The following is a 72,089-nucleotide window of genomic DNA, read 5'->3' as shown; positions in this document are numbered from 1 at the left end:
TGTGTCTGTGGCCTTCTACACACCAGAGAAGACTGGGAGGTAAGCAGCTGTACACAAAGGAAACATTAAGCCATACACAAACACAGGCCTTCCCCGTACACTCCATATAAAGCGGCTGTATGCCAGTTTCAGGTCAGACAAGTTCATCAGCCCGTCGACCACTCTGGATTAGTAGCAAAACATAGTCGTCACAGCTTTATACTCAAACACTTTCACATTTATTTAACGATTTAAGACAAGGCTGCAAGTTCTGACATGGTCCCTACTGGTCAAAGAACTCATGGAATATGATGAGAGGTTGTCATTTTGATCAAGGACTGTGAATGACATTATAAAGCATATTTTCACCAGAAGATAGAAGATAGTTTGTTCCAGCTAGTTTCAGATGCACCTGCCTCATCATAATGGGAACTAGACCAAGTCCCATGACAACACAATGACAGAGTGTTAGTCCGTCTCTCAATACCTCCCCACCCTGACTGTGGCTCTCAGCCCTAAGCTCACTGGTTCCTACTGAAGATGAACATCTTTACAAATATGTAGTTTCATTTTAAAAAATAAGTTCTGTAATTTCAGCAACAGCTGGCCACAGTAGAAAACTTTACTCCTTTAGTCAGTATCTGGAGTATGTGGGGTTGAGTCAAATGGGATTTATTGACGATGAGAGAAATACTGAATATCACCAGAGTTATCCTTAAACCAAACAGATTATACTCTACCTGTAGCAACCAGCCCCGTGCATCCATGCTTATGTTCTACCAGAGCAGCAACCAGCCCCGTGCATCCATGCTTATGTTCTACCAGAGCAGCAACCAGCCCCGTGCATCCATGCTTATGTTCTACCTGCAGCAACCAGCCTTGTACATCCATGCTTATGTTCTACCAGAGCAGCAACCAGCCTTGTGCATCCATGCTTATGTTCTACCTGTAGAAACCAGCCCTCTTCTACCTGCTGCAACCAGCCCCGTGCATCCATGCTTATGTTCTACCAGAGCAGCAACCAGTCCTGTGCATCCATGCTTATGTTCTACCTGTAGCGACCAGCCTTGTGCATCCATGCTTATGTTCTACCTGCTGATCCATGTATGTTGTGGTTCCAGGTGTATCTACACACTGTACCTGATGAGTGACAGCTATCTGGGCCTGGACCAGCAGTACGACATCCACCTGAACGTCACACCGGCCAGCATCACTGCTCAGGTTAACACAGAGGTGTCCGACTCAGTGACTGAGCTGTCCCTCAGCTGAGGAACACCGTCAGAGATCAACAGATCAGTGGGATAACTCTGTTGTGAGTGTCACTGATGGACCCACTTTGTATCAGCTTCCCTTATCTACACCGGCTTCAGTTCTAACATTCACCTCTTACTCTAAACTTCTGTATTGTGACTGCATTGCATTCTGGTCAATTGAACCTACTCTTAGTTCAGAAAAAAGAACATGTGTGTCTCTTCTACTGTGGATTTCTCTGATTATTTAATATCAGTGTGAAATGGCGGTCTTGAAGAACTTCTTGTGATTCGTTCAAAGAGAAAAGTCTTGCCCACAAAAATGAATATTTGCCTTCATCGTACTCGTTCAACGTTTCCACCCTGTGCATTCAAATCACAAACCTCTCTGTTTCCATGAGACAGCTGGCTTCCACTGGGGGGTTTCTAACACCCTCCACTGTCATCTGTCCTCACCAAGTATATCAAGAACTAGGGGGTTTTCTGAAATATCTGAAATATCCCAAGAAAACAAGAGAGGAATAGACCCCCACATCCATGAACTAAACCACTGTGGCCTTATGGGAAAAAAAAGCACAGGTTGATATAGATGAGACAGTGAGACGTCATACTGGTCGGGTTGAGGCTGGGCTTCAGTGAACGGAGCCTGTAATTCTTGTGACATATATGATAATATAATAATAATAAGAATAATAAGAATAATATACAAAAAGATGGGTTTGGTGTGTTGAACTGATTTAGAATCAGAAGTTAGTTTCAGAATCTTAATTGAGACATTGATCCAAAGGTCAGACTCACAGCATGCAGATACTGTTCAACGAGAACTGGTCCTTTAATCTGCCCATCAGAGCCGATTCACTGCAGGTCAAACAGGCTTCTTCTCTCTACAGGGGCTTCACTCAGGAGCTCCAAACTGTCACATCTCCTCCTCCTCATCCTCCTCATCCTCCTCATCCTCCTCATCCTCCTCTTCCTCTCCTCCTCCTCCTCCTCTCTTCCTCCTCTCCTCCTCCTCTCCTCCTCCTCCTCATCCTCCTCATCCTCCTCTCCTCCTCCTCCTCCTCCTCCTCCTCCTCCTCCTCCTCCAGTTTTGAATTGTGTATCAGTGAGTTTGTCTACTGCTGAATGTGGATCAGCTTCTAAATAAAAGCATTGTTTCTCACACCGTAGTTGTTTTCATGTTTTCATGCCTCCACGCCGTGGTCGTAGACGGCCGTGGATTGGGCCTTTAGGTTTTCAGGTTGTCCGTCCATTCTCGTGAATTCATCACATTTGGCACAAACGACCACTTGGACTCGAGGATGAACTGATTAGATTTTGGTGGTCAAAGGTCACTGTGACCTCACAAAACAGGTTTTTAGCCATAACTCAGGAATCCATATGCTAATTATGTCAACATTTTACACAAATGTCTAATGAATGATGAAGTGATGAGATTTTAGTCAACTTCACTGGGACATCACACTGTAATGTCCCAGTGGCTGTGGCTCAGAGGGTAGAGCAGGTTGTCCACCAATCGGAAGGTCGGTGGTTCGATCCCCGGCTGCTCCGGGTCACATGTCGATGTGTCCTTGAGCAAGACACTTAACCCCAAAAAATTGCTCCCGGAGGCATAGCCATCGGTGTGTGAATGAGTATTTAGATTAAATCCTGATGGGCAAAGTTGGCACCTTAGTAGCCTCTGCCATCAGTGTATGAATGTGTGTGTGAATGGGTGAATACTGACATGTAGTGTAAAGCGCTTTGAGTGGTCGGAAGACTAGAAAAGCGCTATATAAGTCCAAGTCCATTTACCATTTACCATTTTAATGTTCTGCATAACCACCATTATTCATAACTCAGACGCAAGATCGTGACCACGTTGCACATTTGGTTGGATACTGAGTTGGTGACACTGATCTTGGGTGGCCATCTTGAACCTGTGTTGATTGTATAAATCTTCTGTGTGGGAAGCATCCACGTTTTAGAGTTGATAGCTTGTTTGCAGTAACATCCATATTTGAAGCATTGTCTTCTTGTCCTGGCCAGTAAACACACTAACTACGATATAAACCCATCTACGTCATTATTAGACACTCAGAGCAGCTGCTCCAGGACTAGAAAGATTGTAATGTCCCCTTAGGGTGGTGGACTCTCATCCAGGAGGCCGCTGTTCATGTCCAGTGTCAAAACAACTTGTTGTTCGTCTTAGTGTTCACAACGTTAAGTTTCATTTTCACTTTACAAACGTAGTGTATATATATATATAGAGCTGTATATATATATATATATATATACAGCTCTGGAAAAAATTAAGAGACCACTTCAAAATGATCAGTTTCTCTGGTTTTACTATTTATTGGTATGTGTTTGAGTCAAATTAAAATGTTTGTTATATTCTATAAACTACTGACAACATTTCTCCCAAATTTCAAATAATAATATTGTCATTTAGAGCATTTATTTGCAGAAAATGACAACTGGTCAAAATAACAAAAAAGATGCAGATGTTTTCAGATCTGGAATAATGCAAAGAAAACAAGTTCATATTAATTTTTAAACAACACAATACTAATGTTTTAACTTAGGAAGAGTTCAGAAATCAATATTTGGTGGAATAACCTTGATTTACAATCACAGCTTTCATGCGTCTTGGCATGCTCTCCACCAGTCTTTCACATTGCTGTTGGGTGACTTTATGCCACTCCTGGCGCAAAAGTTCAAGCAGCTCGGCTTTGTTTGAGGGCTTGTGACCATCCATCTTCCTCTTGATCACATTCCAGAGGTTTTCAATGGGATTCAGATCTGGAGATTGGGCTGGCCATGACAGGGTCCTGATCTGGTGGTCCTTCATCCACACCTTCACTGACCTGGCTGTGTGGCATGGAGCATTGTCCTGCTGGAAAAAACACTCCTCAGAGTTGGGGAACATTGTCAGAGCACCAAAGAAGCAAAGAAGAGCCAGGCTGAGGTTTGTACTTGGCTTGATTCACAAAGACAAATTTGCCCGATTCCAGTCTTGCTGAAGCACCCCCAGATCATCACCGATCCTCCACCAAATTTCACAGTAGGTGCGAGACACTGAGGCTGGTAGGCCTCTCCAGGTCTCCGTCTAACCATTAGACGACCAGGTGTTGGGCAAAGCTGAAAATTGGACTCATCAGAGAAGATGACCTTACTCCAGTCCTCTATGGTCCAATCCTTATGGTCTTTTGCAAACCTGAGCCTGGCTCTTCTTTGCTTCTTCGGTGCTCTGACAATGTTCCCCAACTGAAGTTAGGTCCCAGATTGTGGAGATATGGGATTGCCACTGGCTGCAGAATCGCATCCCGATATCTCACTGCATTGAGATGGCCTTCAATGATGACAAGCCTTGTTTTGCCAGTGAGGGAGATGCCGACCACCAAAAGCTGTTACTCCATCGGTGCAACAATCAGCATAGCGTTCTCCGTGTCGTCTCCATACTTTGACCCTGCCATCCAACTTTGGCAGACAGAACCTGGACTCATCACTGAACATGACATTCCCCCACATGTTCAGGTTCCATTGTCTGTGTTGTCGACACCAGCGCAAACGGGCCTGACGGTGAAGGGCAGTCATTGCAGGCTTCCTGGTAGCCTTATGAGAATACACTGTTTACCATTGACGGAGCATTTTGGCAAATTTTTCTTGGGCGCTACCCGCATAATCAGCTGTGCTGCTCATCCCACAAATGCATGATCCTTACAAGTTGGACATCATTGCGAAGGTAAATAAACAGGCTTTCCAACCATGTAAAATACAATGACCATTAGCATTGTTACAACAGAGAAATAATCCACCAAACACAAGTTTCCGGACTTTGTTTTTCCAGTATATTATCTGAACCTAACTAAGTACTTTTGTTTGAATTCTGTTAAGCTGTTAGCTGGTCATGAAGGAGGTTAAATAACGCTCCAAAGTAACGCTAAATTCTGGAGAGGAAAAACTGTCATGTCCATTTTCAAAGGGGTCCCTTGACCTCTGACCTCCAGATCAGTGAATGTAAATGGGTTCTATGGGTACCCACGAGTCTCCCCTTTACAGACATGCCCACTTTATGATAATCACATGTAGTATAAATGTGTTATTGTCTCCTATTCTAAAATGGTGTATCTGAATATTTCTGCTTCCTGGGGTCCCTAAACAGTCTTGAATTCCATAGATTGGGTCTCATTGTAAAGCTGAGACTCTTGTGGATCCAATGAGCCCAACTGGGTTCATGTGTGATGATGTTAGTCCCCATCTACCTCAACTCGCCATCCAATCGCCGAAAAACTTAATCCTTGCAGAAATCTCCAAATGTTCAAAGTTTTTGATCCCAAATCCCAGAGTGTCTTAATGTGGTATTCTGGAGGGATTATTGATCTTGTTTATCAATTCTCCAGTGGTATGGTATCAACCCAAAGACATATGAGACATAATAGAGCATGGGGATGAGCATCATATACTTCTATCACCATGTTCTACACTTTATACACCTTCACCATTTCATTCATTCATTCATTCATTTATTGATTCAAACTTATATGATGTACACCACATCTATGTGACCTCTACTGTTGACCTGCTATCTCCCTCTAAAGACCCCCTGACTCCCTGGACCCCCCTAAAGACCCCCTGGACCCCCCTAAAGACCCCCTGACTCCCTGTACCCCCCTAAAGACCTCCTGACTCCCTGTACCCCCCTAAAGACCCCCTGGACCCCCTAAAGACCCCCTGGACCCCCCTGGAGACCCCCTGACTCCCTGTACCCCCCTAAAGACCCTCTGACTCCCTGTACCCCCCTAAAGATCCTCTGGACCCCCCTAAAGACCCCTCTACCCCCCTAAAGACCCCCTGGACCCCCCTAAAGACCCCCTGACTCCCTGTACCCCCCTAAAGACTCCCTGACTCCCTGTACCCCCCTAAAGACCCCCTGACTCCCTGTACCCCCCTAAAGACCCCCTGGACCTCCCTGAAGACCCCCTGGACCCCCCTAGAGACCCCCTGACTCCCTGTACCCCCCTAAAGACCCTCTGACTCACTGTACCCCCCTAAAGAGCCTCTGGACCCCCCTAAAGACCCCTCTACCCCCCTAAATACCCCCTCTACCCCCCTAAAGACTCCCTGGACCCCCCTAAAGACCCCCTCTACCCCCTAAAGACTCCCTGTACCCCCCTAAAGACTCCCTGGACCCCCCTAAAGACCCCCTGTACCCCCCTAAAGACCTCCTGACTCCCTGTACCCCCCCCGAAAGACCCCCTCTACCCCCCTAAAGACTCCCTGTACCCCCTAAAGACTCCCTGGACCCCCCTAAAGACCCCCTGTACCCCCCTAAAGACCCCCTGTACCCACCTAAAGACCCCCTCTACCCCCCTAAAGACTCCCTGGACCCCCCTAAAGACCCCCTCTACCCCCCTAAAGACTCCCTGTACCCCCCTAAAGACTCCCTGGACCCCCCTAAAGACCCCCTCTGGACCACCCTAAAGACCCCCTGTACCCCCCTAAAGACCCCCTGTACCCACCTAAAGACCCCCTCTACCCCCCTAAAGACTCCCTGGACCCCCCTAAAGACCCCCTCTACCCCCCTAAAGACTCCCTGTACCCTCCTAAAGACTCCCTGGACCCCCCTAAAGACCCCCTCTGGACCCCCCTAAAGACCCCCTCTACCCCCCTAAAGACTCCCTGGACCCACCTAAAGACCCCCTGGACCCCCCTAAAGACTCCCTGGACCCCCCTAAAGACCCCCTCTACCCCCCTAAAGACTCGCTGTACCCCCCTAAAGACTCCCTGGACCCACCTAAAGACCCCCTCTACCCCCCTAAAGACCCCCTCTACCCCCCTAAAGACTCCCTGGACCCCCCTAAAGACCCCCTGTACCCCCTAAAAAAGACTAAAGCTGGTCTATGTGGGTCTCAGTGGGTTGGTGTCTCATGGTCGTGTGTCTACGCTGTTCAGACTCAGACTCCAACACAAACTCCAGTGAAGCACCAAAACCTCTTGGTTGTATCTAGTGAAGCTGTTAAACAGTGTTGGCCGCGGTCGGAGGACGCGGGGGAGACCGTAGCTTTGGTCTCCAGGACCGGAGTCTCTGCTCCTCTGCTCCTCTGCCTGCCTTCACTCACACACCGCGCTCCTTCTCTCTCTCTCTCTCCACTCTCACGTTCATGCTGCTCACTCCACACTGCAGAAGAGTTAGTTTAGCTCTGAGAATATCTAGTGAATGTTCAGTGGACATTTGTGCAGAAATAACTGCTGCAGCTCCTCCAGACCAACAGAGGTTTCCCGTGTCTTGTGAAGTGACGGGGCTCTGCAGAGAGAAACGTTATCGTCTCCGACCAAAACTCCGGCGTCTCCCCTGTTCCCTCCGGCCGCGGTCGGGAGGCCGAGGCAGGAAAAGCCAACACTAGGATCAGCATTGATTCATAGAGAGACCTTCGTCTGGTCAGCTAACATTACTGCCAAGCAGCTGAAATATAGAGTGATATTGTGCTTTTAGCTGACGTGTGTCTCCTCACTGTGTTGAGCGATGCTCCTTCATGTCTATGTAGAGCGAACACAAGCGCCAGCAACAGGACGCTGACTTTAGTTGACTTAACAGCCACAGGTGTCGTTGCTAACAAGCATTTCTGATTCTTATAAACAGTCCCAATAAGTAAAGACAGCATGTTTCTCACTGGAAATAATTCACTGGAATCAAACAATATACTGTAGTATACAGTATATAATATAATACAGTAGTATACAGTATATCATATATATAGTATATGTATATCAGCCATTCTCAACCAGTGTGCCGCGGCCCACCGGTGTGCCGCAGAGCGCCATCTAGTGTGCCGCGGAGGCAGTGGTACTAGATTATTTTTGTATTATTATTTAGCAAAGTGAACAGGTAAAACCTAAAGGAGGTAAGATGCCAGCTGCCGTAAAACCAAAGCCTATTGAAGGAGGCTGAGACACGGGCGGACACGGGTCTTGTATTGGGTATAACACATGCGCAGTGTAACTGGAGCTGCGGTCGTGCGTTGCGATCAGCTCAATTTCGGCGAGTGCAGAGCAGATATTACTGCGCATGTGCGGTACCCCGAAGGCGCGTTGATTAAGTGTGACCCAACCTCCTTCAATAGGCCTTGTGTAAAACACCAAACATCATCAGGTAGAGACAAACCTGTTTGCCACTGTTAGCTAGCTAACGTTCTCGGATGCAGTGAGACAAAATGGATCGGTTTTTAAAGCGAAAAAGTGATGTGAGAGACAACCCTGCGCCAGTAAAAGCTCCGAAGCGTGTGGTGAGGAAATACATGAACGTGGCTGTGAAAACTGTTAACTATATTAAGAAAAATGCACTCAACTCAAGGTGTTTTGCTGCTTTGTGTGAAAGACTTGATGCAGATCATTTGCAGCTGTTGTACCACAGTGAAGTAAGGTGGCTTTCAAGGGGACGTGTGCTTAATCGCCTTTTTGAACTGAGAGAAGAAGTGCACACATTTCTGGAAGAGCAGCACTCCCCTCTTGCTGAGCATTACACTGATGGTAACTTTTGTGCAAAACTGGCCTACTTGTCAGATATATTTGACCAGTTAAATCAGCTCAATATATCAATGCAAGGCAGAAACAGCACAGTGTTTTTGGTTTCAGACAAAATTGAGGGCTTCAAGAAAAAACTTATTCTGTGGAACAGAAGAGTCAAGGAGGGACGATTTGACGTGTTTTCACTCCTAAGTGAAACTTTGGAAGCCACTCCTCATGTCAACATATCCAGTGTTATAACCCAGCATTTGACTCAGTTGTCAGGAAAGTTTACAGACTACTTCCCAGAAGATGCACGAGATGGAAACCTTTGGATTTTGGACCCTTTCTCTGTGGATCCTGCTTCAGAAGACATAGCTCTCTCCACTGTGTTGGAAAATGAACTGATGGAACTATCAGCAGACAGCAGCCTGAAGCTTCAGCTCACACAAGTAGACCTTGCTTCATTCTGGATACTGGCTGCCAGTCAATATCCCTCTCTGTCAAAACGGGCAATCAAATTTCTGTTGCCTTTCACCACCACCTATTTATGTGAGTCAGGGTTTTCCATTGTGACTGTCACAAAATCAAAGGCAAGGAACAAACTAAAAGCAACTTTGAATGCTACTCTGCGTGTCAGCCTCTCACCCATCCCACCACGACTTGATCTCATTATTTCCCAGAGGCAAGCCAAAGTGTCTCACTGAGGGTAAGCAGAATATGTATTTTGGTCATTACAGCTGACAGTGGCATAACACATATCTACAGCCCAGTTTATTATTTGTTGTATAAACATGTTAGGTTTTTTACTCATTTATTTGGGAAGGTGGTCCTCGGAAATGTTTTGACAATCACAAGTGGGCCTTCAGTTGCAAAAGGTTGAGAACCCCTGCAGTACATAATATAATACTGTAGTATACAGTATATAATATAATACAATATAGTGATAACTTCTGTTTGGCCAACAAAAACACTTAATACCTTTTATTAACATCATTCAAAGTCTTCACTACATTATATATGATGTGAGTCTGGACAGGCGTGGTTGGCGGAAGCATACAACCACGAGGCGGTAATTGTCCATATTTGGCAGTACCGGTCTGGTTCAGCTGGGTCAGATCTCTAAGACACAGGTAGCAACCAGCCGCTGGGTGGTATGGGCCATAGCAAGTCAGTCCTCACAGCAATTAGCATTACAACACATTGTGGGATCAATAATCAGTTTATAGTACACAGTGACCTGCCTGTTTAACCCAGTATGACCCTTTATACCAACAGATGACCTGACATCCAGAACCTTTACACACCCTCAGCACCACACTGATGAACACAACTACACACAGTCCATGGTACAACTGGAAGCATGTTCATGTGTGTAGGCCAACAGCACACAGCCCTGTGGCCCTAGAGGCCCTGAGGCCCTAGAGGCCCTGTGGCCCTAGAGGCCCTGTGACCCTAGAGGCCCTGAGGCCTTAGAGGCGCTGTGGCCCTAGAGGCCCTGAGGCCCTAGAGGCCCTGAGGCCCTAGAGGCCCTGTGACCCTAGAGGCCCTGAGGCCTTAGAGGCGTTGTGGCCCTAGAGGCCCTGTGACCCTAGAGGCCCTGTGGCCCTAGAGGCCCTGTGGCCCTAGAGGCCCTAGAGGCCCTGTGACCCTAGAGGCCCTGTGGCCCTAGAGGCCCTATAGGCCCTGAGGCCCTAGAGGCCCTGTGACCCTAGAGGCCCTGTGGCCCTAGAGGCCCTGTAGCCCTAGAGGCCCTGTGGCCCTAGAGGCCCTGTGGCCCTAGAGGCCCTAGAGGCCCTAGAGGCCCTGTGGCCCTAGAGGCCCTAGAGGCCCTGTGACCCTAGAGGCCCTAGAGGCCTTGTGACCCTAGAGGCCCTGTAGCCCTAGAGGCCCTGTGGCCCTAGAGGCCCTAGAGGCTCTAGAGGCCCTGTAGCCCTAGAGGCCCTGTAGCCCTAGAGGCCCTAGAGGCCCTGTGACCCTAGAGGCTCTAGAGGCCCTGTAGCCCTAGAGGCCCTAGAGGCCCTGTGACCCTAGAGGCTCTAGAGGCCCTAGAGGCCCTGTGACCCTAGAGGCCTTAGAGGCCCTGTAGCCCTAGAGGCCCTAGAGGCCCTGTGACCCTAGAGGCTCTAGAGGCCCTGTGACCCTAGAGGCCCTGTAGCCCTAGAGGCCCTAGAGACCCTAGAGGCCCTGTGACCCTAGAGGCTCTAGAGGCCCTGCAGCCCTAGAGGCCCTAGAGGCCCTGTAGCCCTAGAGGCCCTAGAGGCCCTAGAGGCCCTGTAGCCCTAGAGGCCCTGTGACCCTAGAGGCCCTAGAGGCCCTAGAGGCCCTGAGTGATATTGTGCTTCCATGCTGCGTATTGTCAAACAAATGTTTAATCTGTCACTAATCATTTATTTATTTTAGGATTCATCTACTGATTTATTTTTGCTATTATATATCAGTCTATAAACAAATCAGAAAATGGTAAAGAAAATACCATCACAAGATCCTCCAAGGTGACGTCGTTGCCTGTTGTCCAATCAAAAGTCCAAAACCCCAAAATGTTTAATTTACTTTTATTTAAGATCAAGAAAAGCATCAAATCACACAATAATAGCGGTGTAATAATGTATAACAATGATTGTTACTTATGATATAATGATCTGTTCGTAGTCAGATCTTGTGTTGTGTTCATGCTGCCGTCCAAAGAGACACTCTGGGTGTTACAGGGTCGCTGTTACATACCAGTAATATTGATCAAATAACAGTGAAGCTCTGATGTTTAACAATATAAGCTGCTTGTTGTGATCCTTCCTGACTGCACGCTCACTTCATCATATGGAATAATATGCTCGTCATATTTTCCACAGTCTCAGTCTAATTACCAGTTTACATGTGGAGTTGAAGCGAAGGTTAAACCAGCGTCTATACAGCATGATCTCCTCACCGCAGGCTGGATCCCATTACCGAGGGGGGGGGAGAGCCCGCTCTACCATCATCATCATCATCATCATCAGAAGAGGATGGCAGCCTGCTTTCCAACAGCTTGAACACTATGAACCCTTCCAATGATCTGGTGAATCATGGAGACACTGTGAATTCATGTATTCATAATTCCTTATGATCACATTTATAAGCTGCTGTATAAAGGTCGACTTCAGGACGCTTAATATGAAGCCACTAGCACTTCAATGAACCAGAGAAACAGATGTGGCTGATGTTTTCCTCAGGTGATAGTTACAATTACAGATGTACCTATCAATAGGCCTGTAGGCCTGCTGGCCTGTTGGCCTGCAGGCCTGTTTTGGCCTGTATACAGTCCAAAGAATTATACTGTAGGGCTGTAGCATGTGTTTTCACAATGGACTCAAGATATTATGGGACATATATTCTATAAAGGCTATTATTTCTTGGTAAATTGTAAAATATATAAGACAGAAATATATATACAGTATATACAGTATATATACTGTAAATTGAAACTGAACCTTTGATTAGGCTCCTCCTGAATCATCAACCTGAACAGTTACAGCGTTAGTCTTTAGTCTAACAGTTTCATTTCCACCCCGATAGAACCAACCGAGCAACTACAGACAATAGGCCTGTACAGAGGCTGAACATCTGCCTTTATATTTAGAACAAGTTGATTTCAGATGTAGGACGTATGTATATCCTACATTGACCAAGTGTCCTATAGCCTACATAGAACAAATGTCCTAGGCTATATACCCTACATAGACCAAGTGTCCTATAGCCTACATAGAACAAATGTCCTAGGCTATATACCCTACATAGACCAAGTGTCCTATAGCCTACATAGACCAAGTGTCCTATAGCTTACATAGACCAAGTGTCCTATCGCCTACATAGACCAAGTGTCCTAGGCTATATAGCCTACATAGACCAAGTGTCCTATAGCCTACATGGACCAAGTGTCCTAGGCTATATAGCCTAAATAGACCAAGTGTCCTATAGCTTACATAGACCAAGTGTCCTATCGCCTACATAGACCAAGTGTCCTAGGCTATATAGCCTACATAGACCAAGTGTCATATAGCCTACATAGACCAAGTGTCCTAGGCTATATAGCCTACATAGACCAAGTGTCCTATCGCCTACATAGACCAAGTGTCCTAAGCTATATAGCCTACATAGACCAAGTGTCCTATAGCCTACATAGACCAAGTGTCCTAGGCTATATAGCCTACATATAATAGCCTAAAGCAGCTGAATGAGCAAGACACCGCAGGTTAGAGGATGTTGGGGATCTGCTCTTCTCTGCCTTCACACAGAATCATTTAGGCCTTTGCCAAACTCCATTAGAAAATGTGTCAGTTCTTAACAGGTCACTTTATAGACCACCACTAACTTTCTCATGGAAAAGTGTTTCAATCTGCTGTATGAAATATTAAAACACTGCTACCGAGGGCTAACCCATATCCTGTTCTGTTTGATTTTTACTGTGGAAATAACAATTTTACTAACTGTGAAAATTGAAATAAGTAACGCTAGAGAGGCCAATCTATATAACCCCAACCCTAAAGAGAGTGTTAAATAATAATCTTTACTACATATGTATTTTTGTTGTTTAGTATTTATGTTGATAATAAATGTGTTGAGTGAGATGATTTGAGGGAGAACTGAGACAGGTTTCTCCCAGCAGAGAGTGAACAGAGTCTGAGTTGAACATTTTCACCGCCAGCCAATCCCCGTTCCTCGTGGAGCGCGTCATTATATAGAGTAGCCAATAGCAACGTGGACAGGGTCTCCACTCGTCCAATAGGAGCAGAGCTGCCTGTATTGGGCGGGTCTTGGAGCCTGCAGTACTGAGGAGGCTCCGGATGCGCTGCTGTCCATCCGAACCCGAACCCGGGATGGAAGACCTTCTGCCCGGACACCGTGGAGCCCGACGGGCCTCAGAGTAGCGAGCTGCCGGGTGTCTGTGCGGAGGTAAGAGAACAAGCATGGAACTATATTTAAATGTGAGTTTAAAATCCCGCCACTAGATTTGTGTGGACAGATTCCAACAAGTGTCCTCAGCTGTGAGTGTCCATCAGAGACTCTATGTGGTGTTCTAGAGCCTGATACCTGTGATCTAAAGTCCATGTTCCTCATGTTCCTCATGTTCCTCATGGTCCACCCTGCAGGGCCTCATGCGGTTCCACAGTCCCTCTGAGCCTCCACTGTGATGGATCCCTGTGCGCGCTGAGTCCTCCACAGGGCGCACTAGAACCCTCAAACATCCAGGAAATTAGCCGCTTCCTTCGGAACACCTGGAAATACAGTATGGGAACGTGTTGAGGCAGAGGGACACATCTACAGACGTCCCCTGCTATGAGACACCTGGACAGGAACTGACTGAGACCAGAGACCAGAGACAGAGACCAGAGAGCAGAGACCAGAGACCAGAGACCAGACCATACCATGAAGGAGAAGTCTAAGAACGCGGCCCGGACCCGGCGGGAGAAGGAGAACAGTGAGTTTTATGAACTGGCCAAACTGTTGCCTCTTCCGTCTGCCATCACCTCCCAGCTGGACAAAGCGTCCATCATCCGGCTGACCACCAGCTACCTGAAGATGAGGATAGTCTTCCCTCAAGGTAACACAGCTGCATGCAGCCTACACACAGTGGCAATAGAAAACTACATAGAAGAATAAAAATAATCATAAGATAATAATAATAATAATAATAATACATTTTATTTGTAACGCACTTTACATTTGAAACAAATCTCAAAGTGCTACATGGTAAAAGCATCAATATAAAAAACGGATAAAAAGCTAACATAAAAATATGAGCATAAAAGCAGCAACCAGCAAGGTTAATTAAATAAGAAAATTACAATATAATCAACTAAATATTTATTACAACAGTTATACAATTATAGATAACTATAGATACAATTATATATAATAAAATAAGTTCGTATTTATCCTCTTTTTACTATAATTACGGGTGTTATATTTATTATGAAGCTACGGGACTATTGTTATTATACTTTCAGTATGAGGCTAGTAGGAATAGTACCAATCCTATTTGATTTGATTTGCTCTGTGGCTTGTATGCGTTTTTTATTATTCACTATTTGTCTTGATATTAAATAGGCCTAATACATTTAGAATAATAAGTATAAGTATTTATTATTTTTCTGCTGTCCTTACTGGCTGCTCATTTGTAACTCCGCTTTTTTCATAATTTTACCGGAATGAAAAATCAGTTTCTCGTCCTTTCAAATATGTTATAATGAAAATAAAACGTAATACAAATTATAGGCTCTAAAAGGACACACATCAGTAGGCATCATTTATTTTAAGTGTAGTTTTTTTGTTTCTCGCGTTCCTCTAAAGGAGATATCTCTAGGCGGTTAAAACATGTAGAAAATAGTGTTAAATTAATAGTTAATAATGATTAAAAATGTCTACATTATGTTGGTGTTTCACATCTGTCCTATTAAATATGTTTCTCTGGAGTTTATAATTAATATAATTATATTATTTATAAGACCCGTCTCATCGTGTTAACATTCAATAGAATAAAGTCTTCTGATTTAGTTTGTCCTCACGGTAATGTCGGTAAGAAATGAGTGTAGAGTCTCCTGTCCCTCAGTCCGTCAGTGTGTCCGTGCGGCCCCCGGCAGCAGATGAGCTGTGATGGGCTTGATGGGCTCCATCCAGCGTGATTGCTGCAGAGCCGCTGATATTAGTATGATGTGCACGTGCGATCCCTCAACATATGGAGGTGTTTGTAGAGAGAAGCAGGCTGCGTGCGTGTAGGACAAAGAAAACACAAAGGAGTCATGGACACAGAGGACCTGACTGGAAAGGCAGCCTGTATTGATTATTAATTTTCTAATCATATTATTAATATTCAATCACTGTGAAACAAACCAGAGGAAAGAAGCATGACGAATGAGCCCTTTAGCCTTCTATATATTCAGCAAAGTTAGTCCAAAAATAGAAATTAAAAAGAGGTGAGAAAAGAGCTTTAAATGTAAATGTTGTTCAATCAGCATATGAGGCAGATTCAGGTTATTAATATTAGTTATGTTCCATCCAGTCAGCACCAAGTTGTTATTTACATCACTGGATGCCATCGAGGTTCGAGTGAAAACCAGAGATTCTTATAAAGCAACATGTTGACAGAAACCTCTTATTATGGAACCACAGCATTAACCTGAGCAGTAAATACTGAGTGTGGAATCAGGACGAATGTGAGTGATGAGAAGGCTCCAACGGCTTAGGTTAGGCTTAGGTTAGGGTTAAAACGTTGCATCCAAGTTGGGTGCACGGAGGGGCATGGGCACAGGGGGGTAGTGGTATGCCTTGTGGGCATTTTAAAAGGGTTCTTTTGTTAAAACCATAGTTTTTTGGTTAAAATCCCATACAAAATAATTAAGATAAAATTGATAAAAAATAATCAAAATCTAAATCTAAATTATTTTTTTTTAAATAATTTTGATTTTAATTAAAATAATTTAAAAAGATAAAAAATAAAAGATATAATAAAAAGGTGTAACCTGTTTAAGAGGTACAACCACAGTTGGGGCCATGGGAGTGTCATATTTTTATCAAAATTCTCCTGATTTCCATGGTATCTCCCCTGGTCTTAGAAAGGATAAAATAGGAATGAAAAGGAGGTATGTTGTCACGGCCGTTCATGATAAGAATTAAAAAAAATAAAATAGTGTTATAATCTTTAAAATAGACTTATTTATTATTTATTTATTTATTTTGTTTAAAAGTATTTTTTTGCACAGAATTAATAGAATGAGACGGCATGACACATACAAACACAGGCAGACACACATATATAATATTATATTATAGGGGGTCAGTGAAGTGCTATAGGATAAAAGTGCTTAAAACATGGCAAACCAAGATATACAATATATATATAAAAAAAGGAAAAGCTTTAGGGTTAGGGTTAGGGTTAGGGTTAGGGTCAGGCTCCGGTTCCCTTCAGTCAGGGGGTTGTGATGGTATGACTCTGTAGCATCGTCTTCCCTCCAAGCATGAATACACTGAGCTCTCAGTAACACTGTACATGACTGGAGATGTCTCTGTGGGTCAGGCTGTTGCATGTGAAGCTTTGTGGATCACTGAAGGGACAGTCTGCACACCTTTACACACTCTGCTGTTTTAAAGGCCGGACCTCTTCACCCTGATGAACTGGCACCTTTTTACTCAAAGAACCCCCACATCCCCACAAACCAACATCCCCACAAACCAACACCCCCACACCCCCACACACCCACACCCCCACAGCCCCACACCCCCATCCACTCCACCAGGAGCCACATGTGATGAATTAGGCGTGAAGAAGCCCATCTGAGAGGGCTGGAGTGTTTTTGCTTAGTGGAGAAGAAAAGCTAAAAGTCTTCTGATTTTGGAGTGTACCAAGAGGGGGGGGGGTTATTTATGACAACTCAGAATGGTCACTAGGGTGACCTCTGACCTCAGCCATGTTGTCCATCCTGGGTTAAATTACATGACTCCCCACACTGAGTCAGAGAGGAAGGGTTTGATCACATTTATACTTTACATCTTGTTTACTGTGACAACAACAACATACAACACCGCTTCTTTTTTCATTTTTTATTTCTTTTTTTAATTTTCATCACAAACAAAAAGGTAACCTCTACAGACAGACTCACAAACATACAGAAAACAAGCATCAAATCAAATCAAATCAAAACAACACCCTAACCCAACACCAATTGTTAACAAAACAAAAGCATGTTGTGAGGATCAAGTGAACAACGTGTGATGTTGTGTAGTCAGCAGATGGACTTTGAGTTGGACCATTAATGTGTGGCGGGTTTTTCTAGGATTATGCATCCTTTTGTATATAATGACCTCACATTGAAATGGATCGACTGAGCTACTTTATTATATTAATTATATTTATTATATAAGGAGTTTTACTGCGTTCTCAACACGTTCAAACCCTCAACGTCACTGGGACTTTTAATACAAGACTGATTTCCAATAAACATGAATGCGCTGCTGCTTACCCGCTCTTAGCAACAAAACCTTTATTATTATTATTATTATTATTATTATTATTATTATTATTATTATTATTATTATCATTATTATCATTATTATTATTATTATTAGTAGTAGTAGTACTAGTAGTAGTATTGTTATTGTTATTGTTGTTGTTATTGTTATTATGGCTCTTTAATGATGTGTCCTAATGTGTAAACTGAACACAGCGACATTTTAATCGTCGAGGTTATGATGATTAAAATATGAATACGCTGTTATTAAAACGTGGCGGACCTGAGCGGACTTCGATAGAGTTGATTTGTACAATTTATCAACAATTTAAAATTACTAAATTTAATTATTTAAATTAAATTTAAATAAACTATTTCATTTATTTGCGTTCTTGCGATTTATTTGTATATGTATATGTAGCCTGTATATATATATATATATGAAAGTGGAGTTATTGGTAAATGATACTGAGTCCCACGTCTGGTCTGAAAGATATGGAGTAATGAAATCCTAAATAACATCTTGTGTTGGTTTATATGATAAAACAATACGTTGGATGAAAATAGAATAATAAATAATAAGTCTGCTCTCTTCAGGAGCTTCATTAACTTTCATTAACTTCAGCTTCCTGTATTAGCAGCTGCGCTCTGTGTTCAGGTTCGGTTCGTATAGGTGAGCTGCTCGTTACCTGCAGCAGGTCTAGGTTCTGGTCCACAGCAGGCCTGCAGCAGGTCTAGGTTCTGGTCCACAGTAGGCCTGCAGCCCTCAGCTACACTCTGGACCCTAATGAGCCTCTGTAATAACTCGTGTGTGTGTGTGTGTGTGTGTGTGTGTGTGTGTGTGTGTGTGTGTGTCTGTGTGTGTGTGTGTGTGTGTGTGTCAGCATATAGTTCTTCATAGACACCGTGGTGCTGTGAAGCACGTGCGCTCCAAATGTACATTTCTATCATCATGCACGCGTGCTGCTGGTTTCTCTGTGGATCTGGTCCTCTGCAGCTCTCTGCAGCTCTCTGCACCAACACCGCTCCTTTCACTGTCTCTCATTATAGGATGTTTTTAACCAACAAGAACCTCCATAATATTACAGACTTGATTTATTATTATCACAACAATAATACATATTCTCACTTCTAGTCTGCTGAAGGAAATGTGAACTAAACTCAATGATTGGTCGTTTTATTCTGGTTCCAACTGAAGCACAGCACTCTTATAGTTTTATATATAGCCTCATACTAGCAACAATAATAGTAGTTATTATTATCAATATTATTACAATATTGATAATAATAATAATAATACAAATATTATTATTATAACAGTAATAATGTATTGTTATTATTATTATCATTATTATTATTATAACAATAATACTTTATTATTGTTGTTATATTATTATTATTATTATTATCATTATTATTACTATTATTATTATTATTATTGAGTATTTCTGTAATAACTAGGTGAAGCGTATATATAGAGATAGCCAAATGATAAATTCACTATACTGTAACTGGGGGCCGTTATTATCCGTTATTATCTCTCAGCTCTGTCCTGTTTGTCTCTGTCTGTAGTAGAAGCCGGTGTAGTTTTCCTCTGGTGGCTCATTAGATTGTGTGTTTTTAGGTAATGGTGAAGTCTCTCTGAGGCGGGAGGCTGCGGGCCTCTGCGGGCCGCTGCGCTGCGGGCCTCTCCCCCTTTGCGGGCCTCTCACGCCGCTGCGGGCCTCTGCGGAAGGCAGAGCGGGATTTCCATGAGAATAATACCGCTGTTTGCTCTGAGCCTCGCGCCATCTGACGTGTTATTTTTACGACTGTTGTGAAGGCTTTATATATATATAATTTTATATATATATATATATATATATATATATATATATATATATATATATATATATATATATATATTGTTATTATTATTATTATTATTTAAAAAGCCGAGTGTAACTTTTTTGGTGTGTGCAGGCTGCACACTGGGACATCAAACCGGGACATCAGACAGCTAAGCTGCAGTCTACAGTCTACGAGCCGTTTTATTCAGTGACATGTCCTCCTGCAGACTCAGCACGTTATCTACCATCACTACCAGCTCTCTGTGCAGCCTACACACTACAGCACTCCGTTTAGTTGTTGATTATTAGAATAAAGAATAGATAGGACTTATGTACACAAGTAGTGAAAAAATAGGTGTATAGGGGCTATATATATATATATATGTTGTAACATACAGGCACAAATCACAGTAGACACATGTGGCTATATGAATGGATAGACGTAGGTGTCAAAGGAACTTTATGACTTTATATTACATTTTTAAAGATTTTTCAAAATCACTCTTTTTCTTTCTCCATTTTTAATTTGAATTTTGAAAATAACTTTACATTTTTTTTCATGGAAAGACAGCAATCACCTGAATAACTTTTGATGTATGTATGTATATATATAAATTATATATATATGTGTCTATGTAAAAAAGCACCGATGCCAATAACATAAACAAAACGTGTATGTACAGTAAAAATAAACAATATGAATTGTGCAAAGAAGTAAATTGACTGAGTGTGTATGTAGAGTATATTTACAAAAATATATAACATGTAGGACTCATATTTATATTATATTTAAGGATTGACCCGTGTTAATCTTCGTATTCTTGGCATTGTCATCGAAATAGTTATTTTTCCTGATCATATGATGTACTTAAATGTGTGTGAAGTCTTAAAATTGAAAAGATCTTCACTAATTATGTAGTGCTGAACAATATACTCTATTAGTCTGTAAAACCAGCAAACAGACATTATTGTTACCATTATCAGTTTAAAGCCTCATCAGTTGTAGTGATAATGGCTCTACAATAAAAAGATGTTTGTAGACTGTAGACTGAATGAGAACTTCTACTCTTCATAACAGACCTACTGTATAGGCTAAACTGTAGAATTAGACCCTCTCTTTACATGCTGTTACAACATGTTATTAACCCTCTGCTTTCATGGTAAAAGATGAACTTGTTTCTTGTAATGATTTTAATTTACTGTGCGTGTGATTTGTTTGCCAGGTCTCGGGGAGTCCTGGGGTCACGTGAGCCGCAGCACTTCTCTGGATGGAGTCAGCCAGGAGCTAGGCTCCCATCTCTTACAGGTGCTCACTACACTGGTTATTATGGTAGTCAGTCAGGAGCTATGCTCCCATCTCTTACATGTGCTCACTACACTGGTTATTATGGTAGTCAGACAGGAGCTGGGCTCCCATCTCTTACAGGTGCTCACTACACTGGTTATTATGGTAGTCAGTCAGGAGCTGGGCTCCCATCTCTTACAGGTGCTCACCACACTGGTTATTATGGTAGTAAGCCAGGAGCTAGGCTCCCATCTCTTACATGTGCTCACTACACTGGTTATTATGGTAGTCAGTCAGGAGCTGGGCTCCCATCTCTTACAGGTGCTCACTACACTGGTTATTATGGTAGTCAGTCAGGAGCTGGGCTCCCATCTCTTGCATGTGCTCACTACACTGGTTATTATGGTAGTAAGCCAGGAGCTAGGCTCCCATCTCTTACAGGTGCTCACTACACTGGTTATTATGGTAGTCAGTCAGGAGCTGGGGTCCTATCTCTTACATGTGCTCACTACACTGGTTATTATGGTAGTAAGCCAGGAGCTAGGCTCCCATCTCTTACAGGTGCTCACTACACTGGTTATTATGGTAGTCAGTCAGGAGCTGGGCTCCCATCTCCTACATGTGCTCACTACACTGGTTATTATGGTAGTCAGTCAGGAGCTGGGCTCCCATCTCTTACATGTGCTCAGAACACTGGTTATTATGGTAGTCAGTCAGGAGCTGGGCTCCCATCTCTTACATGTGCTCACTACACTGGTTATTATGGTAGTAAGCCAGGAGCTAGGCTCCCATCTCTTACAGGTGCTCACTACACTGGTTATTATGGTAGTCAGTCAGGAGCTGGGCTCCCATCTCTTACATGTGCTCACTACACTGGTTATTATGGTAGTAAGCCAGGAGCTAGGCTCCCATCTCTTACAGGTGCTCACTACACTGGTTATTATGGTAGTCAGCCAGGAGCTATGCTCCCATCTCTTACAGGTGCTCACCACACTGGTTATTATGGTAGTAAGCCAGGAGCTAGGCTCCCATCTCTTACATGTGCTCACTACACTGGTTATTATGGTAGTCAGTCAGGAGCTGGGCTCCCATCTCTTACATGTGCTCACTACACTGGTTATTATGGTAGTCAGTCAGGAGCTGGGCTCCCATCTCTTACACATTCAGCTTATAGCTCTTTGGAAGATTCCCCCAAACAGGACATTGATATCTATATTATTATTATTGCCATTCAGCTATAGGTACACTGTGTGTGTGTGTGTGTGTGTGTGTGTGTGTGTGTGTGTGTGTGTGTGTGTGTGTGTGTGTGTGTGTGTGTGTGTGTGTGTGTGTGTGTGTGTGTGTGCGTGCGCGCATGCGTGCGTGTGTGTGTGTGTGTGTGTTTAGTGTCGTCTGCCTCCTGCTGCCTTCATTCTTCTGCTTTAAGGGTGAAATGAGCTGAACACATTCCTGGTCACGTACAGAGCCTCAGTCTGTCCTACAGCCCCCCATCAGCAGCAACACAATGGAGCAGGGCTACAGGACTACAGGACTACAGGACTAGAGGGCTGCAGGACTACTGAGCTACAGGGCTGCAGGTCTTCAGGGCTACAAGACTACAGGGTTACAGGACTACAGGGCTACAGGCCTACAGGGCTGGCGGCCTACAGGACTACAAGGCTACAGGTCTACAAGGCTACAGGGCTACAGGGCTGCAGGCCTAAAGGACTAAAAGGCTACAGGACTACAGGACTAAAAGGCTAAAGGGCTACAGGACTACAGGGCTGCAGGGCTACAGGCCTACGGGACAACAAGACTACAAGACTACTGGGCTACAGGGCTACAGGCCTACAGGACTACAAGACTACTGGGCTACAGGGCTACAGGCCTACAGGACTACAAGACTACTGGGCTACAGGGCTGCAGGACTACAGGACTACAGGACTACAAGGCTATAGGGCTGCAGGCCAACAGGACTACAATGCTACTGGGCTACAGGCCAACAGGACTACAAAACTACTGGGCTACAGGGCTGCAAGCCTACAGGACTAAAATGCTACAGGACTACAGGGGTACAGGACTACAAGGCTACAAGGCTACAGGACTACAAGGCTACAGGACTACAGGGCTACAGGGCTACATGACTACAAGACTACAGGGCTACAGAACTACAGGGCTACAGGACTACAGGGCTACAGAACTACAGGGCTACAGGACTACAGGGCTACAGGACTACAAGACTACAGGGCTACAGAACTACAGGGCTACAGGACTACAGGGCTACAGAACTACAGGGCTACAGGACTACAGGGCTACAGGGCTACAGAACTACAGGGCTACAGGGCTACAGGACTACAGGGCTACAGAACTACAGGGCTACAAGGCTACAGGGCTACAGGACTAACATGGCTACAGGGCTACAAGGCTACAGGGCTACAGAACTACAGGGCTACATGGCTACAGGGCTACAGAACTACAGGGCTACAGGGCTACAGAACTACAGGGCTAACATGGCTGCAGGGTTACAGAACTACAGGGCTACAGGCCTACAGGACTACAGGAGTACAGGGCTACAGGGCTGAAGGGCTACAGAACTACAAGGCTACAGGGCTACAGAACTACAGGGCTAACATGGCTGCAGGGTTACAGAACTACAAGGCTACAGGGCTACATGGCTACAGGGCTAATTCTTTTTGAGATTATTATTATGAACAACGTTCCTCATTTATGTAAGGCATAATGTACAGCGATCATCGTTGATTCTTTCACAACAATGACCCGCTAGCTGTACATTATCCTGCTTATTACACAGCTACTTACTGAAGAAATCAACATTTTGACACAAAAACAGTCCTCCAGAGTCCGACATCTGAACTGCACCCATAGCAACGGTCTGCTGTACGTAGCAACGGTCTGCTGTACGTAGCAACGGTCTGCTGTACGTAGCAACGGTCTGCTGTACGTAGCAACAGTCTGCTGTACGGAGCAACGGTTTGCTATACGTAGCAACGGACTGTTGTACGCAGTACATAGCAACGGTCTGTTATACGTAGCAACGTTCTGCTATACATAGCAACGGTCTGTTATACGTAGCAACGGTCTGCTATACATAGCAACGGTCTGCTATACGTAGCAACGGTCTGCTATACGTGGTAACGGTCTGCTGTACGTAGCAACGGTCTGTTGTACGTAGCAACGGTCTGTTGTACGTAGCAACGGTCTGTTGTACGTAGCAACGGTCTGCTATACATAGCAATGGTCTGTTATACGTAGCAACGGTCTGCTATACGTGGCAACGGTCTGCTATACGTAGCAACGGACTGTTATACTTAGCAAAGCTCTGCGATACATAGCAACGGTCGTCTATACAGAAATTACAGACCGCAGAACGCCATGATTGACCAATCAGAATCTAGTATTCAACACAGCTGTGTAATAACAGTTAATATTACAAATGCTGATAATAGTTTAATCTTCTACTCATAGTGTATAGATGGGCTCCACCTGGCTGGGCTCCACCTGGCTGGGCCCCACCTGGCTCAACCCAATGCAGTCTGATACAACTAGAGATGCACCAAGCCCACTCTTTCAGTCCCGATACCGATACCGATACAATACCGATACAATACCGATACAATACCAATACTGATACCGATAGTGATACCTGGGCCTTGAGTATCAGCCGATACTGAGTACTGATCTGATACCAGTGTTTAATTAATCAGCTGTAGGCCTCACTGTGAGGAAAAGACTGGATCATTCTAACAAATAAATACATAGATATAAATTTACTGCAGGGATGTTATTGATATTATTATTGTATTAGGCTGCTGTATTAGTTCTCTATATGAACTCAGTGTTTCATTCAACGGTTCCTTTAAAGCAACATTCCTCAAATCGTGATGTTGAATCAACAGCTCTCACAGGAAGGATTTACTGCAGGGTATGTTGTATGTTGCATTAGGCTGTATTAGTTCTCTATATGAACTCAGTGTTTCCTTCAACATGACATTGTTAGTTAGCCTCTCCTCAAATCATGATGTTGTTACAACAATCAGTCTTATCTCAAGTTTAATGATATGCAGTCATAATAAGGAGACATTGTATTGTATACACATGCAAACAGATTCAACCCAGTAACAGTGATTTCATTAAAAGGCCTTTTGTTGGTATCTGATATAATAACAGTATTTATGTTGTTTCTTTCAGACATTAGATGGCTTCATTTTTGTGGTGGCTCCAGATGGGAAAATAATGTACATATCAGAAACAGCATCAGTCCACTTGGGCCTGTCGCAGGTAGGTTTGACAAACTTAATGTGGTCTCCTCCGGTACGGAGGTCTCCTCCAGTAAGGTGGTTACCTCTGGTACTGAGGTTTCCTCTGGTACTGAGGTCTCCTCTGGTACGGTGGCCTCCTCCGGTACGGAGGCCCTGAAGTGTCCCAGTTCTGAGATGAATGTTCATTCCAACAGGTAGAGTTGACAGGAAACAGCATTTATGAATACATTCATCCAGCAGACCATGACGAGATGACAGCCGTCCTCACAGCACACCAGCCGTACCATTCACACTTTGTTCACGGTAATCCACCACCCTGGCATGTTGCTCTGTATATGACATATGACATCATCACGCAGCATCAATAATTTGTTTTATTTAATTTCCTGCAGAATATGAGATGGAACGCTCCTTCTTTCTGAGAATGAAATGTGTCCTGGCTAAAAGAAATGCTGGTCTGACCTGTGGAGGCTACAAGGTGATAGGACTGTGCTGCTGTCTTTATTTGATGTTTTGACTTTTTAATTGACTAATGGGAAGATGACATGTTCTGGTCAATGTCAAGTCATATCAATTCATTAAAATCAAATCCATCACACATTCCTAAAAGTCAAACTCGGAAATCTTGTATTACATTTTTAGGGATTCTGTTTTCATTCCTGTATGATAAATGCTCAGACCACATGTGATGTTTAGGCTGAACCTCCAAATAGATTGATGGTGATTGTTGTGGATGTTTGCGTTGTAAGGGGAGACACGACAGGTGACAAGGTAAAGAATGAACTCATAGATATCTCCATGAAACTTTCCCAGTTGATTACTGACGTTAAAGCTGCAGTTGGTAACTCTGAGCAGATATGATAAAAAGTTATTTGTTTAATCAAACTGTCACTAGATCCTGACAGTAGAACATGAGACAGATAATCTGTGAAACATCATGTTCCTCTGAGTCCTCCTAGTGCTCCTAATGGTATTATCAAGATTCCACCACGCCCCAACAAAAACAACCAATCAGAGCCGAGCAGTCTCTACAGCAGCTGTCAATCACTGCTTGAACTCTGATCAAAAGTCAAACTAGGCAACGCTGATCAAATATGAATCAATATTCTGTTACTGTAATGCCTATTTCTCTCCTCAGATGTTTTCAGATGAGCCGTCAATTGATTAAAATATTTAATCACAATTAATCGCAAATTAATCAAATTTTTTTATGTTCAAAATTAACCTTACAGAGATCAAATCAAGTATTTAATACTCTAATCAACATGGGTGTGGACAAATATGCTGCTTTATGCAAATGTATGAATATATGTATTATTGTAAATCAATTAACAACACAAAACAATGACAGATATTGTCCAGAAACCCTCACAGGTACTACATTTAGCAGAAAACAATATGCTCCAATCATAACATGGCAAACTGCAGCCCAACAGGCAACATCAGCTGTCAGTGTGTCAGTGTGCTGACTTGACTATGACTTGCCCCAAACTGCATGTGATTATCATAAAGTGGGCATGTCTGTAAAGGGGAGACTCGTGGGTACCCATAGGACCCATTTACATTCACTGATCTGGAGGTCAGAGGTCAAGGGACCCCTTTGGAAATGGCCATGACAGTTTTTCCTCACCAAAATTTAGCGTAAGTTTGCAGCGTTATTTACCCTCCTTCATGACAAGCTAGTATGACATGGCTGGTACCGATGGATTCATCAGGTTTTATAGTTTACTATGATACCAATATCTTCACTCTGAGCCCACTACAGCTGAAAAATCACAAGTTGCATTAATGCCTTAAAGAAATTAGTGGTGTTAAAACAAATATGCATTAATGCATTAATGTGTTATTATGGCGTTACCTTTGCCAACCCTAGTATGACATGAGAACACAGAACTCAGTGGTTTGTCATATGAAGAGATATGAAGAGACAGGATTTAACAACTCTGGAAAGTTATCAATGCTGCAACTTTTTTATCTTCCGTCAACAGTAGAAATACACGTTACCAACTAATCTACTGGGGATGTCCACTAGCACGCGTTTGAAGTTGAGCCAGGTTCAACTTTTTTGCCAGACAACCAGGGGCCTCAGGTATAAAAGACTGCGCAGCTTTCACACTGGAAGATGGCGTACTCACAAAATTGGAAAAGTACATAAGCACAGAAATTTCCACCAGTATAAAACCGTGCGTACGCCTGTTCCTGCACACCTTTCCTTTATACATCCCAGTTAACGTGAAATTGAGCACAGCTCAATTTCACGTTAATATGCTGTCACATATTGTCCAAATAACGATGGCACATCAGGCTGGGAAAGCAACAAAAAAGAAGAATTTCACGATGTGTGAAATTAAAGTGCTTGTTACTGAGGTGGAAGCTAGAAAACATATTTTATTTGATGGGCTTCCCTCGGAAATCAGTAACAAACGCAACGTGTCTCCACAGCAGCTGACCGTGCGCTCCCGAAGGCGCACGGATCCACTGCGCCCCGGGCCTCGACTGCTGAGGAGCGCCGGTCTGGCCACGTCCTCACTAACGCTGTGCTGGAGTCACAGAGAGAGATTAATACAATGAAGGATATACTGTATATATATATATATATATATATATATATATATATGCAACGAATTAAAAAGAATGAATGACCGTTCTTGGTGAGATAAGTCAGACAGTAAAAGACCTTGTTAAAAAATAAATGTTTGTCTCAATTCACCTTGTTGCTTTACATTCTGTGTATCTCATCCAAACGGCGCTGTATAGCTGCTGCATTTGGCTCATTGTTAGGTGGGCCAGGGTCCAGTTCATCCATCTGAAGCTCCTGGAGCACAGGCTCAACGTTGGTTTGCCACATTGTGCAGCACAAGATTTTGTTTTTGGCACGGTGGTTAAGGCATGTCATCTCTGGGAAATTAGTTTAAATGTGTTTTTGTTGTGTCTCTCTGATGTTAAATATTATGCGCAAACTAGTGAAGAAATATGTGGTTTGTTTTTTTATCCCACTTCATAAACAAAGCTCAGTAAGTTGAGTGGAAAAATTATTTTTAAACATTTGGCAAGTTTCAGTACTTTATAGTTTGACACTGCCAAACGACAGAGTTTGCAGGATGACCCGCACATTCTCACGACTGGTCTAGAGTTTGCGGCACGGTCCGCACATTCTCACGTCATGTTGATTTTTATACATCCCGGCGTGTGCGTGAAACACAGCGAACGGAACATTTTAGTACGTGCGCACCGTTTATACGTGAGGCCCCAAGTGTTTTTTGGCTCCCTCACTGTGCTGGAGCGGTCTAAAATGAAAGAGAACTTTATTCATGATGCGGTAAAGTTAAAGCCTTACTAATGCTCAGGTGACATGCTGAATTGTCTTGGTCAAGAAAAGTTCCCCACACTGGCCTGGGTGACACAGAGGCCCCTGACCCCGTGACCACGTGACCTCGTGACCCCATGACCCTGAGTAGGACTGAAGGGCGACTGGAACATGTACGGATTGATGTTTATACTCTGTATCCGTCTGTGAACTCTTGGCCCAGGTGATCCACTGTAGCGGCTACCTGAAGATCCGTCAGTACAGCCTGGACGCGTCCCCATTTGACGGCTGCTATCAGAACGTGGGGCTGGTGGCCGTCGGTCACTCGCTGCCGCCCAGCGCCGTCACTGAGATCAAACTGCACAGCAACATGTTCATGTTCAGAGCCAGCCTGGACATGAAGCTCATCTTCCTCGACTCGCGGTACGTTCTCTACGGCAGCGCTCTGACTTCTTCTGCATTATTTCTATGTTGTTCTATATTCTGTGTGTGAGCGTGTGAGCGTGTGAGCGTGTGAGCGTGTGAGCGTGTGAGCGTGTAAATGTAGGAAGGCTTAATGAACCCTGTGAATGTGTGTGTGCGTGCGTTGCTCAGGGTTGCAGAGCTGACAGGCTACGAGCCTCAGGATCTCATAGAGAAGACTCTGTATCATCATGTTCACAGCTGTGACTCCTTCCACCTCAGATGTGCTCATCACTTGTGTGAGTTAGGTTTGTTACTACAAAGCCACTCTACACACACACGCACACACACACACGCACGCATGCACACACACGCACACACACACACACACACAAACACACACACACACCTGGCTATACAGTGTTTTAGTAAATTATGTTTTCTTATGTTACATTATGTTGTGTCAGGCCAGATTAGTCAGATTTTTATCATTTATTACCTTTTTGCAGTCATCTGCTGTATTTTGGTGTGTTAATGATAGTTATAATAATTATACTATAATTAGTATTTTCCCCCACAGTACTTATTAATTTCTTGCCCGTGTCTTGATCTCGTAGTGCTGGTGAAAGGTCAGGTCACCACTAAGTACTACCGTTTCTTGGCCAAGCCTGGTGGCTGGGTCTGGGTCCAGAGTTATGCAACCATCGTACACAACAGCCGCTCATCCCGACCTCACTGCATCGTCAGTGTCAACTACGTCCTCACGTGAGTATCTGCCTCTGTTTGCTCAAACGTGACTGTAGGTTGCTTCGTCTGTCCTCATCTGTAGATGAGTTGTCAGTCAGGTGGTTTGGTATGTGGCAGCTCCAGGGCAGAGAGAGAGGGTTGGCTCAGGTCTCTGCTCTACTATCATTCTGTGCTTTGATAAGATAATGAGTGTTTGTACGAGAGATTTACACAAACAGTTGCGTTGAAGTAATTAACTGGAGGTTAATTGGCAATATGACGTGTTTGTTGAAACCTGGTTTGCAGAATGTGGCAATGAAGAAAGTTTGTAAAGTCATATTCTGTTTTTATTGTTCTAGACTGAGTTGGAAACAAAGGAAATGTGATTATTAGGGCCATCAATCTATTAAAATATTTAATCGTGATTCATCATTTATCTGTTCAAAATGAACCTTAAAGGGAGATTAGCCAAGTATTTAATACTTATGCAAATGTATGTATATATGTATTATTGTAAATCAATTAACAACACAAAACAATGACAGATATTGTCCAGAAACCCTCACAGGTACTGCATTTAGCATAAAACAATATGCTCCAATCATAACATGTCAAACTGCAGCCCAACAGGCAACAACAGCTGTCAGTGTGTCAGTGTGCTGACTTGACTATGACTTGCCCCAAACTGCATGTGATTATCATAAAGTGGGCATGTCTGTAAAGGGGAGACTCGTGGGTACCCATAGAACCCATTTACATTCACTGATCTGGAGGTCAGAGGTCAAGGGACCCCTTTGAAAATGGACATGACAGTTTTTCCTCTCCAACATTTAGTGTCAGTTTGGAGTGTTATTTAACCTCCTTCACTACCAGCTAGTATGACATGGTTGGTACCGATGGATTCATTTTCTAGTTTCATATGATACCAGTATCTTCACTCTAGCTTTACAACTTTTAAATCTAAAAATCACTAGTTGCGTTAATGTCTTAAATAAATTAGTGACGTTAAAATGAATTTGCGTTAACGCGTTCTTATGGCGTTAACTGTGACAGCCCTAGTATGACATGAGAACCCAGTGGTTTATCATACGAAGAGATACAAAGAGCCTTTTCAATAACGGTGACAGCCCTAGTTATTATGATTCCTTTTAGGAAACCTTTTCTGCTCTTTCTACCTGATGCACAGGTACACAGGTCTACCTACATTCCTGCTCTATCACAGTGTCTGCTCTCTTGTATGCCCGTTGTGTCAGAGTGTCTGAGCCCTTAGTTACTAAGTTTGCTAAGTGTGCTCATGTGTTGGCTGTTACCTGTGTAGGCCTCTCTGTGGTGGCGGCAGTCACCTGCTAGAGTTTATCTAAGACTGGCAGCTCTACTACCTGCACAATATATAAACAGAGACAGGCGCTGAAGCCCAGTGACTGGGCTGGGATTGGACCTTTATGCAGCGCTAACAGCCCAACAGCACTGGGCAGCCACTAAAATCTTCATTACTACTTCCCTCCAATAAAATCAAACTGTAATCATGGCAGAACATGAGCCACGCTCCTATTACTAAGTGAGGGACACCATTTACTGGCCTATTATCCTATTATTTTATTACCCCTGATGTGCATATTTCACAGATGTACGAGGGAGCGCGTGAATGAACGAGGCCCATAAAAGCCTCCATTAAGCAGCCCGGCCGGCTGCCTTCAGAGGCAGAGAACAGCTTGGCACACATTTCCTCTACCTCCTACATCAAATCCATAACAGCTTTGTGTTTATGGCCTTTTAATTGATAGGCTGTAAACTTGATGAGCGTTTATGGGCTCCAGCTTGCTGTGAGGGGAATGAAGCCTTATTTCCCTCCTTGTTCTGAGTTTGTAAATCTCGTTGAGGTACTGTATGGACTGATCAGCACGCTGATGGTGGACATGAGGCAGTATGCTGCATGGGACAAAAGACAGACAGGAGGTGTGCTGTTGTCAGGAGCAGTTAGTTTGCCCCGTAGCTTTAGTGTATACAGCCATAGATAGCACAGCTGATAAGGCCACTTCACCTGCATGTGACCTCCCACTGTGTGTGGAGCTCTGATAACCTGTGCACCTCCTGATCCCGGGTCTGTGGGCCTGCCGCTGCGACCACAACCTTTGAATAAGGCACGTCTGTCGAGAAGCACGTATCCACATGTTTTACTAGTCTGTGTAATCAGCGCTGTTTCCTTCACAAGCTCGTCACTCTGCTGTCAGACGCACACACTCCGACCCTCTTAGTTTATGTGAACATCAGTACCCGACACCAACACTTTCATTGACACACTGTATCTACATTTGGTCACGTTTAGTGAGTTTAACAATGTATGTACTGTATACATGAGCAAAACTAAGGAAGGACAGGGCTCTACGTGTTGCCTTCATGTATTAAAAGTCATGTTGAGTGCTGGTTCTCAACCTGGGAGATGGGACTCCTCACAAAATACATCTGAAGAATCACCAGATAATTATCAGCCAGTATATCCTTATCCTTCTTCTTGTGACCTACTTGATCATTTCACCTCGGCAGGCTTCTAAAAGTCTGGTACATACTGCTTCATTTTAAGGGCTTTTAGGAACCAATGCTTTAGAGTAAGGCTGCTCATTTTGAAAAAGTTTTTTAACCGATAACCGACCCTCGTTAACCGATTATTAACCGTTAACCGACAACATTTGTGCTTCCTACCAGCTGCAGGAGCACAACAGATATTGGTTGACGGGAGTCCCCAGTTCACCGTCCGGGAGCGTTAATTTAGCAGCTACGATGTTGCGTATAGTGTCGCGGACATGCAGCCACTTTCCCAGTAAAAGTCTCCAACAGACCGTGTGTGTGTGTGTGTTGGTGGTGAGTAGGGCTGCGCGATACATTGACTATAGTCGATGTATCGCGGCTTGTCCCATGGGCGGTATATAAAACGACCATATCGTGTAATGTTTTTAAGCCCCCCCGCCGACATGAGACTCGCTTTGAAACTTGCTTTGGCATTTCCTTCTCTCCCTCCGGCTCCCTCTCACACACAGATACACACACACGTCACAGACTCCGCCTCCATCCAGACCTCTCTCCTGGGCGAGTGTGTGACGTAATCGACCGGTGTGTTTTTGTTTATGGAGGGAAGCAGCGGAGAGAGAAGGAGCCCGGAGCCCGGAGAAAGCGACAGAACTGAAGCGTCAAAGCGAGTACGGTAGCGAGAACACGACCAAAGCAACCAGAACCAGCCAAGAACCAGAATGACTCTGGCTTCCTCGCTTTCCAAAGCAATCCCATATGACAAAAAAATGCAAAATGCAAAGAAATCACGGCCGCTGTAAACTACATCACAACGCTGGTCAGCGTAGTTGAAAAGCCCTGATTCAAAAGACTCATTAAGACACTTAAGTTAAGTTACTTTACACTTATTACACGCCATTAAAAATGGTGTGTGTGTTACGTATTAATAAAATTTATAACGCATGTATTGCCAGATAACTATTTGGTTAAAGTGAAAAATGTTGGATACTGTTTTATTAAATTGAACTTGTGATTTCCCCCTTTTTGCATGCAAGATTAAAATTGTTTCAATAGAAACCACTAATGAATATAAACAAGAAGGTTTTAATGCAGACATACAGTGTGCTGCAGGGACTACAAGAATCGTCATATTGGTGTGATTGTATGCATCAAAGGGTTAAATCGAGCATTTATGAAGTGCTTAGAGGATATTTGAAAATATCGCAATATACAGTATATCGTGTATCGCGATATTGCCTAAAAATATATACATATCATTTTTAGGCCATATCGCCAAGCCCTAGCAGTGGGTGTGAGGTTGTTGGTGGCGTTCTAGTTGTGATCGTAGGTGTAGCAGTGTGTGTAGTTTATTTGTTGGTGAATAAATGCTATGAAACTACAACTCCTCCGCTCCGCTCAAGCGAGCCAGAGACCAGAGCCGACTTCCTGTATCCTGCAATTCCGGCTCTGCCTCTTAAGGTGGGCTGTTAAGGTGGACCAGCTTTTCTCCTTAAAGAGACGAGCCGCTCCTCTGAGACGCTCAGCGTTTGAGTTAACTATTAACATTTCTTTTAACCTTTTTAACAGATAGCGTTAATCTGTTAAAATGCTTAATGTCGGTTAACGGTTAAACGGTTAATTATGGACATCCCTACTTTAGAGTGCTACCTGTTCTTTTTATTAAACCGATAGAGATGATCCCCTCACACACAGACTGTTCACCAGGGGTCGTAAAACAATGAACGTATTAACCAATGACCACTCTTATGTATACATAATAGACCAGAGCTGAAACGGTCAGCTGACCAACAGAAAATTCATCAGCAAATATTCTGGATAAACAATCAAATGTCATTTTTCAAGCCGATACACCAAACACTGGCTGACTGTAAGGTTATGTCCTAGAGGATAGAACATGTTTGGGACTGGTGGTCTTTGGACTAAACAACTCATTTGAAGATGTGACCTTGGGCTCTGGAAAATGATGATGACATTTTAACTATTTCCTGAGGTTTAATAGACCAAACCATTCATTCTGAAAAATATATATATATATATAAAACAGAACAGATCAGTGCTCCTTGTCATAAACTGTCCCCGGTTTATTGTATATTAGTAGTTACCATGGTAACAGATACTCTTCCTGAGGTTATAGTTAACATAGTAACATAGTTACACATACATGCATAAATACACTTACATCACCACATACACATAAACTTTATACATCTCTCTCTATCTGAAGACATCTAACATGCTTTGAGCTGAAATGTTTCACAGAACCAAAGAGAGAAGTTATTTCTTCTTATCAACTTATGGGGCTGCTGCCCCATGGACTGTCCTGGTCCGACTCTGACCGCTCCGCCTGGAAACTAGGATACTGCAGTGAGAAATGTGGGTAGAGAGACAAAAAAATTATAATTATAGAAAGCCTTTAAATGATGTGGCACACCTTCTAGGAGCCACATGTTTTAGATGCTCAGCTGACTATATTTCTTCTCAACTTATCAACTTATCTTATCAAGCTCAGATATCAGCAAACCAAGCAGCTGTTTAGGACGTCCCAGTCACCAGAGGCTCCAAAACGAGCTCATTCTAGATCTGAGCACCTCTTTTCATTTATTTAAGTATTATTGTTAGGGCTGTCAAAGTTAACGAGATAATAACACGCTAACGCAAATTTGTTTTAACGCCACTAATTTCTTTAACACATTAACGCAACTTGTGATTTTTAGGTTGTAGCGGCTCAGTTTTAAAGCTAGAGTGAAGATACTGGTATCACAGTAAACTATAGAACCTGATGAATCCATCGGTACCAACCATGTCATACTAGCTTGACGTGAAGGAGGTTAAATAACGCTCAAATTTACGCTCAATTTTGTTGAGGAAAAACTGTCATGTCTGTTTACAAAGGGGTCCCTTGACCTCTGACCTCCAGATATGTGAATGTAAATGGGTTCTATGGGTACATAGTCAGCACACTGACACACTGACAGCTGTTGTTGCCTGTTGGGCTGCAGTTTGCCATGTTATGATTGGAGCATATTGTTTTATGCTAAATGCAGTACCTGTGAGGGTTTCTGGACAATATCTGTCATTGTTTTGTGTTGTTAATTGATTTACCATAATACATATATACATACATTTGCATAAAGCAGCATATTTGCCCACTCCCATGTTGATAAGAATATTAAATACTTGACAAATCTCCCTTTAAGGTACATTTAGAACAGATAACAAATGTGTGATTATTTTGCAATTAATCACAATCAAGTATTTGAATCGACTGAAAGCCCTAATGTAAGTACAATTATGCTACTTGTTTTCATGTTAGCACTGTTCCTACCTCTACTGGTTCCCTAGACAGAGTGAGACAATCTACATCTTACTTCCCCTTAAAAACGCACAAAAGTGATTTTCCCAATAGCAACAGAATACTGTACATGGCTGACTACAGCTGAAGACAGTGTAGGGCTGTCAGCATCATGATTACAGTAGCACTACTTCTTTTACAATAGCAGAACTTCATTTACATTAGCAGTACTTCATAAATGGGATATTTCAGAACTCTCCAAATGTAAGTGATGCAGATTCTATGAAGTGTGTCTGCATGTATGTATGAATGTATGAATGTGTGTATGATGTGTGTTAGTGTGGAGAGAGACTGAGACCGAGGGGAGATGGATCACTGTTTGTCTCCAGTAAACCCTGTCCAGGTTTTCTGTTCCAAAACTTGATTCATCATCCACGGTGAGATCTGTAGAACGCTTTAGTGAGAAATCAATTCCCATTTCCCAGTAGTGAGACACCCCAGCTTCTCCTATGGGCCTGCTTTATCCAGACATAGCCTTTAATCTCCCAGTGTGTTTGATTGGACAGCTTTCCCTCTGTAGAGTGTTTGTTGAAGGCCTCGCTGCAATCCTTCTGGTAAAACAAGCATCCCAACAGCCGTTCAGCCCTCTGAGCACACCCCCACCCCTCACACACACACACACACACACACACACACACACACACACACACACACATGCAGGCCCTCTCAGCACCGTGATGAGGCTCTAATTGCTAAACAGATGTTAATGTGTTTTTGCCCCCGCAGGTCCACATGGGCTGTTTGTGTTCTTTAATAAACAGCCATCCCAGGGTACTGGGATCTCTCCTTCTGCGATTATAGACTGTATTAAATCTATGACATACATAAACATTACTGTGAATGCACCACATGGAATGTATGCTTGTGTCTGTAGGGAGACGGAGTATAAAGGCCTCCAGCTTTCTCTGGACCAGGCCACGTCCAAGGCCTCTTTCCCCTACAGCAGCAGCACCGCCAGCCTTACGGAGAACTGCAGAACTCCCAAGAGCAGAGTATCCCGGCCCAAGACCAAAGCTAGACTCTCGCCATATACACAGGTGAGGATGTCATGTCTTACTGGATTACTGTCATTTAGCTTCACATCACACACATTATGTGATGCTGACTTGAGCAGTGGTCTCAAACTTCATTTCCTGGAGGAAGTTGAAAACTTTGTGTTGCGTTGTGAGCTCAAAGTAGAGCTGTTGCCTCTTAGGCGTTGAAAGGAGTCAGCAGAGGTGGTTCTCCTGGAGGGTTTATTTATACCATGTAGCCTGGGAACCCCTCAGGATCTAAGAAGTGGAGGATGTGGCTGGGCAGAAGGACGTCTAGCTTACTGAGCTCGCTGCCACCGCAACCCTGAATGTGATAAACCACAGTAGAGAGCACCCAAGATGTTGGTAATAATCCCTCATTTCATGGGAAAACTATGTGCACACAGCTACTGCCAGTGTGGTAGACCAGAGTAGAGCCAGAATGTCATCTGTAGACTGTGATGGATGTTTCCTTTACCTTCCTTGGCTAACCTGGGGGTCTGCTGGTGCTTCCTGATAGGTCTCTTCTATTTTTATATAATTATTTTCAGAGTATTTGTGACGCTAGGTAAATTTTCTTCATTGTTGTACAGCTGTTTCTTTTGTAATGGCTCCATACAGGAAGATGTGTTTCTGGGCCAAAGTGTGTCACATGACCCGCAATTTCATCTGTTTCCTGGGGACTTTTTCTAGACAAGAAGTATACAGAGCTAATTAACCAATATACTTGGACCCAAATGAGTCTTTTTATTTTTTATTTCTGGCTGATTTTGGAAGGTGCTGTAGTATGTCTCACTGGGAACCAGTAGAGGTAGGAACAGTGCTAACATGAAAACAAGTTGCATAATTGTACTTACATTAGGGCTGTCAGTCGATTCAAATAATTAATCGCAAATTAATTGCACATTTTTTATCTGTAACGTACCTTAAAGGGAGATTTGTCTCTCTTCTCCTAAAAATCACAAGTTGCGTTAATGCGTTAAAGAAATTAGTGGCGTTAAAACAAATTTGCGTTAGCGTGTTATTATCACGTTAACTTTGACAGCCCTAACAATAATACTTCAATAAATGAAAAGAGGTGCTCAGATCTAGAATGAGCTCGTTTTGGAGCATCTGGTGGCTGCGACGTCCTAAACAGCTGCTTGGTTTGCTGATATCTGAGCTTGATAAGATAAGTTGATAAGAAAAAATATAGTCAGCTGAGCATCTAAAACATGTGGCTCCTAGAAGGTGTGCCACATCATTTAAAGGCTTTCTATAATTATAATTGTTTTGTCTCTCTACCCACATTTCTCACTGCAGTATCCTAGTTTCCAGGCGGAGCGGTCAGAGTCGGACCAGGACAGTCCATGGGGCAGCAGCCCCCTCACCGACTCAGCTTCCCCTCAGCTGCTGGAGCAGAGTGAAGGCCTGGACGCCTCCTGTGTGTACAGGCAGCTCCCTGATCCCCGCACGCTCTGCTACAACTTGTCTGAAGAGCACCATCACACCATTGGCGACAGCTACACACACCTCCACACGCAGGGTCAAGGCCAGAGTTGCGAGCGAGGTCGATGTGAGGCGGGGCGATATTTTCTTGGAGCACCTCCACCTGGCAGAGACGCGTGGTGGGGCACCGCCCGGTCCGTCCTACCACTGAGCAAGAGCTCCTTGGAGAACCACGAGGGATATGACAGCAGCGTGCCGCACATCACAGCCATCCACAGCTACAATGGTGAGGACTAACACCTGGGCCATGTCAGTTAAAGCCTTGATAGTTTTAGACTGAACCCTGATAGATAGATTAAAGGTGCTTCCTGGGGTACTGGAGCTGTTGACTGGTGTGTTGTCCCCATGATAGTCAACACAGTAAACACGCTCTGTCTTCATGCATTATATGCTGCTGTTGTGCCATGTAACTAGCAGATCCTCATTGTGCAGAATTAAGAGGAACCTGTGGAAGAGAAAGTGAAGGTCAGCCATGGCTGCTAACAATGATATATACTGTATATATATATATATACTGGGAAAAAAAGGTTCGGAAACTTGTGTTTGGTTGATTATTTCTCTGTTGTTACAATGCTAATGGTCATTGTATTTTACATGGTTTGAAAGCCTGTTTATTTTCCTTCACAATGATGTCCAACTTGTAAGGATCATGCATTTGTGGGATGAGCAGCACAGCTGATTATGTGGGTAGCGCCCAAGAAAAATTTGCCAAAATGCTCTGCCAATGGTAAACAGTGTATTCTCATAAGGCTACCAGGAAGCCTGCAAGCCCTTCACCGTCAGGCCCGTTTGCGCTGGTGTCGACAACACAGACAATGGAACCTGAACATGTGGGGGAATGTCATGTTCAGTGTTGAGTCCAGGTTCTGTCTGCCAAAGTTGGATGGCAGGGTGAAAGTATGGAGACGATGTGGAGAACGCTATGCTGATTGTTGCACCGATGGAGTAACAGCTTTTGGTGGGGGCAGTGTCATGGTGTGGGGGGGGCGGCATCTCCCTCACTGGCAAAACAAGGCTTGTCATCATTGAAGGCCATCTCAATGCAGTGAGATATCGGGATGAGATTCTGCAGCCAGTGGCGATCCCATATCTCCACAATCTGGGCTTGTGTTTCTTGACAATGGCACCGTCCTATAGCGACATGGCGTTGCTCTCTCTGGGTTTTTTCTTATACGTTTTTCCTTCAAATATGAAAGAACTTATCTTCTAAGGATAACGGTACGTGATGCAAGACCTCAAACCCAAGTTGCTCTACACGTCCAGTGACTCAGTTGAACGATGTAGCATCTCCACCTATGAGCCCAGGAAACGCAGCAGAAGGGCTGACGTTCTTGTGTTGTACAGAAAGCATCGGCATCGCATGCCATTACAGAGCATGATACTCTCAAAGGTGCGATCCTCAATCAGACCAAGGAAGGACTATGCTGACTGCTCAGTTCTGTGCTGAACTCTGGTACACCTCCACCAGCCCGGTGGAGGCCGGTCGCACTTCAGAGTCACTGATACAACGGGACGGTGGCGTCTGCCTCCATGTTAATCAAAGGTAGAGTCTCTCAATGTTCTGCAGAATTAGAGGCACTGACCATCAGATGACGACCAATTTATGTTCCCGAGAAATTTGCATCTTTTACATTAATAGCTGTTTACATTCCTCCTCAGACTCACGACCCACATCATGGACACAGAACACTGAAACCCAGACTCTGTCATTTGGGTATTAGGTGATTCAAACCATTTAAGCTTGAAAAAAGTACTTCCAAGTTACAAGTGGCAAATCTTCACTGCCACGAGAGGTGATAAAACGCTTGACCAATGTCTCTGTGCTAGTCCAATGTCTCTGTGCTAGTCCAATGTCTCTGTGCTAGTCCAATGTCTCTGCGCTAGTCCAATGTCTCTGTCTCGTCCAATGTCTCTGTCTAGTCCAATGTCTCTGTGCTAGTCCAATGTCTCTGCGCTAGTCCAATGTCTCTGGGCTAGTCCAATGTCTCTGCACTAGTCAAATGTCTCTGTCTAGTCCAATGTCTCTGTCTCGTCCAATGTCTCTGTCTAGTCCAATGTCTCTGTGCTAGTTCAATGTCTCTGCGCTAGTCCAATGTCTCTGGGCTAGTCCAATGTCAATGGTACGGAAACAGTTCAGCACAAGACAGGAAGTGTCTGGACAAGATGGTACGCATAGAATCAAAAGTCATAGGCCAGGAGCTGCCACCCCCTGCTGAAACCTACACTATTATACCACAGAAGAAGGGACACAATAATCTTCATGACTCCTCTCATTGAGCTAAATATATTTTTAACTTCCTCCCTTCCTATAAAAGACTGAAGTATCAGAACTGGGACAGCCAGGTTCTGCAACAGCATCTACCCAGAGACAGTTAGTGCCCTTAACTCTGAAATCATGAATGTGCTGCTGTTATTCCTGTGTGTAAGACACTGTGAGGTTATGACTACCATGGTATACATCATAGCTGGTTGTGGTACTGATAGCATCCCCATAGGAATGCTTGTTTAGATGATTTATTAAAGTTAGGTGGTCACTGTATGTAAGGTGGGGTTCTTGTTGTCCTTGATTTGTGTGAGCTCAGTGAAGTATTGAATCTTGTTTCCTCTGCACTGACTGTTCTCACTGTGTCCTCCTACAGGCCGGGGCCACTGGGACGAGGATAGCGTGGTCAGCTCTCCAGATGGAGGCTCAGCCAGTGACTCAGGGGAACGGTACCAAGCTGACCACTACCGCTGTAGCTCCCAGGAACCCAGCAAGATCGAGACGCTGATCCGGGCCACGCAGCAGATGATTAAGGAAGAAGAGAGTCGATTTCATCTGCGCAAGGGCCCTCTGGATGCCCCACTGGGGCCGGCCAATGGGCTGCCCAAGGGCCCTGGCCCATGCTTCACTCCCGAGTATACTCAAGGGCCCCTGCCGCTACAGACCGTGGTGTGTCGAGGTTTGAGTCAGGTGATCAGCCCTGTGCCTAGTCCCGCCCCCCTGTCCAGGCTCAGCAGTCCAGGTCCTGAGCACCTCCACAAGCCCAAAGACTACCTCCAAACAGACCTGTCCCCCATTTCTTTGCCATTACACCACCCATTTCGTCGGCCGGGTCCGTGCTCGGCTTCCCCCACCTCGGCCCCAGCCCTCTACCCCTCCCAAGCCCACCCATGGCCCTACTTAGACAAGCATAAAGCCTACTCCCTGACGGGCTACACTCTGGAGCACCTCTATGACTCAGAGAGCCTGCGGGACTACTGCACCTCCACCAGCACTGGCCCCACCCACTACGATGTACCCCCTCACCTCCGCATACCAGCAGAGCAGACCCCCGGACATAAAGGCACCTCTGTCATCATCAGCAACGGCAGCTAACACCCATCGAACACCGTAGTGGGACTGCGCTCACACAGCCTGAGCTGGTTCGCGCCGTTACAACATCAAGCCATCGTTATTCTGGATCATGTTAGATCATGTTCTGGATCATGTTAGCCGCTTTTTCCATCATACCGATCATTTTATTCAAACTGTTGCCTCATTATAGAAATACATTGTAGCTACATTTCCCCCCAAATGTTGCACTAACATCAATTTGTAAAGAACAGTCAGTGTTGAATTAACCCTTACTCCAACAGTCAGTGTTGATTTAACCCTTACTCCAACAGTCAGTGTTGCTTTAACCCTTAGTCCAACAGTCAGTGCTCATTTAACCCTTACTCCAACAGTCAGTGCTCATTTAACCCTTACTCCAACAGTCAGTGCATGTTTCTCTCAACGGGTGAGTGGAAACAACAAGATCACATAATTAGCCATGCCTGTAATTCTGGTAAATAGTGTTAATGTATTGCAGCCTTTCATCTAAGACTGACTTTATGTTACTTTGATGAACTGATTTGTTTCTCTCTGTCCCAAAATCTGGTACAAAATTTTAGACCCGATGCATGCATAGATTTTCAAACAAGTGAGACCCAATCCAAAAGCGACCTAAAGATATTCAGACCTGACCTGCATAGACCCAAGGAAAATGGGATCTGTTCCAAAGTGTGGTTGACCCAAACAGTCAAGCATGACAGCTGCTTGATGCTCCACCAGTCAATGAGCAGCCATGCTAAAAAAAATAGGGTCAGGGTGTTCAGATAGCGATTCTGCTTGGATCCACTGGAGCCGGGTTTCCACAAAAAGTTCCCGTGACTTTTAGCCCCTGGAACTACTTTTAAAGGAACCAAAAGGTTCCTTCAGCCCACTGTTGTCTGTGTTTACACCGCAGCCTAAAGACCTATGAAGGCAAATTAGTCCGCTGACATGTGAAAAAGCAACATGACATGTGACGAGGGCTGCTGGTGGTCTCAGCGGTAAACACTCTCTGCAGCCTGACGTTCAGTGTGCTATAAACATTAGCCTTTGTCTCACTGCGACAATATCTACTGCTGCCTAGCAGGACTATTTACTGATGCACGGTGGATGTAATGAATGAAATACAGAGGAGGAAAATGAAACTAAGAGAGTAAATCATCTGGTGAGTGTTTGATCAAATGTTCCTGGAGCTTAATTTAGATCCTGGTCCCTGCAGTCGAAACGCAATGGGTTCCTCAAAAGGTTCTTAGTAACAGGGGAAAGTTCTTGGTGGAAACGGGGCTTTGGGTATTAGGCTTATTTACACACAGTAATACTACAGCACCCCACCAGGTTTGGTTAGGTTAAGGGACAAATAGCATTTGGTTGGTGTTAGGGAAAGATTAAAATAAGTAGTTCTTTAAGGTTAGTGGACCTTCCTGGTTTGGGTTCAAATGTTAGGGGACCTTCCTCATCATGGTTGCACTACGGTAATAACCACGTGGTTAAGATTAGGAAACAATCGTGGTCCTAACTGTCAGTTTGAAAGCAGAAACAAACCGCAGTCTCCCGGTGTTTTGTCGACCCACTCACCCACCCTGACCTCCTCCCTACGTTGACTTTGTTGCTCTATAATAACGTCACCTGATTTCCTCCTTTCTAAGTCAAACTTGAGTGAAAAAAACAAACAATACTTTGGTCCAAATTGATCAGTATGATGGAAAAATGGCAAACAGGGCTGGGTAGAAAACAGCTGAAGTTCTGCTTTAACATCCGCCCCAGTGTGTGAAACCTTTTGCACTATAAGAGATGGAGATTTTGTGAAGAGGTCTCCTTGTTTTTCAATGCATTTGGATGAGGAGAATTGACAGGGTTGGTGCACTTTGCAGTGATGCAGAGCGCAGGTTGGCCTTGAAATAAAGCCTGTGTCATTTTAAACTTCACAGACTAATATGCAAAGCCATTCTCTAGATGTTTCTGTTCTCTCAGTTTTGGTATCTTGCAGGGAAGTAAATGCAGTAAAGAAAAAGGCTTATACATTGATGACTCTCTGGGTGCATGATGAATATGATTGTACAGTGAGAACCATGGATTGATTGTTGGACGTATTTTAATGGTTGACACAGGACGTCTGCTGCTTTGATATTTGGTATAGTGTTTGATTGGAAATAAAATAAAATTACTTTTTACCAGAAGTATATGACAGAAGCTATGGAATCATTTGTGATTGACTGTAGGAAGACTGACAGACCATATGCAATTCAACCCATTGGAATACCAGGTGAGGTAAGGCAGCTTGATTATGTTCATCTTGACAGATCCCTGAAGCAACTGTTCATTATTGTTATGTGGGCATGTTTGTATAACAGGATTCAGGATTTCTCTTCTTCTTCATGTCCTCCTCAGTCCTAGATGAACCTATATTTATACAAGTTTGGATTTTTTTTTTTTTTCATATTGTCAAAGCCTGAAATGTGCTTCATCTCTTAAAGTTATTTATGGTGTACTGTAAATATGCTCAAAAAAACAAATCTCACCCCATTCAAGCACATGGGCAAAAACTGTATTTATTGAGTAAATGTTTCTTTATGATTTTGAAATATAGCTGAAATCAAATCCCGTCTGCTTGTATATTGAGTGTGTTTTTGACTGAAGCAAATTCTAAAAGAGGACAAAATAAAATCATTTTGCAGAGATGAGTCATGTTTTCTTTTATGTCCAATATTTTTAATCAAACATTCAAACATGGCTGTTCATACACAATCAAATATTTTTTTAGGGAGCCGAATGTCCAACAATTCCTTACCAAAAACAGACAGTATGTAAAACACAGTTCACATGAGGAATGTAAGAAATCATACATGAAATCATTGGTGGTAAATTCACATATAGGTATATAGGTATATTTTTTTTGGCTGCAACCTGATCTTATGACGGCGTATAAATAGCACAACATTTTTAGGACATTCCATATGATAACACTGTATAAGCTTTTCCTGAGTCATTTAACGCCGACGTTACCGTGAAATGGTCGCGGTTATGTTTAGGCAACAAAACTACTTAAGTTTAGGAAAAACGGCAAGGTATGGCTTAAACTAAGTATGCAAACTAAGTCAAATACGGACATAAACAACATAAGTACGGAAAACACGTCAAGTCAATTTTATAGTATAATATATGATGGATCCAGGGGGATGTCAAGCAGCTTCGCAGCTTTCAGGCATCGCCAAACAGATAGCGCCTGAGCGACCCGACCCGTTCTGTAGAAAGTCACACAGCTGACTGGTGACTGCTTTCCCAAGGATTTTAGAGAGAAAGGGAAGGTTAGATATAGGTCTATAGTTGGCTAAGACCTCTGGATCAAGAGTGGGCTTTTTAAGAAGAGGTATACTTTAAAGGACTGTGGTACATAGCCTGTTAGTAAAGACACATTGATCATATCCAGTAAAGAGGTGCTAACTAAGGGTAAAACTTCTTTAAGCAGTCTAGTTGGGATAGGGTCTAGGAGACAGGTAGATGATTTAGATGAAGAGATCACTGAAGTCGGTTTGTGGAGGTCGATGGGAGAAAAGCAGTCTCAATATATATCAGGTTGTACAGCTGTTTCTAAGGTTCTTGTGTTTGAAGATAAATCTCTACCGTCTGAGGGCAAGAGGTCACTAACAGAACTTCAAAATAACTCAACTACACTTTGGGAAACAAACAAAAAAAGTCGTGTGTTTGTTGGACCTATCCACCTCCCCTACCGTCCACTGTAAGCAGTCTTTCTCACTTGTTCTACTCCGTCACTAGCTCTGAGGGGAGCATTTTCACTCGGATGCATTTACATTGCAGTCAGTACAGACTACATGGCGTGAACGGCATTGTTATTACACATGAATGTATCACGTGTAACACATGTGAACAAATGTTATAGAGCTATAAACTCGGAAAAAAAAGTTTGGAAACTTGTGTTTGGTGGATTATTTCTCTGTTGTTACAATGCTAATGGTCATTGTATTTTACATCGTTGGAAAGCCTGTTTATCTACCTTCACATTGATGTCCAACTTGTAAGGATCATGCATTTGTGGGATGAGCAGCACAGCTGATTATGTGGGTAGTGCCCAAGAAAAATTTGCTAAAATGCTCCGTCAATGGTAAACAGTGTATTCTCCTGTTGGTATTGACTCTTGTTTTGAGTTGTTTAGTGGATTGGATGATTGTACTCTCTATCAGTAACAAGGAACAAACAAGACATATTGTCAATTTTACACTTCATTCATTTAATACACCGTCAGGAGCCTCAGTAGCGGTGGAAGATCCATACGCAGCCACAACAGCCTGGCACCTCTTCCTCATGCTGGTCACCAACCTGGTCACACATTACTGTGGGATGGCGTTCCATTCCTCAACCAGGATTCGTTGCAGGTCAGCCAACGTGGTTGTGTTGGTCACTCTAAAGCCCGGGCCACACAGCGCGCATCATGCTCGCGTGACGGCAACGTCGCGTGTTGTTTTTTATTTCGGCGTCCATGTTAACAGGTTAGAGTGGACACACTGCCCGCATGAGACGCACGTCAGACGCGCGTCAGACGCACGTCAGACGTGCGTCTATTTTATAGAATAGAAGGCTCACCTATTTTTCACGCTTGCCGCTTACCTCCCAGCAGCAACAGACAGTGAAGGTGATCTATTGACAGTATATGAGCAAGATTACTACAGTTTCCATGTCTAGACATCTGTAGAATATGTCACTGACCATCAATATTTTACACTTCCTATCTAGATTTCAAAATAAAAGTCCTCTAGCGTTTTTAGTGCACAGAATCATTCATTCATTAACACAATGCTTTTATTCTGAAATACTCTAAATAAAGCAGTTGTCTGCTTGCAGGTTTCCATCAAGTTAATATAGTACAGGCTTTTAATTATGTAAACACTGTAGTAGTCATAGCAGAAACCCTACATATGCTATACATATAATAGACTGGGTTAATAGGTTATAAGAACATCAGGTGATAGTTGGCAGTATTTTTCCGATGCGCTCTCTCTCGCTCTCTCTCGCTCTCTCTCTCGCTCTCTCTCTCTCTCTCTCTCTCTCTCTCTCTCAACAAACACCACGTAACTTTATTGTTCTTTCTTTTAGAGGTGTTATTTAATTTTTTTAAAGATATTTAATAATAATTTTCGTTTTCTAAAGGTTAACAAATAACGAAACTGTTTATTTTGCTTTGTTTTATAATAATAAAAAAAAAACACTTTACTTATATTTATCATTCTGAAATACTTCAGGTGTTTTTCTCCATCAAGGCGCAGTTCAGCAACAAGGTGGTGAAAAGCTCCAAGTTGCCTGAGATGTCGGAACATCAGCATTTATAATGTAAATTGCTGTCCCGCCCCAGATGTAAATTAAGTCCTTTTCGATAAAAGCCGCAACCTGGAATGCTGTAGAACAGGAACCCGAAACCCCCTGGAAATGTTGTTTAAAACTGTGCCAGTCAAAGTGAAGAGGGATTGCTGTAGGCTCTCTCTTACTACTAATGTATTTATTTATTTTTTTGTATTAATATATAGCCCACAGAAATCCCTCTTCACTGTCAATGAAGAGGGATTTATATATATATATATATATATATATATATATATAGCCCATAGAAATCCCTCCTCATTGTATATATATAAATCCCTCTTCACTGACAGAAAAGAGGGATTTATATGGGCTATATATTAATATTTATGTATGAATTTATTTGCTTGTTTTTAATAATATTTACAAATTACCACACAGTTCTTACCCTTTTTTGTCTTAAATAAATATAAATCACATTTATTATGAAGTTAAATGGCCATTAAAAGGCAAACTCTATGTAGAAAGAAAGGGCTGTCAGCAACAGCAAAAACACAGCTGACAGGTAGCTCCGGGACGCTCCCGAGACGTGGGTAACTCGCGTCTAGTGTGAACACCCTAGGTGGGCATGACGCGGCCACGACGTGACGCTGCCGTCAGGCGAGCCTGAAGCGCGCTGTGTGGCACCGGCGTAAAGCCTGGAGCACACAGCCCGCTTCATGCTCGCGTGACGGCAGCGTCGCGTGTTGTTTTTTATTTCGGCGTCCATGTTAACAGGTTAGAGTGGACACACTGCCCACATGAGACGTGCGTCATACGCGTGTCTATTTTATAGAATAGAAGGCTCGCCTATTTTACACGCGAGCCGCTCGCCTCTCGGCTGCGTGTCCCAGCAGCAACAGACAGTGAAGGTGATCTATTGACAGTATATGAACATCATACCAGCAAGATTACTACAGTTTACATGTCTAGACATCTGTAGAATATGTCACAGACAGTGAAAGTGATCTAGTGACTGTATATTAACTTCATACCAGCAAGACTTTACTATAGTTTCGAGGTTTATCTGTAGAATATGTTACGGAGATGAAAAAAAAGTAAAGTTAAATAAACTTGTTTTTAAATCAATACTTCCTGCTTTCATTTCAAAATAAAAGCCCTCAGGCGTTTTTTCTATAGACAGAATCCCTTCGTTTGTTAACACGAGGCTTTTATTCTGAAATATGAGCAGTCAGTGCTGTGGAAATCGCAATCACTTTGTCGGCTCCAAAAATCTATAAAGTTTGGGGTTTAAATCAACACTTCCTGCTTTCATTTCGAAATAAAAACCCTAAAGCGGGTTTTCTTTGCACAGAATTCCTTCATTCGTTAACACAAGGCTTTTATTCTGAAATATGTGCCGGACAGTGATGTGGAACAAGCAGAGAGTTGGAAAGCATCATAAATGAATACAGTACGGAGTTTTAATTGTGGATTATTACTATTATTTACTAATTACCACACGTTTCTGAACCTTTCTCTGCCTAAAATAAATATAAATTATATTTATCATGAAGTTAAATGGCCATTAAAAGGCAAACTCTATGTAGAAAGAAAGGGCTGACAGCAGCATCAGAAACACAGCTGACAGGTAGCTGACACGCTCCCGAGAGGCAGCTAACTCGCGTCTAGTGTGAACACCCTAGGTGGGCATCACGCGGCCACGACGTGACGCTGCCGTCAGGCGAGCCTGAAGCGGGCAGTGTGCCCCAGGCTTAACACGTACAGCACGCCCAAGCTGATCCCACAAGTGTTGAATTGGGTTGAGGTCTGGACTCTTGGCAGGCCTTTCCATTCTCTCTACTCCCACATTGTGGAGGTAGTCTGTGATAACCCTGGCTCTGTGGGGTCGAGCGTTGTCATCTTGGAGGATGAAGTTAGGTCCCAGATTGTGGAGATATGGGATCGCCACTGGCTGCAGAATCTCATATCTCTCCCGATATCTCACTGCATTGAGATGGCCTTCAATGATGACAAGCCTTGTTTTGCCAGTGAGGGAGATGCCCCCCCCCCACACCATGACACTGCCCCCACCAAAAGCTGTTACTCCATCGGTGCAACAATCAGCATAGCGTTCTCCACGTCGTCTCCATACTTTGACCCTGCCATCCGACTTTCGCAGACAGAACCTGGACTCATCACTGAACATGACATTCCCCCACAAGTTCAGGTTCCATTGTCTGTGTTGTCGACACCAGCGCAAACGGGCCTGACGGTAAAGGGCAGTCATTGCAGGCTTTCTGGTAGCCTTATGAGAATACACTGTTTACCATTGGCAGAGCATTTTGGAACATTTTTCTTGGGCGCTACCCACATAATCAGCTGTGCTGCTCATCCCACAAATGCATGATCCTTACAAGTGGACATCACTGTGGAGGTAAATAAACAGGCTTTCCAACCATGTAAAATACAATGCCAGTTAGCATTGGAACAACAGAGAAATAATCCACCAAACACAGATTTCCAAAAAATTTTCCTAGTTTTATGTATAGATATTTCACCTGTGATTAATTCACATGATAAAGAACTGTGTGATCTCACGCCACATGTAGAAACATCCATTTTACATTTAATATTACAGGTGAAACACCATTTTACATTTCATATTGCATGTGAAACACCATTTTACATTTAATATTACACCTTAGACATGAATTTCACATACACAATTTTTATAAAGGAATATATCAAGTGCAAACACATTCCCAATGTTTAACATGTTTATTACTGTACATGTGGAACACCATTTCACATAAAAAATTGACATATATGCACATTTGTTTTGTTGGACATTTCACATGTGATGAAAACTCAAATCATACAGCAACATTAAGTGGCATACACTGTTACACATGTCTAATTTAATATTTCACATGTGAAAAACATTTCATGTTTGTCACCATGTAATTCACACATGCTTTTTTGCAAAGGGCATTCCATTGCAGTCTGGTTATGATTCAATTTGATGATTATTTTTTTCTTTTTTGCGGTACATACATTTGGACAGGTTCTGTGGCGCTACACCGGCAAATAAAACCGCTGATGGAAAGCGATACGGCAGAATCTCCAATTTAGCCCGTAGATTAGTGGTTGTGTGGAGGTCAGAGATGAGGGCCAGTCTTCTCTCCAGCCTGATGGACGGTTACTGTTTGCTTTAGTCCTCTCAGTCTGCTCCGCTGCTGGACTCTGCCTTGCCTTTTACCTCCATACTAAAAGCCTTTCATCCTGCTAGTTATTCCTCACTTTAGCTCTTCTTTTAGCAGCTTCTGTCCTCTCCAACGGGTTTTTCACTCACCGTCAACGAGGCTGATGTAACTCTGCCCATTAGGTACAAACGCCGTTGCTATGAAACCAGCAAGAGAGCAAGAAGCAATGTCAACAGCAAGGCAGTCTGGGAAGGGCTCCAGGGTTGGGCCAGTATAATGTGGTACGATATCAGCCTTTTATTATGAAACAATATCTGGCTTTGTCATTCACATCTAAATGCATTTGATATAATTGAGTTGTGATCAGAGCTTCTCTGTGCTTTGTTGACGTCGCCGGCCGGCTGCGCGTGCCTTTTAGTGCATGTTAGTGCATGTGAGCGTGCCCCACTTGCTAGCTCACGGCCGCTGCTCTACACTGCTCTCATTCGGCAGTTACGGCTGATAACGCCGTCCCAACCGCCGCTGTTGTTGCGGGGGTGTAGCGCCCACCCTATGGTTCCCCCCAGGTTAACACTGTTAGCTCTGTCAGCACGGTTTGTGCTGTTAACACCGTTAGCTATGAGCCGCCAGCTCAGCCGTCACCATGTTGAGAGCCGTGTGGACAATGGCGTCTTAATACATGGGCTTAATTAATGTAATTTATCAATACAATGTTCACGTCTCGCAGAAGCAATGCATTATATCACAGATTAGAGCAAATCATCTAGCAGTCATTCTGTTAGACGGCTGGGGCGGAGCCGGTTGTTTTCTAATGTGCGATGATAAGCAGTGATAAAACGATGTTCATCACACTAATTAAGTGCCAATATACTGTAGCGGTATTGAATAAGTACAAGAAGACTGTGCTATAAATGTTTCTACACACTGTGAATCCATAATCCCGGTAGCCCGTCTACCGTACGCACCGCTCTCATCTACGTTAGTTTATTGGCCCCGAGCAGTGAAAACTAAATTAATAACAGAACAATAATAGTTAGTAACATACTCATTGTGTTATGCTTTGAACACACCTGATGCAACTCAGCAGCCGTTACAGTTGGATCAGAGCTAGCTGGTTCAGGTGTGCTAGAGCAGAGAGAACTGGAAATGGGCAGGTAAGAGGGTCTGGAGGTCTGGAGGTGTGGAGCGGAGAACCCAGGGTCTAGGCTATAGGCTAGAATAAATAGAATTAATTAAAATTGTATTTACATTTTTTCCGAATCTGCTCTTTTGATTTAGAGAATATGATTTTAAAGGGCAAAAATTTCCATAAGAATTAAATGTTCAAATGAAGGCTGTAATATGTGTAAATAATGCAATTATCATCAAATTACAGCAAGTTTTCTCTTTACATTTTGGACGTTATCTATTCTGTAGTAATAATGGTCCAAAATTATGTGAAATTGCGTAGTTATGGGTCAGAAACCTAATAAACAACAACACATTCATCTTGGGGGAGAACCCCCACACCCACCCCTCAAATGTATACAGATACTATACTATATATACTACTATACTAATCCACCTACTTGACCCAGCTTTGTCTTGACATATTGTTGACATTGTCAAATAATGAGGAGTTTCATATTCTGTTGACTTGGTGGGGGGGGGGGGGCAACAAAGAAGAAACAAACTGAAATCTGTTTTCATGGAAATAAGTGAAACTTTGTAGTGAGATCAGGTTGCAGTCGGAGGTGTAACTTCAGACTCAGGCTTAGTTGGTTATGTTCCATCTGACTCCTATCACAGTAATAGTTTTAGGATGCTGAGATCATTTATGCACTGAGTCTGTCCCACTTCCTGCATGTTTTTCCTTTGTGTTATAATCTGTCCCACTTCCTGCATGTTTTTCCTTTATATATAAACTGGGGAAAAAAAGTTTGGAAACTTGTGTTTGGTGGATTATTTCTCTGTTGTTACAATGCTAATGGTCATTGTATTTAACATCGTTGGAAAGCCTGTTTATTCACCTTCACTATGATGTCCAACTTGTAAGGATCATGCATTTGTGGGATGAGCAGCACAGCTAATTATGTGGGTAGCGCCCAAGAATTTTTTTCCAAAATGCTCTGCCAATGGTAAACAGTGTATTCTCATAAGGCTACCAGGAAGCCTGCAATGACTGCCCTTCACCGTCAGGCCCGTTTGCGCTGGTGTCGACAACACAGACAATGGAACCTGAACATGTGGGGGAATGTCATGTTCAGTGATGAGTCCAGGTTCTGTCTGCCAAAGTTGGATGGCAGGGTCAAAGTATGGAGACAACACGGAGAACGCTATGCTGATTGTTGCACCGATGGAGTAACAGCTTTTGGGTGAGGGCAGTGTCATGGTGTGGGGGGGGGCATCTCCCTCACAGGCAAAACAAGGCTTGTCATCATTGAAAGCCATCTCAATGCAGTGATATATCGGGATGAGATTCTGCTGCCAGTGGGGATCCCATATCTCCACAATCTGGGACCTAGATGACCTTCTTACTGAGAGAGCGTTCAATCATCCAATCCACCAAACAACTCAAAACAAGAGTCAATACCAACAGGAGAATACACTGTTTACCATTGGCAGAGCATTTTGGCAAATATTTCTTGGGCACTACCCACATAATCAGCTGTGCTGCTCATCCCACAAATACATGATCCTTACAAGTTGGACATCATTGTGAAGTTAAATAAACAGGCTTTCCAACCATGTAAAATACAATGACCATTAGCATTGGAACAACAGAGAAATAATCCATCAAACACAAGTTTCCAAACTTTGTTTTCCCAGTTTATATATATATAATATATATATTTGGGTGGAGGCTGAACTCTCAAAGACAGATATCTAAAGGCCCTGACACGTCGAGCCGACGGTCGATTCAGCACGTTGAATCGGCGGTGGAGCCCGTTGGTGAGAGAAATCACTCTGATTTGCTGTTCATCTTCAACCAATCAGTGTACGAGAAGAGAAACGGAAGTGAGAAGCCAACGAGTAAAGTCACGAGGACACACAGAGAGGACTCTTCTCATGTTTCATCTTCGTCTCATCTGATCATTCCAACACACGGATGTTTTCACAACAACATGCACATCTGGAATGAAGCTAAGTGGTGAGTGAAAGTGGCGTGAAAATGGTTCATGTACGTATCATGACAACGGCTTGTATATCCGCTGTCCTCGCTCTTCCTGTTTCTCTTTCTGAATGATGAATACAGACTACCGCCACCTGCTGGTGAGGAGAGTTATTTCCTCTCATGAGGCGCAGAGCATATACGTGCTAACTGGCTGTCGGCTGTAGTCTTTGTGGTGTGTTCAAATGCAACTTGTTGGCCATTACAAAGGAGACGTGAGGCGATGTGACAGCCGGCACTAATTGTCTGATTTGGGTTTGGTGTGTCTGGGCCTTTAAAGACTGTACATGTCTTGTAAGGCCTCCAGTAACACAATAAACCTGTGATCTCTGACTCTGTGAAGAAGCCTCGAGGCTGTTGCTCTCTTTAGTCTGCATTCACAACGCTTGGTAACAACGCTTGGTTGTTCTAATTGGATTAACTTGTCTGAGTGTTTCCTAATAGAAGCCTCCCCCCCTCTACAGCCTCTCTGCAGTTAGAGGTAGCAGTGCATGTCTAATGGTGGCTCCATGAGGTTAACTTCTGCACTCATTTGTTAGAAGACTTTCTCCGACATGCAGGACACCTCACTGACAAATCATTTACAGATGCTTTTCAGCTCAACACACCCCACACCACCTAACAAGCATGTAACAGCAGCTTTGTGAAATGAGCTTGATGTCTTAAAATGCAAACACTGTGAAATAGCTTCTCCCAGCAGGACTGGATTAGACAGAGTCTAAATGACACGATGGAAAGTGAGAGTGTGGAGGTCTGGAGGGGTGATGGACAGATACTTCTGACCTTGAGTTCAACCCCCAACTCAAAGCAGAGACTTTCACTCGTCATTTTTTTCAGCAAACCAAAACCAATTTAGAGTTTAAATCTAAACTCAAACATCACTAGCCTACACCACTTTACATATCTCCATTTAAAGAGAATAAACCACAGGTCAGTTCTAGTTATAATCCTGTGTCCCTGTGTTTCCTCTATCTATATCAAATATATGTCCAAAAAAGCGTACAGTGGACTATTAGATGATGATGATTACTAGAGAACAGACTACGAGATACCATGTCAATGAATCATTATGGTAATGATTAGTTCTTAGTTTTTACTGGAAATATACGATTCATTTCTTAATGACAAATTACAGCAGAATTCTAAACAACATTAGTGATGCTAATATCTTCAAACTAAATGTAACAAGTAGGGTCGTCAATCGATTAAAATATTTAATCAATTAATCGCATGATTGTCCATAGTTAATCGTGATTAATTGCAAATTAATTACACATTTTGTATCTGTTCAAAATTAACCTTAAAGGGAGATTTGGAAAGTATTTAATATTCTTATCAACATGGGAGTGGACAAATATGCTGCTTTATGCAAATGTATGTATATATTCATTATTGTTAATTAATTAACAACACAAAACAATGACAGATATTGTCCAGAAACCCTCACAGGTACTACATTTAGCATTAAAAATATGCTCCAATCATAATATGGGAAACTGCAGCCCAACAGGCAACAACAGCTGTTAGTGTGTCAGTGTGCTGACTTGACTATGACTTGCCCCAAACTGCATGTGATGATCATAAAGTGGGCATGTCTGTAAAGGGGAGACTCGTGGGTACCCATAGAATCCATTTACATTCACACATCTAGAGGTCAGAGGTCAAGGGACCCCCCTTTGAAAATGGACATGACAGTTTTTACTCACCAAAATTTTGTGTCAGTTTGGAGCGTTATTTAACCTCCTTCATGACAAGCTAGTATGACATGGTTGGTAACGATGGATTCATCAGGTTTTATAGTTTCAGATGATACCAGGATCTTCACTCTAGCTTCAACATTGAGCCTAAAAACCTACAAATCACAAGTAGCGTTAATGCGTTAAAGAAATTAGTGGCGTTAAAACGTTAACGGGTTATCGCATTAACTTTGACAGCCCTCATAACAAGTTATTGAATGCAATGATGTGCAAAGGTGAACAAGACGCCGGAGAGAAGTAAGTAAACACAACAGTAGAGACAAAATAGAGAGAAGCTCTGGGAGCTATTGTGACTGAGCTAACGGTTAGCTCGCCAGCTACAGCAGTTCACCACTAAGTAGTCACTGTCACCAAGCATCTGACCCCAACAACTACACATAGACCAGTGAATGTTTGTGATGAGACCGCTGCTTCATAGCGGTCTCACCTTCATCATAATAATTTTCACTCTCTAAATAACTAACCAACAAATGTCACAGTCACAAGCTGAGCATGTATCAATGCTTTCATTTGTACAGTTGTTGGGCTCATTAATTGCATGCAACTTACATCAATGTGTCAGTGTTGATCTGAAAACACTAAATTGACTCATTACTTTTCAATAAATGTAGCTTGTGTAGCCTATTTGCTAATCTAGGCCTATTTGTAAGCACTGCACTGGGAGATACTGTGGGGGAGTGTGGGAGTATGGGGTGAGGGGGTCACTTCTTGGGGCCATCCAATCTCTGTAGCCCAAAGCGAGAGCTGTGTTCGGGTTCTCGACAGTGAGGGGACCATGAAACGTGAGATTGGCCGGAGAATCGGAGCAGCGCGGGGGATGTTTGCATTCGCTTTACCGCACCGTTGTGACGAAAAGAGAGCTGAGCCGGAAGGCAAAGCTCTCGATCTACCGGTCAATCTTCGTTCCTACTCTCACCTATGGTCATGAGGGCTGGGTCAGGATCCAAAGAACTAGATTGCGGGTACAAGAGGCCAAAATGGGTTTCCTCAGGAGGGTGGCTGGTGTCTCCATTAGAGATAGGGTGAGAAGCTCAGTCATCCGTGAGGGACTCGGAGTAGAGCCGCTACTCCTTTGCATTGAAAGGAGCCAGCTGAGGTGGTTCAGGCATCTGGTAAGGATGCCCCCTGGGCGCCTCCCTAGGGAGGTGTTCCAGGCATGACCAGCTGAGAGGTGGCCACGGGGAAGACCCAGGACTAGGTGGAGAGATTATATCTCCACACTGGCCTGGGAACGCCTCTGGATCCCCCAGTCAGAGCTGGTTAATGTGGCCCGGGAAAGGGAAGTTTGGGGTCCCCTGCTGGAGCTGTTGCCCCGTGACCCGACCCCGGATAAGAGGTTGAAGATGAGTGAGTGAGTGAGTGAGTGAGTGAGTGTACTGCTTTATGTGAAAAGTTCAGAACTCATCCCCATTTGGAGCGGGCCAATTGCTTGGCCCCCAGAAATGCTGCTTTCAGCGTTGTCGAGAACCGCTCATCACTTTTTGACTCTAGGGAGGTGAAGAAGAGTTTGGTTGTAACGTTAGTATATCCAGAAACCAGCAGCAACAGTGAACTGCAGTCAGTAAGTAAAGGAGGACATGCTCCTGACTAAGTCTGCAGAGCCCTAAAGCCCCGACCCGCTGCTACTCAGAGCGCTGTATGCTTGTTTATTCAAAGTTTATTAATACTGAACGTGTCCCCAGCAACACACCCACCGAGTGTGAAGTAGATCGGATGAACGGTTGTCAAGATATGAGACGGAAACACAGACACTTACACTTACAGAGATTTCTAGTTAGATATCTGATATTAATATAATACTATCAATCAGGTAATCAGATAATCAATAATCAATCACGCAAATTGGGATTAGGGACAAAAAACATGAGTGGACCCGCTCTGTTTTCTCTTTAGTTCATTCTGAGTTTGGAACCGACGTCCACCAATGAATTCCCTTCTAAGAAATGCATTCACATTCTTTACATCCTGTATATTATACTTATATATTATATTATGTACTATATTACTGGACGATATTCTGTCTGAAACTTCAGATTCAAACAGAAGTTGGACATTTTGGTGGCGTCCCCTCCTGCTTCAACAACAGGAAGCACAGAAGCAGGTTGGCTAATGTTGTCCTGTTAACGACTGAGCTCTGGAGCTGGAGCACTGCCACTGAGGAAACCGGAGATCGTCATTGTAGCCGAGTCCAGACAGGTGAGGGGCCTGCTGGTGGTTAAAAGAATGTTCTTGTAGGATGTACACACACACACACACACACACACACATTTTATCTATCTACAGCCAGTCTCCTCAAAAACGTAATAATAATTCATTGTGACATATGAAATGGCCTAAATCAAATAAAGAAGGTGATCATATCGTGGCCGCTAGTCTGGACATCACAGCACAAATCAAGAGATACATCCTGGCTTTCTAAAATCACAGGACTAAACACTAAATTATTCTGCATTGCTTCTGCTGAGGATGTAAGGTAGGTTTATTTTTTAGACTTAAGTGTGTTGAGAGTGATAAATTGATTGCATTTTTTTATCAACAATAGTCCAGACACTAGAACCACAGGGAGCCAAGCTGAATATTTTCTCAGTATCATTATCAGGAACGTGAGCTGGAAGTTTGTTTTCATGTGTTTCTCACTAGTTTCTTTTGTGCAAATGAAAAAGGCAAGTTAAACTTTGTCCAACCTGCCAGAGTTTTACATAGAAAAGATACAGGCTGTCCTGATAGTGTATTTTTGGGGGGTTTGTTTGGTTGATGTGCACGGATGGATTAGCGAACGGGCCTACCGGGCCCAGGCCCAGGAGCGTGAAGTCGCTCTTATTAACTCTGCATTTGTGGTTCATGAAGACCCCATAATGTTGGTATTATCCACCCCTGATCGGTCTGAATGGGGCCCCTCCAACACGGGCCTGCGGGGCTATGGATGTATGAAGAGAACTGGATACAGCGTTGGTGGCTCCCGTTCATTCCTATGAGAGCTGCTCAGTGGCGTATGAAGCCAAAATGGCTCGACTGCCGAGAGATAAAGTACCTGGATCATCCATCATAATGCATAAATGAGAAAAGGGAGTTCATTCAGGTTTATGTCCATCGCCCTTCTGAGTGCTCCAAACCGCGCCTTCAATCACCCAAAAGCTCATTAATCACCATTCTGCCTCCACATGTTTCATGTCTTCCTGCTTTGGCCTCCTGTGACTGGGACATTTTTCAGATATAAAGAGGTATCTATTCCGTGCGGTGCTAACAAAACGTAAAAAAGACGCTAGTCCGCCATCTTGGTTATTGTTTCTGGCGCATACTCATTACACAAAGCAACAATGGGCGCCAAATGAGGAGGGGACGCAATCATGTCCTCAACGCTCTGTTTTACACGTCCACATCACAAAGGAACCAGTGTTTTTAGAAATCTGCACCTTATAGACGGCGTTTTCAAAAATATCCGTTTTTGTGACCCAAAACTGTGATTGTGTGGACGAGAGGCCAATACGTCGAAGAAAATATCTGTTCTTAAAGATATCTGTGTAGGTGTAGACAGGGCCTAATTCAGCTCAGATCATTATTAAACGTGAAGATGATAAAAGGGCAAAAGGACTGAATTATGGCCTGAATTGTTTATGCTGCGCTGCAGCTGTTTCTGACACTGCCTGTCAGTAATTGTGAAGGGGTGCGGTCATCGTTCTGGACCTCTGACCTTGAATAAAAATCAGATGTGGACCTTTGAGTAATAAGTATGAGAACCCCTGATATAGCGCAACATGGCGAAAAAAATATAAACCATGTAGGAATATAAGTAACTCAATACTTGCCGATGTACCCTGAGGCTAATAATAGAGCTAGCCGAAGTTAACCTGGAAATTGTTAGCCTAGCCACCCTAGCCAGTCTGACTAACCCATAACAGAAATTTAGAGTCAACTAACCTAATAATACTTATAATAATAACGCGGTCACACATTATATAAAACGGCACGTCGCAGAATATTAAAACAGGCATAAAAGTAAAAGTCTCTGCTTAATCCACATTTACAGGAATTTATAATGATTGAATGTAATAACATTACACTACTATAAATCCTCCTCCATCGATAGGTAGATACTTAAATACTATTTATATATTATTAATATAGTAACAACATGTAAATATTTATGAAGCACATTTGATAAACACACACAACAAATGACTTTTTACAAAGCTTTGACCACAATCACACTACATGGTGCAGGTAAAGGCCATGTGTCTGAGCAGCCATGTGTTATATATATGTCAACCTTCTTTGTGTCTGTATATCAGGAGCTCAGCTGTGGAAAGAGCAGCATGTTCGTGCTATTGATCCCTGAAAAGCAGACAACAGACTTCACTGTTAGTTTTTGGGATTATCTCCGTTCTCGTTCCACACTAGGTATTCCCGTCCCAATCAGATGTGTGTCCATATGCTCAAATGTCAGAAAATGTCACAGCAATCAACACAGAAGCGCTTCGTGCCCTTGCTGGGCAAAAAAACAACACAAACACTGCATTGTCGACCAGAACACCTAGAACACATACTGTATCTGCAGGTACAGCGTGATGGGTAAGTGCAGGGAATACAAGAGTTTTATGTATGTCATGTTTCTGCGTGTTCAGTCTTCAATCCTTTATCAACTATTATCTTAAAACTTAAATATTCCTCCTTTATGCTTGAGATCTTTTTCTTTTTATCCATTGTCTGCCTACTGGAAGATACCGTCAGTTTATTCGAAACAACCCAGAAACTGAAAGACAGCCATGAAATTGCTGTTACTACAAATGGAAAATCTGTTCATTATCTTTGGTTCAGGTTCAGGTTCAGGTTCAGGTGACTTTATTTGTACCCGTAGGTAGATTTGTTTTGCAGCAGAAATAGAGGATGGCATCCGTATTGACAATAGATGAAGCAGTAGAGCACAGACAAAAGACAGACACACCAAAAACATGACAAAGACTACTCAAAGGCTTACTGGGATCAGGACCCAGCAACAAGAAGGCCACAAGAACAATATAAAAAAACACTGAAATATCACGACAGAAGACACGATAACACGACAATAGGATAAACTTTCCATAAATATGTGCAAATGCTGCTAGGACTTATTTAAATGAACAATTGCAGCTGGAACAAAGCTGTTCCTGTAGCGCTTTGTTCTACACCTTGGGACCTGAAACCTCCGACCAGATGGGAGAGGCTGGACAGAGGATGAGAGTCATCGCTGGCTATCCGCCGTAGCTGCCTGGTATACAGGGACTCTAGACTCAACTGGGCCTCACCAATCAGCCAACTGGACCATTTAACAATCTGACTCAGTCTATTTCTGTCCTTCAGAGGCATATTACCAAACCATGACACCAGAGAAAAGGATAAAACAGACTCAAATAATGCACGATAAAATAGCGTCATCATGGTTTTTCTGATGAGGAAGTAGGACAGCTTCCATTAAGCAGAACAGACGCTGGTGCCCCTTCTAGCACACGGCTTCACAATGTGCCTCAAAGTTCAGTGTAGCGTCAATGATAGTCCCAAGGTATTTATATGCGTTACGTGCCGTGCTGTGTTGCATTTGTGTTGTGCTTTTGTGCCCTATTCTCTGTCTCCTCAGGTGCCGCCCTCCTCCCCTGTGCAGCTGCAGTCCAGGGAAGCACAAGGCTGCAGCTGATCAGTAATCAAGGCGGAGTATATAACGGCAGAAGAACGGAGGAGAAGTGGCCAGTATTTGATACTGTGTGTGGGGGTTGACGTCGTGGTTGGCGGGTGTGTCGGAGTCGGCGTCGGCAGTGGTTTATTGTGAAGTGTGTGTATTGCTATATTTTTGGGAAGTGGTGTTAAATTGTTTTACTCCCTGATCATTCGCTGTCTCTGTGGAGCAGTAGATTTAAGTTGAGTACCTTCGGGTTGCTTTGCGCTGCAGTTTTAAGCAGTAGCTTTCATTTGATTGTTTTATTATTGGTTACATCCATACTTATTTAGTTGTGTCCTTGTACATATCAGAGTAGTTTTCATTTGGTGTTTGTACATTTTTGTTATCATATTTTTTTGTTGATGAATTGTCTGATTATTGTTCACACAATCTTGTTGCTAGTCCTCTCATTCCCGGGTTACAAATTTGTTTTGTTACTCCCTCCATCCCCTGGACCTTAAACGGAGGGGAACGTAACAATATGATTGCACATGTTCAACAGTTTGACCCTTAATGGTTGTGACTTCTGGTTTACAGGCATGTCTTCTAAAAATCAATGATCATATCTTTGTTTTTTTTGACAAAGTCATCAGTTATAGGGCCATGGCTGCTCTCATTGCCCTGAGGCAGACTAACAATCACAGTCATCCGCATACTTTAAAATAGTTAGATTTTTAAAAGTGCTCTGACACATACAGTATTAGTGTAAAGGATAGAAAGCAAGGGTGAGAGCATGCACCCTTGTGGGGAGCCAGTTGAAGAGCACACTTTGTTTGATAAAAACCCATTGACTCTGACTCTCTGTGTTCTGTTGGTTAAAAAGTCTCAAATCCAGCCCACAGGAGTGTTACTTCAGTTCAAATATTCTAACAGCCTGTGGGTTACAATGTGGGGATGAATTGTGTTAAAAGCAGAGGAAAAGTCAATGAATAAAAGCCAGGCAGGACACCCATTTCCTTCCAGGTGTTTAAAAAGCAGGTTAAGCAGAGTGAGTGTGGCGTCCTCCACTCCTCTGTTAGGCCGATATGCCAACTGCAGCGGATCAAGTGCATGTTCTGTGTTTTTTAAAATGTCTGACCGTACCAGTTTTTCAAGAGTTTCATTAGGATTGAGGTCAGGGCAATTGGTCTAAAATCATTTAAAAGTTTGGGACAGTTGGATTTAGGAACCGGGACAACAACAGCATCCTTCCAGACTTTGGGGACATGCTGTGTTTCTAAAGATTGATTACAAATATAATTTAAAAACTAGGCTCAATTCTTTTGCACAAGACTTTAGTAAACGGCCGCGGATATCATCTGGTCCAGGGCTCTGGTTTATAGGAAAGTGCTGTTTTTCTAAAATCAAACATATCAAAACGATTATAAGAACAATTAAGAGCATTAGCAAATTCAGTATCTGAATTAAAGCTATTTAAAAGTGATGTTTGTGCTATTTTATTGTGTTCCAGAGGCCAGCACTGGTTTTCATGCTGGACCAAGCTGACCCCAGGTTATTAACAGCCATCTTGTTCTCCAGTTTGGATTTATAGCTCGGGTTTGCTTTCAAAATGTCTATTTTAAGCTCTTTGGTAGCTGAGTGCAAATCTGATGCTACTCCATGTTGAAAAGCAACTTTTTTTTTCTTTATGCTAGACGTAACTGATTTGGTGACCCATGGTTTATTATTGGGGTAGATCTTAATCCTCTTACTGGGAACAATCATGTCTTGGTGCTGCTCTGCTGTTTTTTTCATAGTTTATCTCCATATTTGGGGGTTTTGATGCACAGCATGAATTCCTGAGGGTTTATTGCTACCTGTACTAGGTAGATGGGAATGTTGGAACCCGTTATTGATCTAGACAAGATTTAGCCTCAGGGCTAAATATTTACGGCCAGTATTTTTGGTTCCGATGTAACCAGTGGTTATCCAGGACAAGACTTCCTCTTCCATGGGCTGCTAATTATTTACAGTCCGATTAGTAACTTGAGTCGGGAGATTAGAGTTGGAGTTGAGAGACGACCAGTTTACACTCAGTTAACAGTTTATTTTTTAGCCAATAAAAGCTGAATCATTGTCAGACGGTGGTGCAGTGGTTAGCACTGTTGCCTCACAGCAAAAGGGTCACAGGTTCAATCCCTTGGGGTTCTTCTGTGTGGAGTTAGCATGTTCTCCCCGTGTTAGCCTGGGTTTTTTCCGGGTTCTCAGGTTTCCTCCCACAGTCCAAAGACATGCAGGTTAGGTTCATTGTTGACTCTAAATGTCCCGTAGGTGTGAATGGGAGTGTGAATGGTGGTCTGTCTCTATGTGTCAGTCCTGTGATAGTCTTGAGACCTGTCCAGGGTGTACCCCGCCTTCACCCAATGTCAGATAGGATCGGCTCCTCCCTCAAATCTTGAGATGTTGAATCACAACTGCATTGTCATGACATAATGATTTAACTTTGACAATGTACACTTGACTCCATTAAAATGGTATACACGAAACCTGTGGTTCTCTCTCATCTTAACGGTTTCTAAGAAGTCCAAACCATCTACCGGAGGATATTTTCTATCAGACACTGAACAGAACACCAAATGTAAAAGCTCTTACCAACTGGTTAGAGGTTGTATCACTGTTGGTTTTTATTAGGGCTGTCAATCGATTCAAATATTTAATGATTGATTATTGTCCATAGTTAATCGCCATTAATTGCAAATTAATCACATATTTTTGTATCTGTTCAAATTGTACCTTTTAAAGGGAGATTTGTCAAGTATTTTATCCTCTTATCAACATGGGGGTGGACAAATATGCTGCTTTATGCAAATGTATGTATATATTTATTATTGTAAATCAATGAACAACAAAAAAACAATGACAGATATTGTCCAGAAACCCTCACAGGTACTGCATTTAGCATAAAACAATATGCTCAAATCATAACATGACAAACTGCAGCCCAACAGGCAACAACAGCTGTCAGTGTGTCAGTGTGCTGACTATGTACCCATAGAACCCATTTACATTCACATATCTGGAGGTCAGAGGTCAAGGGACCCCTTTGAAAATGGACATGAGTTTTTCCTTGCCAAAGTTTAACGTAAGTTTGGAGCGTTATTTAACCTCCTTCACTACAAGCTAGTATGACATGGTACCGATGGATTCATCAGGTTTTATAGTTTACTATGATACCAGTATCTTCACTCTAGCTTTAAAACTGAGCCGCTACAACCTAAAAATCACAAGTTGCGTTAATGCGTTAAAGAAATTAGTGGCGTTAAAACAAATTTGCGTTAACGTATTGTTATCACGTTAACTTTGACTGCCTAATTTTAGAGGCGATTGCCTCTATTCATCTTGCACACACACACACACACACACACTAGACATTGCAGAGCAGTGTGTTGTCCCACCCTCAGACAAACCTTTGTGAAGTGGGGTGGGGGTGGGGACTTTAATGCTCTTTTTACAGTCCCATTAATCCCTCTGTTCACGATTTCACGCACAGCTTGGGCCTTGGTGTTATTTTCACAACCTTTCACCACTAATTCCTGAAACAGAACACCTTCCCTTCTCCTCCTGCATGTGTGTCTCTGTTTTCACCCGGCAAAGACAGCTTTATCTCTGAATCCCCTCATCAAAGCCGGGCTAGAGGCGGAAAGAGTGATGAAAAGCCCCTCCTGGACTGTGGGCTGCATCTTTACGAGAGTCGGAGGCGAGGCCAGCAGCGTGCTCAGGACGTGCTAACGTCTGGCTCCACTGGGTTGCTGTGGTATGTTTACACTGGACGAGGGACTAGACAGTAGATCTCTGTTAGAATGACACACACATCTGATCATCAAATTAGGGCTGTCGCAATAACTGCAATATTACAATACTGCGCTATTGACAAGCAAACCGCAGGGGATGGCAAGCGACCGCCATAACCGCTATGTTCACATTTTTTCCTTTTTCAACTCTTTGCAATGGGAGCACCACATATTTATACTATGCTACAAACACCAGCAGCATGTAGAGGTATTCTGAGCTGAGCATCTATTCTGAGCTGAGCGCTGCACGTTAAGTGTCTTTTTCTGAGAGTTGAAACATTTTCAACTTTGGATAAAATGCTGCTTTTGTCACTTTTTACCCAGCCGTCCAATCACAATGGAGGAGAGGCGGGACAAATACCAACCGTCAGATCCTAAACGGTCACCCTTGACGGTGCTTTAGCACTGGATATCTCCATCTCGCATATGCGCAGGTCGAGTAATTATACCAACAAAGTCACCTGTGACCATGTGATGACGTATGGCGCATGCCCCAGTATAAAACCCCTACGTCATCACGCAATCTGTTCCTTCTATCTTCTCGCCAGCGAGTATACTGGTAGCAGGTCAATCTGGCTCGTCGCTTGTAGCTTCGTAACCTGAGGGTTGGTGCCTCGTTTTTACGTCCACCAGAGGCTGCGACAAGCTTATATTGAAAGAAAGAAAGGAAAAAAAAAAAAAAAAAAACTTTATCGTTTTCGGCGAACGGACAGCGGCGTTTCACCGTTACGGTTTGTGCTGAACTAACGTTACTATCCAGGTGAGTAGCCGGCGGCTCGCCGGACCCGCCTGGTCCTTTTCCTGTGTTGTTAGCTCTCTGCTCTCGGAGGAATGCGACATCAACAGTGAGTACATTGTTTGAATCAGTTAAAGCTACTGCATGCTAGCTGAGCTACTGCATGATAGCTGAGCTACTGCATGATAGCTTTTGTTTACAGCCTTGTTAAATTAAGCAGACAGTGCCTGAGTGCGCTGCTGCCATATGATAGCTTTGTTTAAAGCGTGGTTAAGTTATCGGCAAGTGCCCGAGTGTGCTGTTGCCGTATGATTGCTTTTATTTAAAGCCTTGTTAGGTTAAGCAGACAGTGCATGAGTGCGCTGCTTCCATATAACTTTTGTTTAAAGCCTTGTTAAGTTGATCGGCCAGTGCTTGAGTGCGCTGCTGCCGTATGAGTGCTTTTGTTTAAAGCGTTTCAGAGGCACGCTCCACCACGGTAGCAGCCTAGCTTGTGTGTAGAACAGTGGCACTGTGTTTTCGCTGTTGCCGGCTGGCATATTAAGATAATTGTGTACTGTTGAGTTCGACAGTAGCTGTTAATAGTGACAGCATAGTATTAGCTGTGTACTAATATTGTGGATGACATGTTGGCCTCGCATGTCTGTAACACCTGTATGGCCCCCCTCCACACTGAGGATGGCCATGATCAGTGCCCTGCCTGTCTGGGGATTGAACACCTCAGGGCAGGTGTCTCTGACAACCCCTGTATGTGCTGTAGCTTTATGCCACTGTCTGTGAGAATGGCTAGAATTGCGGAGATAGGTGGTGATACTGGGCTGCCCCCTGCTAGTGGGCCTGCAGACCCAACAACATCTAAGAGACGCAGGGCGGTCTCACGTGGTCCACCAAAAAAACTCAAAAGAGTGGACACTTTAGCTCTCAAAGTCGGCAGTCTGTCTTCAGAGTTTGCCCAGATTAAAGAGCTCCTGTTCAATCTCCAGCCTGTTAATAAGAGGCCAGTTACCGGTGGTGACTCCGCCACAAGGGACTCGCCTTGTCAGGATGATGATGATGATGATGATGTACTATCAACTGCAGCCTCCTGCAGTTTGTTTACAGACATGGGGCAGGACGTGGATAGAGCCACAGCCTCTCAAGCCTCTGATGCCTTTTCTCAAGGATCTGATGGCGGATCATTACATGGATCAGCAGCTGGCCATGCCACAATGAAGCCAGCAATTCGGATGGCTTTAGCACGCCTGGGGCTGGACGAAGCGCCGGTTACAGCAGCTCCGTCAAGCGCCTTTTTCAGGCAAACGCCACAGTCCACTGCCTTTTCAGTCCCTCCTTCTAAGCCCTATATTGAAGAGCTCCAGAGGTGCTGGGCAGACCCTAAGTTGTTTTCCCATCACACCAGTGATTGCAGAAACTTGGCTGCCATGCAGGAGGCAGGTAGCTATGGGTTAGACCGTATGGGCCCGGTCGAGCCTGCCATTGCCTCTTTAATAGTATCCCCAGATGAGGCTCTCAGAACTGATGCCCGCTGTCCCCGTCCTCAGTGTCGACTGACCGATGATCTCCTTGCAAGGAGTTATAACATAGCAGCACGAATGGGGCGTATGGGCAATTCATTTTCCCACCTCATCCTGGCTCTGTCTCAGAGCCTGCAGGAAACTGGTACGGACCCTGCTGCTCAGACGCTCAGTAATGCATCCCCTTAGCTTTTGCTTTCATGTCTAGGGAGCTTGGAAGGTTGATGTCAACCATGACGCTGGCACGCCGCCAGGTCTGGCTAGCGCAGTCCCCTCTGGCGGAAGGGTGTCGTCGCACCCTCCGTTCCCTTCCAGTGGTTCCGGGGCAAATGTTTGGGCCGGCTGCTCAGCAGGCACTAGAGCGTAGTGCACAAGCAGATCAAGCCAGGCAGCAGTTTGCTGGCCTGCGGCGGGGCCCAATTCCAAGGCAGAGGGATCTTTTTACACCTGGTCCCAGCCATTCTTATCCACCTGCTCGCCCAGGTGGACGAGCTAGAGCCTCTCGCTATTCTGGGCAATATGATAAGCAGCGGCAGGCTCTTTCCCGGCCGGCTTTTCAGATGCCAAGAGGACCAGCCCCCAGGTGTCGCCCCCCTAAAGGCTTTAGGGGGCGGGGGGGTCGGACCTGAGGCTCGAGGGGCCGGTGTCGGACACTTCTCACAGCAGCACCTCAGCTACTGGGAGAGGGAGACCACAGACCCTTGGGTGGTGTCCACTCTGTCCAAGGGATACACGCTACAGTTCCGATGCCGGCCACCCACTTTCTGCGGGTTCAGAATGTCTGTCGTCACAGATCCCGCAAAATCCCTGGCCCTCAGCCAGGAACTAGTAACCCTCATAGAGAAAGACGCCATAGAGCCTGTAGAGTGGCATACACGGCTCAGTGGGTTATATTCAGTGTATTTTCTAATTCCGAAGAAGGATGGCGGGTTCCGCCCAATCCTAGACTTAAGAGGGTTGAACAAGTTTTTAAAGGTCCGGCCATTCCGCATGTTGCGGATGACGGATGTTCTCCAGTCAATTGCACAAGGGGCCTGGTTTGTATCAATAGATCTCAAAGATGCCTATTTTCATGTGCCTATTGCCCCCCACCACAGGCAGTTCCTAAGGTTTGCCTTTCGAGGACAGGCTTACCAATTCAAGGTGATGCCTTTCGGTCTCTCACTGGCCCCTCGCATATTTACGAGGTGCGTGACAGCTGCTCTTTCCCCCATGCAAGCCAGGGGTTTGACAATCTTGCCGTACCTAGACGATTGGCTACTCATTTCTCCAACTGCGGAGCACGCAGTCAGAGACACAGCTACGCTCTTAGGTCATGTAAGCCAGCTGGGCCTTACAGTGAACTACACCAAGAGCAATCAAGTGGCACAGGGGCAGGAGCGTGAGAGTGTCCAACTCTTGCTGCCGAACATTGAAGCCGTGGAGGAGCAAGGTGTATCTGACCACGGGGGTTCCTCTGGGGGTAATCCCCTCCCGTCGAGAGGTTGTGGAGACAGATGCCTCACTTTTGGGATGGGGTGCAGTCTGGCAGCGCAGGACCATCAAGGGCCGATGGAGCGTGCAGCAGAGGTTAGAACACATAAATGTGCTCGAGCTCAGAGCAATATATCTGGCACTACGACATTTTCTCCCAGTACTGAAGGACCGGCATGTACTCGTCCGGACAGACAGCACATCAGCGGTATATCATATCAACCATCAGGGAGGCACCAGGTCCAGGCAGAGTCTGCGAGTGTCACAGCAGCTCCTTACGTGGGCATTTCCCCACTTCCTGAGCCTCAGGGCCGTACATCTCCCAGGCGCGCAGAACATTGCGGCAGATGTTCTCTCCCGCCAGGGGCCGCCAGAGGGAGAGTGGAGACTCCACCCAGAGGTAGTGGGAGTGATTTGGAGCCGATATGGCAGAGCGGAAGTGGACGTCTTCGCCTCAGAAGCGTCAGCACATTGTCCCCTCTGGTACTCCCTAAGGGAGAGGACCAGCCCTCTGGGGCAGGATGCCCTCGCTCACACTTGGCCAGCATGCCTTCTGTATGCCTTTCCACCGATTCCACTCATTCGTGTGACGCTAGACAGAGTCCAAGTAGGAGGCCACAAACTACTGCTGGTAGCCCCCAACTGGCCAGGCAGGCCGTGGTTTCCAGTGCTCCTGAAACTGGTCAATGGGGAGCCACGGCGTCTCCCAAGGAGACCAGACCTTCTCTCTCAGCTGGAAGGACGCATATGGCATCCGAATCCAGATCGCCTTCAGCTGTGTGTCTGGCCATTGGAAGCAAGGATCCCCTCCTGGCATCCTGTGACCAGTCAGTGATCCACACGGTGTTGAGTTCGAGGGCCCCCTCCACTAGGTCCCTCTACGCTAATCGATGGAAGCTTTTTTCCCAGTGGTGCAAGACAAAAGGTGAGGTACCAGAGAGTTGCTCAGTGGCCATTATTCTGCGTTTCCTACAGTCATTGTTGGATGGTGGCAGATGTGCATCAACTTTGAAAGTATATGCAGCTGCCATTTCAGTGGGGCACTCAGTGGTGGACAACCAGACAGTGGGGTCACACTATCTGGTTAGTCAGTTCTTGAAGGGCGCACAGAGGCTTAGACCATCAAGAGTCACTGTAGTGCCATCATGGGACTTGAAATTAGTGTTAAGGGTTCTGTGTCGACCCCCGTTTGAACCGTTGGAACAGGCAGAACTGAGGTGGTTGTCTGCCAAGACAGCATTTCTGCTTGCCATCACATCAGCGAAGCGAGTGGGTGAACTTCACGCCCTATCAGTGAGCGAGATGTGCATACGTTGGTACCCAGATGGTTCAGGGGTTACTCTCCTACCAAATCCATCCTTCATGCCAAAGAGGGTGCCTCCCTCGCATGTAAACCAAGCCATTGAATTGGCGACATTCAGTCAGCCAGGTTCATCTGAGGGGCCAGAGGAACCATCAGTGCTACTGTGCCCGGTTCGGGCACTCAAAGCGTATGTGGAGGCCACTGCCAACTTACGTAAAACTGACCAACTTTTTGTTTGCTATGGGGGCTGTAAGAAGGCGAACCCCTATCAAAACAGAGACTATCTAATTGGATTGTGGATGTGATTCTACATGCTTATAGGTCAGAGGGCTTGCCTCTACCTAGTAATGTGAAGTGCCACTCTACTCGGAGTGTGTCCACATCTTGGGCAGCCTTGAAAGGAGTCTCTCTGCAAGACATCTGTGCTGCGGCGACCTGGGAGTCTTCATGTACCTTTGGTCGCTATTACCGTGTTAATGTGGCTGCTCCGCACGCTGTGGCAACAGCCGTCCTATCAACGGCTTCCATTCCTTAGTGCGGTAAGCATTCCTCGTGACTTTGCTGGTATAAGTCATCCAGTGCTAAAGCACCGTCCTCTGGCGGTCAGTAAGAATGAAATAGAACGTGAGTTACGGATGTAACTACGGTGCTATGAATTCTGGATGACCGCCAGAGTTGTCTGTCACTCGGAATCTGGGCGAGAAGATTCTGAAGGAACAGATTGCGTGATGACGTAGGGGTTTTATACTGGGGCATGCGCCATACGTCATCACATGGTCACAGGTGACTTTGTTGGTATAATTACTCGACCTGCGCATATGCGAGATGGAGATATCCAGTGCTAAAGCACCGTCCTCTGGCGGTCATCCAGAATTCATAGAACCGTAGTTACATCCGTAACTCACGTTCTACTGGAACTAATACCCCCTCAAGATACACCAACATTCAATCTTAGTTAAATCAACAATACTGAAAGTTTAGTACAAAGGGAGGAGGTTGGAGGGGTGGAGGGAGCTGTGGTACAGTATGAGCTAATCAGCAGAGTCATTCAAATCAAATCAAATCAATTTATTTTTGTATAGCGTCAAATCACAACAGAAGTTATCTCAAGACGCTTTATATATAGAGCAGGTCTATGACCGTACACCATAGTTTAGAGACCCAACAGGATCCACCAAGCGCACTGTGGCCAGGAAAAACTCCCCGATTACTGGGAAGAAACCTGGAGCAGAACCGGGCGCAGGGCGGGCGGCCATCTGCCGAGACCGGCTGGGGGGATAGAGAGAGAGAGAGAGATAGAGAGAGAGAGAGAGAGAGAGGCAGCCACAATAGCAGTCTAGCAGCTGTAATAGCTAATACAAGTAGGACTGATAACACAAAACCAATAGTGGTGGATGGAAAGAGTGATAATACAACTATCGGAAAGCCAGCACTGTCCAGCATCTCTCCTCAGTACGTCCATGTGTATTGGTGTGGGACGTCCCTGCGATCGATGCCCGTGCGTTGGTTCCTGCAACATCAGCATGCTTGCTGGGAGCTCTTGATGTCTTTGGCAGTGATTGAGAAGTGTTATTCTCCAGGCTGCCACATTGTCACTAGGTGTTGGAAATCCCTCATTGTGAGAACATAGACTGTATATAACAAGTGGACGTAGTCACCGTGATGTCACCCATTGGTTTGGTACTGAAGCCTCGAGCTCGGCATTTTGCCCTTCGCCATCTTGTTTTTTGGCCATCACCATCTTGTTTTTTTGCAACCAGAAGTGACAGGAGAGGTTGGAGCATTAAATTGTCATATTTATTAATGTCACATTAAATTCAAAATGGCTGATTTCCTGTTGGGTTTTGGGCATACCTACAAGAGGCTTTTTTGTGCGTCTCCATGTTACATGTGTCTGCCAAATTTCATGTAGGTGAAACAGGAGGGAGGAGCTGAATTTTTCCAATATTCTAGGGGGCGCTAGCGAGCCATTTTGCCACACCCAAGCCCGAGACCCTTAAAATAACACATTTTGCATTGTGTCTGATAAGTGTGCAAAGTTTAACAACTTTTCGAGCATGTTAAGGCCCTCAAGAAGGCGATTCATTTGAGAGAAGAAATATAATCCTAATTCCTTCGGTTTCAATGGGGTTGTCGGTGCTCGGGCCGTAATGAAACATATGTTTGTCTGATTTATAATATGCTTTCTCCTAATCTGTAAAGTATTATATTTTTTGATAAAAACAAATGTTATCGTTATCATCAATGGACATGAAATGGTCCCATAGTTCTTAACCTCCAAATGGTCACAATATGAGATGATTGATGGGAGAGGGAAGAAGAAAAAACAAAGCTCTCACACATACATGTTATCAGTTTATTTTTTACTTTGATCTAATCTATGTTTTTTGTGAAATACTGGATGATGAACAGTTATTGAAATGAAACCCTGTGAAAGGTTAAGAGGGGAAATGTGTCATGGTGGAACTGCTAACAACTTTAAAACATCTAAAACATCCAGACACTGAGGTCATGGGCCAAAAAGGTTTGTAACCACTGGTGTCATCTTTAGCACTTCATTGTATTTCAGGAGCTTTTCTATGTAAAATCTGCTAAATAATCAGTAACTCCAACTTTCAAATAAATGCAGTAGAGAAATGAGAACAATATTTCCCTCTGAAATGTAATGAAATAGAAGTATAAAGTTTTATACAATGGTAATACTCAAGTAAAGTACAAGTATTACACTTAGGTTCAGTACTTGAACAAATGTATTTAGTTACATTTTAATCACTGATGCTACTTTTATCAATGGCTACATCTATATGAGGTCAACCAGTTATGTACTTGGCTCTAAATATCTAGTACAACATATCTAGAGACTTTCTGAAATCAAACAGACCAAAACGTGCCACTCTTGTTAATTCTGGGGCTAAATCCAGCATTTCTTCAAAATGTCAGATTGTTCTATAATTAACATAGTATACATGAAGCTAATAACCA

The 72,089-nt window shown here is 43.9% G+C and overlaps 2 protein-coding genes across 4 annotated transcripts in view; both read left to right on the top strand.

Moving 5' to 3' along the window:
* The window catches only part of ascc3 (activating signal cointegrator 1 complex subunit 3), a 220,671-nt gene extending 218,273 nt beyond the window's left edge, over positions 1 to 2,398 (top strand). The window contains exons 43-44 of the mRNA XM_074654885.1: positions 1 to 39; positions 1,101 to 2,398. The exon at positions 1 to 39 is cut by the window's left edge and continues 137 nt beyond it. Coding sequence (XP_074510986.1) covers positions 1 to 39; positions 1,101 to 1,248 — 187 coding nt within the window. The 3' untranslated portion in view covers positions 1,249 to 2,398. The remainder of the gene's footprint in view (positions 40 to 1,100) is intronic.
* Positions 2,399 to 13,209: 10,811 nt separating this feature from the next.
* On the top strand, positions 13,210 to 43,890 carry sim1a (SIM bHLH transcription factor 1a). Of its 3 annotated transcripts, XM_074654840.1 has the most exons (12): positions 13,210 to 13,646; positions 13,844 to 14,295; positions 20,751 to 20,833; positions 25,001 to 25,094; positions 25,270 to 25,374; positions 25,464 to 25,549; positions 28,602 to 28,801; positions 28,973 to 29,079; positions 29,398 to 29,545; positions 36,259 to 36,421; positions 37,700 to 38,111; positions 40,525 to 43,890. In XM_074654840.1, the coding sequence occupies exons 2-12, from the start codon at positions 14,121 to 14,123 to the stop codon at positions 41,241 to 41,243; spliced, it is 2,292 nt and encodes a 763-aa protein (XP_074510941.1). In that variant the 5' UTR covers positions 13,210 to 13,646; positions 13,844 to 14,120; the 3' UTR covers positions 41,244 to 43,890. The 3 variants fall into 3 exon arrangements, with proteins under 3 accessions (XP_074510941.1, XP_074510942.1, XP_074510943.1); XM_074654841.1 differs by lacking the exons at positions 13,210 to 13,646; positions 13,844 to 14,295; positions 20,751 to 20,833 and adding an exon at positions 21,710 to 21,733; XM_074654842.1 differs by lacking the exons at positions 13,210 to 13,646; positions 13,844 to 14,295; positions 20,751 to 20,833 and having other exon boundaries at positions 25,007 to 25,090.
* The last annotated feature ends 28,199 nt before the right edge of the window (positions 43,891 to 72,089 follow it).

The sequence above is a fragment of the Sebastes fasciatus genome, chromosome 12 (genome assembly GCF_043250625.1).
Source record: "Sebastes fasciatus isolate fSebFas1 chromosome 12, fSebFas1.pri, whole genome shotgun sequence".
Taxonomy (NCBI): domain Eukaryota; kingdom Metazoa; phylum Chordata; class Actinopteri; order Perciformes; family Sebastidae; genus Sebastes; species Sebastes fasciatus.
This window is presented reverse-complemented; position numbering and strand designations above follow the sequence as displayed.

Excerpts from the sequence above, each read along its gene's own strand:
- sim1a (XM_074654840.1), top strand. The coding sequence starts at position 14,121 with ATGAAGGAGAAGTCTAAGAACGCGGCCCGGACCCGGCGGGAGAAGGAG. Across the intron at positions 20,834-25,000 it reads TAGGCTCCCATCTCTTACAG|ACATTAGATGGCTTCATTTT; the intron begins GTGCTCACTACA and ends TGTTTCTTTCAG. Across the intron at positions 29,080-29,397 it reads CAGATGTGCTCATCACTTGT|TGCTGGTGAAAGGTCAGGTC; the intron begins GTGAGTTAGGTT and ends TTGATCTCGTAG.